The 58825-nt window shown below is 50.8% G+C and overlaps 2 protein-coding genes and 1 pseudogene across 2 annotated transcripts; 1 reads left to right on the forward strand and 2 right to left on the reverse strand.

The window, feature by feature from the left end:
• Positions 1-1589: 1589 nt before the first annotated feature.
• On the reverse strand, positions 1590-13092 carry LOC105491100 (TBC1 domain family member 26-like). Its single transcript, XM_024795816.2, has 8 exons — positions 13042-13092; positions 10079-10186; positions 9638-9747; positions 8325-8373; positions 6415-7329; positions 5447-5690; positions 4882-5031; positions 1590-3936 (listed from the first exon to the last, which is right to left on the reverse strand). Exons 3-5 carry the CDS (start codon positions 9742-9744, stop codon positions 7006-7008), a joined length of 480 nt encoding a protein of 159 aa, XP_024651584.2. The 5' UTR covers positions 9745-9747; positions 10079-10186; positions 13042-13092; the 3' UTR covers positions 1590-3936; positions 4882-5031; positions 5447-5690; positions 6415-7005.
• An 8195-nt stretch (positions 13093-21287) lies between these two features.
• LOC105491099 (zinc finger SWIM domain-containing protein 5-like) lies at positions 21288-23401 on the forward strand (annotated as a pseudogene).
• A 4125-nt stretch (positions 23402-27526) lies between these two features.
• Positions 27527-29293, reverse strand: LOC139359319 (CMT1A duplicated region transcript 15 protein-like protein). Its single transcript, XM_071081940.1, has 2 exons — positions 28399-29293; positions 27527-28257 (listed from the first exon to the last, which is right to left on the reverse strand). The coding sequence occupies exons 1-2, from the start codon at positions 28661-28663 to the stop codon at positions 27701-27703; spliced, it is 822 nt and encodes a 273-aa protein (XP_070938041.1). The 5' UTR covers positions 28664-29293; the 3' UTR covers positions 27527-27700.
• Between the last annotated feature and the right edge of the window lie 29532 nt (positions 29294-58825).

The raw sequence follows: 58825 nt of genomic DNA on the forward strand, positions 1-58825 counted from the left end.
GGAAGACACATGGGCTTTCCCTCTTCAGGTGCCTGAAGGGAGCGCTTTGAGCTGAGTGGTACGTGACCTCCCTCCAGCCCCGGGGCCCTCCGTGGACCTGGGCTCCCTGGCAGGCACTGGAACCTCCCTGGATGTTCCCTCCTGCACCAGCACCACTGCAACATATAGACCCAAGTGTGATTTACTTTGGCTTGATGTGTATGCTTTTCATTGTGTGAAACCACCGTTCTTTTGACAATTCAAGAGACTGTTTTTTTACTATAACTTTGAAAACAAAAATTGTAACAAAAACATTCCCATGACTGTGCTGTGGTTGGAGACTTTATTACCAACATATTTACACCTTCCTTTTCTCTCAATTTCAGGAGCTGTTTCAGGACTCCTCCTCCTCCCCTAATAACTTGAGTCTTTCCTATGTCATAATAAAGCTACATGTTCTTCTGAAAACTGGCAGGTTGTCCCTTCCTAACACAGACAGCCCAGGAGAGGGTGGCAGGAGGGAGAAGAGCAGCCAGGGCACACCAGCCTGCATGGGGGCGTCCCTGGTTGGAGTCAGTGGCCAGAGCTGCAGCCTGGCTTTGTGCCTAAAGTCTTGTCTGGGTGTCAGGAAGGCCACGCACTCACATTTCATCCCTTTTTGTGACTGGTCTGCTGCTGGTTGACCCTCGTTCCTTTTTTGGGCAAGAAGGTGACATTCAGGATTCAGGACAGCCTTCTGACTTGGGTGTGCATGAAAGTCACTTGAGGTGGCCGGGCACGGTGGCTCACCCCTGTAATCCCAGCACTTTGGGAGGCCAAGGTGGGTGGATCACAAGGTCAGGAGACTGAGACCATCCTGGATAACATGGTGAAACCTCGTTTCTACCAAAAATCCAAAAAAAAAAAAATTAGCCAGGCATGGTGGCGGGCGCCTGTAGTTCCAGTTGCTGGGGAGGCTAAGGCAGGAGAATGGCATGAACCTGGGAGGCGGAGCTGGCAGTGAGCCAAGATCGTGTCACTGCACTCCAGCCTGGATGACAGAGAGAGACTCCGGCTCAAAAAAAAAAAAAAAAAAAAAAAAAAAAGAAAGTAACCTGGGGCCCTTGATGTGCAGGAATCCTTGACAGCCTTGGATTGCAAGCCCCAGGCTATAGTATAGCAATGTGCATTTTGTAGCAAGCTCCCTGCGTGATTGGAGAATCACAAATGGAAAGAAATACTATAATCAGTGGAGAGAAGATGTGCACAGTTATTCAAGTGCATGGTTCTGTGACATACCACAAGGTGGGGGTGGACCTCTATGACGTCTTCTCCTAGCAGCCCCCACATACTTCCCCTGCCCTCAGTGGGCCAGGAGTCTCCTGCTTGGCTTCATCTTTGATTTTGAAGCCTCTAAGTTCTGAAGTTCTGCCCCCTCCTTTTTCAGATGCCTCTGTGGCAAACCTTTGTTATTTGACTTTACTTTTATTTGACAGAGCTCCCTCTGACACCCAGACTGGAGTGCAGTGGTGTGATCTCGGCTCACTGCAAGCCCCGCCTCCTGGGTTCACACCATTCTCCTGCCTCAGCCTCCCGAGTAACTGGGACTACAGGTGCCTGCCACCACGCCTGGCCAGTTTTTTGTATTTTTAGTTAAGACGGGATTTCACTGTGTTAGCCAGGATTGTCTGGATCTCCTGACCAGATCCTTGATCCTCCTGCCTCAGCCTCCCAAAGTGCTGAGATTACAGGCATGAGCTACCAAGCCCAGCCTATTTGACTTTCTTTACACGGAAACACCAAGAACACCAGAGAGTGCTCCAGGGTTTCAGACTTAGTTCTGTCTCTTCATATTAAATAGAACCAATGTTGTCTTCCCCTGGGGGAAGCTTCACTCTGCCTGGGTCCTCAGACCTTCCAACCAGCAAAGCTCCATTTCTCCAGGACAGGCATAGGAAAACTGTGACTAAGAAATTTGGTGCAATACTGAACATCGTCCACTTTCACACTTTCACTTTCAGAACTACACCTTCTGGCTGTCAGGGAGTCAGCACTGTACACTGGTTTCCAGTAGAAAGCATAACATTTATCTTGTAAAACAAACTATCACTTCAGCAACTCCAGTTACGATCGCAACTAAGTGATCCTAAGCCAAACCCAGTTGCTTCCAGGTGGTGGCTGAGGTAGTGAGAACAGTTAGTTCCCTGGTCAGGGGCAACTGCTGCATGTCCCTCGCTGTGAATGAAATGACCTGGTCAAAAGCAATGCCATGTGGGCTGCCATGATGGTGACAGGAAGGATGAGCAAGTCTATATCCAGGTAGGGGCTCCCTGCAGTGAAGGCCAATCTCAGCTCCCTCCACAGTGTGGGCAGTGCGCCCACAGGTGGTCAACCGGTCCTCCTGGGAAACAGGGTCAGCCCAGGGATTGACACCAAGTCTCTCATCAGCAGATGGGATGCTCGGCAGTGGTGTCGGCCTGGTCAGCCTTGGTCAGGGCACATGCAGCATGCTGAGCCTCTTGTGTCCCATGCCTGTCTGATGGTCACTTTGTCCCCAACCTAATGTGGTGGCCAGAAAAGAAGCTGACTGCATCTACCTGGTGTGCCATTTTGCCCACCTTTTATCAAGAGCATCCTCTGCAGGGATTCTCTTTGGTGGAACAATGGAAATGTGGATGAAACCACCTTCACAGTCTGAGCTGCTGAGGCTCCTCCGCCTTCTGGGAAGCCCGTCTGGAAGGTGCTTGGCAGTGATAGCTGCTATGGCTGCAGCAGCGGCTAGGCTGCAGGACGAGGCTTCCAGGAGGAGGGTGGTGTGGTAGGCAGGGCCTCAAAGCCTCCAGGTGGCATGTTGGGGCGTTGTTGGGCCAGGCTTTGGGGTGCAGACTGCCTGCAGTGAAGTGATGGAGTTGGGAAGAGGCGTCAGTGTTCACAGCTGTTAACCCCTTGTGCCAGCCGCCCATATCATCACTGTACGGGCTCAGCATCTCTGGCCCTGCTTGTCCAGGTTGTCTGATGTGAATTCTCGCAGCACCAACGCTCGCTGTGCCCTGGTCCCCCGTGTGGTCACCTGGGGGCCTATGGTGCCCCTCTCCTCCTAGTACTCAGGATGAAGCCAGGTCCCTCTGGGCCGGGGACTTGGGCCCTGGAGGAGGGGCTGTGACCCACAGATGGGGTCAGGAGCCCCAGGGCACGCTGCTGGCTGGCTGGGGCTGCAGGAACCCCATGCTCAGCTCCCTCCAGAGGCCTTGATGGGACCAAGTTCACCACTGAGTATTTCCCAAGGCCCAGAAGCCAAAAATATAAAATAAAAATAAAACATCAGTAAAAAACAGCCAGCAGCCATCTGGGGCTGCAAGGCAGCTAGGCGGGTGCCACCTGGGCTCCTTCCATGCCATGTTGTTCTTCTACTGAGGGGAGTTGCAGACAGGGGACACCTTGTTGCTTGGTGTCTTTCAAAGTGCCTCCTCTCTGTCATAAACCCCGGCAGGGCCTGGTGTTGGGGTCCCAGTGGGCTCGCTGGGCGGGGTGCGTCTTTTTGTTCCAGGGCTGCTGTCCACAGAAGATGGAGAAGTGACAGAGTCCCAGGAGCCGTGTTCAAAATGGCAGCGCAGGAAACATGGACCCCCGACATGTGGGTCTGTGTGGAGCTGTGGCCTAGTGTTCCTGGACAAGTGTTTCCATGTAATAGAAAGCCTGACCTCACCAGGGGACAGGCTGCCCTCATCTCGAGCCTCTGGCCTCCCAGAGAGCAGTCTTCTGTTCTGGGCTCTGGGGAAGCCCCTTCGTGCTGATGGGCCTGGGCCTGGGCCTTGGGGACAGCCCCATCGGGCCAGGCTGGGAGAGGACAAGGCTTTTGTCCCAGGGGGACTGATGGCATGAGCTCCGGGAGCTGAGCTGGTGGAGTGGGGACGGCCAGTCTGTCTCCTTCACAGAGGGTCTCAATGCCAGGGGACACCCTCGAGGACACCTGCTCGGCTGAAAAAAAGCAGCAGACATGGTCAGCATCTTCTCCAAGCCCATCTGGTCTCTTGAGGGCTACGCCCCACAGGCCTGGGTCTCTGGGTCTCTGGAGTCCTCTGGGTCCCTGTGCGGCCCCCTGGCCTGACACTGAGGACGCCCCTGCAGGCTGCTGATCCCAGGGCGCGGTCCGTGTGCAGTCTGGGGTGGGGGAGCTTTCGGGGAACCTGAGGTTGCTCCTGAAATGCCCCCAAGGTTCAGGGTGGCTCAGGGCTTCCTGCTTCACACCCTCACCTCAGGGCAGTTTGGCAGCCCCGATTCAGGACTCAGGTGGGAGGGATCTGCACTGTCACCCAGCCCCCTTGTCACCTCACATGGGGGCCTGTCTCCACAGCGGGTGAGAAGTGAATGGGCACATGTTCTCCTCTGCCCTCCAGGCCACCCACCCCATGCCAGGGCTGCAGCTATCCCACACCCGGCTGAACTCTTGGTTCTGGCTCTGGGTCAGGGATTCTCCCAATGCCCTCTGCCCGAATCCTCTCTGGGTCAGGGACACTGATTCTCTTGTCCCCCTGGCTTGTTGTTTTGACACTAGAGAATGAGGGGTCCCTGCTGCTTGGAGGTGGGGGTGGGGGTGGGGGCTTCTACAGTGGGGTCTGACTGCCCCAGTGTCCCTCAGGGCCCTTCAAGGAGGAGAGGACAATGTGGAAAGTGGGGAAGGGGTGTTGGAGGGTCCTGCCCATGGCCCCTGCTTGTCCATGCAGCATGTCCAGCACATGCATGCACTCAGTGCCTGCCCTGAGGACTGGCAGACCCTTTTGACTTTCTTAGAGTAGAGGAGGAAGAGGAGGAAGAAGAGGTGCAGGAGGAAGGCCAGGTAGGAGGGCTGATGGGGCCAGGGCACTCCCCACCACTGACTGCCCCAGAGGGTGACTCGGGAGGGGACCTGGTGCTGGGGCTCACCTGAGGGTGGCAGGTCCCAGTGTTTCCTTGTGAATTCATTCATGGAGGTTTGAAGGTTCCTGAGGACCTCGTTGTCCTCCAGGGCCCAGCTCTGAAAGAGTCGCTCCTGAAACTCCCAGACGGTGCTCCAGGAAAGCTTCATGAGGCGCTCTAGGGACAGGGTGGGCATTAGGCCAGGAGGGTTCCCTGGGAGAGGTCGTGCCTGCACCCCATTTGCACCAGGCCCACCTCCCACTGGGTGGTGCCTGCTTCTTTGCTTCTTTTTGGCCACCCCGGGGTCCAGCTGTGAACAGGAGGCTACAGTTGGGGAAGGCCGGGCAAGGAAGTGCTCACCACACTCCTGACTTTCATCTGGGTCATGTGGGGGGTGGACTTAGTGTCATCATGCCTTGCCCAGCCCACCAGGCCAGACCCCCCATCCGGATGGAGCAGGCAGTGTAAGCACACTTCCCTCAGGCCAGCTAGGGTCTGTCCCACGTGTTCCCCCGGGCACCCTCAGGCACACGGGACTTACTCCTGTGTATTTTGAATGATGTATGCACCATGGCCGTCAGTACCCGCTCACCCTCCAAGATAAACACATCCCACAGTCTCAGGGTGAGCCCGAAGGACTTCTGTGGGGACAGCAGGTGTGGGAGGACCTGGCTTTTCCAAGTTGGGGCCGGTGGCCTGAGCAGGGCCCACTGGGGTTTCAGTCCCCTGGAGTGCTGGGGACCCCCTCTCCATGGGATGAGACCCCCCCATAACACTGAGTCAGACAAGGTCTTGTAGCTCCTTATGGCGTGTTCATCTCAGCAGCGCTGTGGCTTCTGGAAAGAGGGGCTTCCTGAGGACTTCGGGCTTCCCTGGGCCCTCCCAAGTCCTGCCCCAATCTGCCCACGAGGCTGGGCCTGAGCCCTGGACTCTGCCATGGGATGCCCCCATCTTGGGCAGGGCCTGGCTTGTGAGCCCTGCAGGGACCTGCCTGTGCCTCCTGTGGGCTGGGGGTGAGACAGGTCCTCCTGGGGGAGCTGGACCCCTGAGCTGAGGGAGTTGGGCACTGTGGGGCAGGAGAGTCCCTGGGCTGGGGTCTCCCTGTGCCTCTTTACCCCATCAAGGAAACACCGGAGGAGACTTGTCAGCATGGAACCCTCAATGCACAGCCCTTCCTTGCCTTGAAAGGAGGAGCAGAGGTGCTCAGGGCCCCCTGGGCTGCCCTGAAATCCTCCCACTTCCAGGTCCCTCTGCAGACCCTTCCTCAAGGAGCAGAACCCAAGGCAGTGGCCAGGGCTCCGACACCTGCCCCATGCATGGATGCCCAGGGGACACACATCCTTTAGCCTTGCTCAGCTGCAGCTCAGCATTGGTACCAGTGCCTCTGCCTCTGCCAGGGCAGGAAAAGGAAACCCAATGCTGAACCCATGGGGAATCCCCATCCCAGGTCAGGCCGTGGCTGGGACTCAGCCTCTTGCCAGCACCATGAGGGACTCGAGCCTCCCCTGGCCTATGGGACCCAGAGCCTCTGGGGAGGAGTGGAGGGTGTCACCCACTCACCAGGTATCTCATGATCTTCAGGAAGGACTTGTGCAACACCTGCTCCTGGTGCGATAGGAGCCTCCCAAGCTGTGCAGTATTTGGGCTGTAGAATACTGAGAAGCCCCTGACCCAACACCCCATCAGACCCCACTCCCAAGATATGGAGGCATCAGCTGGAAGAGCTGGGCAGGGTGGGGAACCCTGGACCCCGAGGCCTCCCTCCCTCCCATCTGGTGACCCCAGCATGCAGCCTTAGCCCTGGGGAGGAAGGCCCTGGCTGGAGGCACTGCCCAGTGGCATCCTGGGTCCAGGTGCCAGGAGGGCAGCCTGCCTTTGACACCATGAGGCAGGTGCCAGCGGGGAGAACAGGGTGGGAGCTGGGGGCTGTGTGACTGTCTCTTGGATGTGGGGTCAGCCTGGGGGACATGGGATGGGCAGACACTGCCATCTTGGCTTTGTTGGCCCATCTGTAGGGAGGGAAAGTGGCTGGGAGCACAGCCAGCCGGGAGGCAGGAGGACACTCAGGGAAGTGAGTGGCACCTGCACAAAGTCGGGGCTGGCTTCGTGCAACAGAGGGCAGCCAGAGGGAGGTATCCATGTCCTCTGATGTTAGGGATAAAAGGTATCTGGCTTGAGGTGTGGAGGTCCCTGTCCAGACCCACGCTGCTGTGGGACCTCAGCAGGGACATCCTGGAGGCTCCAAACAAGCTGGGATACAAGGAAGACACCTTGCCTGGAAGTTGGGGTCACTGACCAGGGTGGCCGTCCCCTGGCATGGCTGTGTAAGGCCTCGGGGGCAGCTGTCCACCTACCCTGCAGGGAGTGCCTCTCACCGGCCAGCAACTGGGTCAGTGCCCAGAAAGCGTCTTCCTCTGGCAGATACAGGAGGAGGATGGCGGTGATGTGGCTCAGGTCCCTGTGGTAGCCCACCTCCTGTGAGAGCCAGAGTCACTGTGGAACGATGTCACCTGGGAGGACTGAGGCCACCTGGGAGGACTTATGTCACCAGAGATGGCAGAGGTCCTTGGGGACACCTGCCTCAGGCCCCAGGGGATTTGAGGTGCAGCCTCCACACCCCTCCCCTGGCACTGGGCATGAGGACTGAGCAGGTCACGCACAACTCAGTTGACAAGGAGCCTGGGGGCACTCCTGCAGCAAGCATCCAAGCTCACATGGCCTGAAAGGGCACAGTCAGGGATTGTTCATGCTCCCTACCCTGGGCCAGGCTGGGAAGCCCACTATGCCAGACCTGGGGCAGTACCTCTGAACTGCACCCGCCACGAGGGCAGGCAGCGGGGCACTGACCACCACACAAAGGGTCCTGCAACCCCCCAAGGGCTGCCTGCCAGACACAGGGGGCGGCTGGGTCCTCCATGTGGACAGCTCATGCGGTCGGCTCAGCGGCTGTCCCTGCCTGGAATGGTCTGAAAAGTGGGTGCCACGCAGGAGCAGCCACCTGGGTGACCCCCTCCCTATCTGCTATGCTCCTATGGGGTCTGGCCAAAGGGGAAATTGGATCATTGCCAAGTTTCCAATAAGAAGAGGCTCCCCCAGGATGCAAACTCATTTCATGACAAGAGCCTGGTCCATCAGGCACCTCAGCAACTTCTCAAACCTGTCTCCTATGAGGACCATCCTGCAAGGTCCTGAGGACCATCCTATGAGGCCCCTGACAAGCTCCTAGGCTTTGGGGCAACATCTTGAGAGGAAGGTAATTTCTTCATCTGAGACGTGGTGTTTGGGTCCAGGTGACAGCAGGAGTCTGGGCCTCAACCCTTTTCTGCCAGCAGTGAGCTTGAGTCCTCCCTACTACGTGCTGGTGGGTCACGAACACTGAATTTTCAAGAAGTGCTGACACCCCTGAGAGACACCCATGCCTGTGAATATGGGCACGTGGCCCAGGAATGTCGCTGCCCGGGAATACTCACAGGGTTATATGCAGAATAGGCCACGACGATGTCACATAATTCCTGCTGACTAGAAAAGAGGGAAAAGAGGGTTTTGTTTGTTTTGTGCAGATGCTGTCAGTTTCGTTTTGTCTACAGACCTGGACAACAAACACAATTCTGGATCCAGATGATCCCCCAAATAAGCAGGGGGCTCTTCAGGACACTTGAGTTTTTAGGTGTTTTCTCAGTAAAATCCACATTCTTTGCAATGCAAATATCACAGATGTAAAGTTGGATCAGTGATCATTTTCACTCTGGTTGATTTTTTCTTGCCTTTTTTCTTGGTTTGGACACACGGAAGTCCAGTTTTTGGGATGTGCAGTTCCACGGTTCTGAACCAATGTGCAGAGCCTCCCGTCCACCACTGCAGCCCCTCCCAGAGAAGCTCCTTCATCCTCCAAGTCCCCAGCATGTCCCCTTTGCAGTCAACATCTCCCAGCTCCGTCAGCGCCTGGCCATCCTGACCTGTTCTCTGTCTCTATGGTTGCCCTCATCCAAAATGGCCGATGAATTGGAACCCCATGGTGGTAGTCTGATGGGTCTGGCTTCATTCCCTCAGCAACACACATCTGAGATCCACCCATGTTCCTGCGGGCACTAGGGGCTCGTTCCTTTTCCTCACCGAGTCATCTCTATCTGAAGAGTGGAACCCCCTTCCTCCCCAGTTCCTGTGTAGAAGATCATCTCAGTAGCCTCCAGGTGTGAGTGACAGTCAACCAAGCAGTGAACGTGGCGTGCAGGTTTTACTTGGACGTCGGTTTTCAAATCAGTGTGGTCAATATCTGTGACACTTTGGGGACGTGTGGTACGAGGCCACCGAGCTTTGTGAGCCACAGCCCATCTGACTTACAAAGTGGTTGTGCCCTGTTGCGTGCCCACCAGCCATGGATGAGAGTTTCCGGGGTCCCGCATCCCGGTATGTTGGGCTGTCAGTGTTGCCCAGGAAGGCTCCTGAGCCCCACCATCCTGCCACCTTCCCATGGGTCCCTACCCTGGGTAGTTGTGGGTCATGGAGAGCACTTTTCATCGTCTGCATTATTATTATTATTTTTTTCCGCCTTCCATCTCCTTGGGAGTCACCTGGGTTCTGGCCCTACACGTCTCAGCCCAACCCAGGGCTTAGAGCCGGGGAGGTGCGCAGTCCATGGTGCTGGCTGCTCCCTGGGCCAGGAGAGCCCTTGGTGGCTCTGTCACCTCTCCTGGGTGACCCTGGCCTCTGCCCTGGGGACACCCTCATTCCTCTGGATTGCCCCCATCTTCCCTGTGACCCCTGCAGCCCTCATAGGCCTTACTTGACTCCAGATCTTTGTATGAACGTCATATGGTTCTGTAGGGTGCTGCTGACATCTAGCTCGATGCGGTGGGTGATCCTGGAGGACCTCTTGCCCTTCTCCTTCATGACCTGTAGGGCAGGGCCAAGAGGAGGAAGCAGCCTCAGAATGACAAAAAGACTCCTTGCCCCAAACAGCAGTCATCTGTCAGCACTTCTGGAAGGAAGGGAGGAAGGTTTCCTTCTGCAGAAAGCTCCTTTTTGCCTTGTTTCTGATGCCAGGGAGGTTCAGCAGAGCCCAGCGCACCTGAGGTGCCTGAGTCACCATCTGTGCCCAGGATGCGTGTCTGACCACAGCCTCCACCCCCAACCCAGGCTTGACGTTCCCTCTAGCTGGAGTACTGGGCTCCTGATACAGCCTGGCTTGTTTGTCCTGCCCTGGCTGAGTGTGGGAGGGCCTTACCTTATAGTTCCTTGGGTTCTGGGACTTGACTTTGTCAGTATCTAGCAGGAGTGACCATGCCCGGCCCTGCACAGCCAGAGGAATGCCTTCGTTCACTCTTTGAAAAAGCTACAGACAGAAGAACACTCCAGTGAGACAGGACGCAGGGCGCTCCGGGGAGGAAAGCTGGCAAACAGGCCTGCTGTCGTATGGTAAGAACAGGGTGCCATCCACCCACTGAGAGGCAGACCGTGCCAGGTCACAGCCGTGGGTGCCTGTCTCCTGGCTATGCAGAGAGCAGTCACGGGGGCCACTCCCTCCCCATGTTACCTTCTTGCTGCTCCTATATTTTGTTCAGTCTGCAAGCATCTTTCGCCACTTGTTGGTACATTTACTTTCCTTACATCTTTGCTGTCAAATGAGCCATGATGGGGTTAGCGGAGCTGCCAGGCCTCTGACAGTGGCCCGTGGATGCTGGGTCCTGGGCTTTGGGGCCCTGAAGGGACCCAACCTGAAGGAGCCAGGAAAGGGCAGACCCCGGGGGCTGAGACCCTCTGAAGGAACTGGAGCTGGTGGTCTGGACTGGTGATGCCAGGACACGCCATCCTCAGGGCACAGATGCTCCCAGTTTTGGTCAGGTCCCAGCCTTCAGCTGGGGACTTGGTGCAATCAGGCAGTGGACTCTGAGCGAAAACTGCAATTCTTGGTTTGGGTTTTGGTCAAGCCCGCATGGGAACAGAGTCCAGCAGGAAAGGCCGCCCCTCCCAGTGACAGTCGTGGCCAACTCACCACTGCCCGGGCCCATGGGCCACCCCCTCTGCCTCACCAACCACCCCTGATTCCTGGTTCCTGGACTGGCCTCCCACGCAGTAGGCACAGGCTCTTACCTTCACCTCCAGGGCACTGACAGGGGGCAGTTCCGTCTCCATGAGAGGCAACCCAGACAGAGCTGAGGACTTGCCCGGGCCAGGAGCCAACCCCTCCCTGAGAGGGCCCCAGGGAAGGACCAGCTTATCCCCATCCACCCTAAGTCTCAGCCTGGGAGAAGACACAGAGAAGGATGGCAAGGGCCTTCCTGCAGATCTGACACCTGCGAGGCACTGGGACCCTGGAGAGGAGGGAGCTCGAGGCTGGCCTGGCAGCGGCCACTAGGGGCCCGTGGGGCGCCTCGGGCTGCACAATGGGGCTGCTCCTCCAGGGCTGGAGGCAACACCCTCTGTAGATGCTGAGAAATTCCAGTTCTGAGACAGATGGGTGCCACCCTGGGTGGGTGGCCAAGCCCTGACTTACAGCAGTGCTTTCAGAGTGACCACATCACCCACCAGAGACCAAGGAGCCTGGCGTGAGTGTTGCCCGGTGCCCTGAGGATGCACCTGGAGCCTGTGCCATCCGACACTCCCCATAGGTCTTGCAGGGTCTGACCTCCCAGCGTGCACCTGCCTTTCCCTGCATCCTGGCCACTGACCCTGCCTGCTCCCCATCTTCCCCCATCCTTCCCGGCCCAGAGACTGTGACCCTCTTTCCGGCCACCCTGGCCCTTCTGTGACCCTTGTCCTGTCAGAACCTCTGAGTGAGACCTCCCAGATCCATCCACACCCATGCCTTGGTCACTCTCTCACTGGGCTGCTCAGCGCTGCTGGGGACACATCCAGGGCAACAGGGGTGACCAAGGGCCCTGCAGGCAGTGGGGCTGGCCCCACCACTACCGCTCCAGCCTCAGCTGGCTCTCAGGGTCATTGGCCTTCAGCCCTCAGCCTCCTCCCAGCCACTGCAAAAACCAGGACATGCGATGCCTGGCTGTCCTCCCCCTACTGTCCTGCCTGCCCTGACTAGTCTACCCTGCGAGGTGCTGACTTAGCTAGTGGGAAGCAGAGTCTCTGGAGGGCCACGCAGAGCCTTGGGGACTGACCGAGTCCCCCCACTGAGGGGTCCCAGGTGAGCCACCGTTCCCTGCCCCACCCCGTGTGTTGTCCTCTTCAGGCTGTCAGCTTCTCCCTGGGCTGGCTTGGTTCAGGTGCGTTCCAGAAGTGGCAGGTCTCACGGGCTCACCCTGCCCCCCTCCCCCAGGCTCCTCCCTCTCTCCATCTTATGTGTCCTGAGAGGCTGGCTCCAAGCTGGGCTCCCCTTACCAGGCCCAGGTCCCTTCCCTGCACCACTCCCAGGGCCTTCAGCTACACGCTCTGTTGTCTCCCTGGCTTCAGTGAGAAGCCCAGGCCAGGGCCCTGCCCTTCTTCTTCCATAACCTACCAGGGCCAGGGCCAAGGCCTTCACTGTCCCCATGCCCCTTCCTCTTGGCTGAGCCCCCTGAGCCCTCAGAAGTCTGCTATACAGCTGCCCACAGGCCAGGCCAGGTATACCCCTGCCCTGTGGCCACAACCCTCAGATCTCACCAAGGCAGGCCCCAAGGAGACAGGGCCAGACCCTCAGGCTGCCCCCTCTTCTCCTGCTTACTTGGAGACCACAGTGCTGAGAGCCCAAGGGCCTGTCCTAGTCCCCTGTCTGTCCGTACCCACTCTCCCGAGCTCCCTAAACGTGTCACGAGGCTGTGCCCTAACCCTGACCACAGCCTGGACCTGCAGGAGAGCCTGGGAGAAGTTCTGACCCTGGAGAGGAGGTTGGCCCCCCAAGGGAGACATGTCCTGCTTTAGAGAGGCCTTTCTAGAAACAAAACCCATCCCTGAGGTGAGACTGGTGGCTGGGGTCAGGAGGGCAGAGGTCTCACTGCACAATCCCAAGGTGATTGGTGTATTTCCCGATGTCAACCTGCTCATGCCTCATGTCCATTGCTGCCCCAGCTCCGTGTCCCTGAAACTCAGAGAAGGCCAGGATAGGGGGTGGGGGGTGAAAGGTGAGAGGTGTGGGGTCCCAGGGATGTTGGCAGCCCCTCCACGCCCTGTGATCTTACGGAGTCCAGGACCCTCTGACCAGGGCGCAGAGGGAGAGGTGAGGCCCTGCCTTCCTCAAGGGAGTGGCGCGACCTGTACCTGCTCATACTTGGTAATGATGATGTTGCCTTGCTCCTGGGCAGCAGGGTATCCGGGTCCTCATCCATCTCCATCCTGCAAGACAAAGTCATCCAAAGGCTCTGCTGCCCCTGAGAGCTCCAGAGAACAGCCGAAACACGCTCACTTCATTCCCAGACACACTCCAGTCTGATGAGCCGCATTCCACCACCCCTCCCAGATGACAAGGGGCCAGACTCAGTGACCCCACCCCTGGCTGGATCTCTGGAGTCCTTGCCTCCAACCAGTGGTGGGCTCCTTCCTGAGGACTTGAACACATGGAGACCCATTCGGGGACAGAGAGGCCCATTGTCCCCAAACACCCCAAGGCAGACACACACCTGCCCCGGCAGGACAAACAGTGTCCACTTGCGGAGGGTGAAGGGCCCACGATGGGCTGTTCTGGGCCCCTGGAGGCAGGTGGGGTCAGGGGCCGGACATCTCTCTAGGATCGTTCAGAAACCAGGAAGATACTCAGTTTTCTGTAGGAAGCAAGACATCTGGTGACTGCTCCGTTCTACCCCAGTTCTCACTCACTCTGGCCAGTGAAGCCGTTTTAGGAACAATGCCAGTCAAGGAGTTTGGTTTGGGGAAAAGATGATCTATTGACTCCGGAGCAGCCTCTGTGCTCGTGGAGACCCCGTCTCAGGTGGAGGAATGGCGGACACCACAATTCCCAGCTATGAGTACAGGAGGGGGCTTTGTTTTCCTGGGTCACCAAGAAAGAACAAGAGAACTGTGGGGCCTTAGTCCTAGAGAACACCCGGGGGGACCATCCCTGCCGGGAATACTTGGGGCAAAGGGAGGGTAAGGCCTCTAGAGGATCAGACAGAGAGAATGGGACGCTGCGGGAGGGTTCCAGCCCTTTGACCAAGAGGGATGATCATCACCCTCCAGGCAGCCCTCCAGGGCTCCTTCATTTTCCACAACTGCCTGAGGGCGGAGGGCTCCCTGCCCCACTCCTAGACGAAGGACCCCATATGTCCAGTGGGTCCAGCAACCATCAGTGACCGCGCCTGAAGTCTGAGTTGGTGAGCCCTCCTCCTGTGGGGACCCAGCTTAGGGCCCAGACTTGGACTGAGAATTGCAACCTCCACCCCACCCACAGGGGCTCTGTCCCAGTGGCTCTTCCAGGACCAGACCCTGCCTCCTTGAAGTCCAGAACTCCAGGAAGATTTGGAATCTACAGTAGGGAGGCCACAGAGGTCAGAGCTCAAGTCCAGCATGGCAAAGGGTAGGGCTGAGAGCAGAGACCAGGTCACATCTGGGTCTCTGCGCCAGTCACCGCCTCTCTGAGTCTACACATCTCACCTGTGGAATGGCTACATTTGGGGACACCACCCACCCCCACGGAGTTGCTGTGAGGACAATGGAAAAGATGGCCCACCCAGTCAGTGCAGAACATGCACCCGGTGAGTGCTCAGGGATGACCCTCCATGGCATCTGCCCAGAGGTCACTCACCTGAGTCTGCTGAGGCAGCTGTGTCTCTCTTAGAAAAGTCGTTTATGCACAGAACCAGACACCTGTGTGTGTCTTGTGTCCAAGTGCCGCACAACACAGAGGTGGGTGGGTTGGTGGGTGGGCGGTCACTCAGCACCAGTGACATTGTGGGGTCATGGCACCTGTCACAATGGACCCATTTCCCAGGTCAAGACAGCCCAGAGTCAGTGTCCTCCAGTCCCCGAGTTGTCAAAATGTGTTTGTGCAGGTGAGCATGCACGTTTATATGGGTGAACATGTGTGTGCACAAGTAGCCTCTCTGGCCGGGGCTGGCTGTCCCACTTCCATGTGCACCCAAGTCCTCATCAAGTCCTCAGCAGTGTCTCCTTCCCTTGAGGCCTGTGGCCAGCATCAGAGCATCCATGGGTCCTCCCCAACCTCAGGCCTCCCCACCCGGGGCAGTCCTGAAGATGCAGATGGGGGATAGAGGGTAGAGGGCACGGGACAGGGCCCCTCATTAGGGGGAACTCAGCTAGACTGTAAAATGCTAGGTGTGAGTGGCAGGGTCTGATTCCGCACACCTTCTCACCTCCTCCTCCCAGTAGCCTTCCAGGATGCCATGACTCATTTCTGCTACTGATGGAGGCAAGGAGGCTTTAAGGACAAACCCCGTGCCTGAAGTCACCCAGCAACTATCTGGCCAGGCCCCCACTAACCAGACTTCTGCTGGCCATGCTTTCACTGACCGTTTTCCCAGTGACCAGGCCTTCTGACTAGGTCCTCACTGATCAGGCCCCTGATGACCAGGCTCCAGCTGACCACGTCCCCACTGACCAGGTTTTCGTTGACTAAGCCCCAGTGGTCACACCTCTGCTGACCAGGCCCTTGAAGACCAATTCCTCACTGACCATGTCCTCGCTGACCAGTCCCCCAGCGACTAGGCCTTCCTGACCAGGTCCCCCCTTCCCAGGCCCCAGAACAACAGTGCTCAAGGTCCCCTACCACAACTGCCCATAGGCAGAGGGCTCCCTACTCCCAGACAAGAGACCCCATGTGTCCAGTGGGTCCCACGGAGACCATCAGTGACCGTACATGAAGTCTGAGTTGGTGAGACCTTCTCCTGCGGGAACTCAGCTTAGGGCACAGACTTGGACCAAGCACCACCTCCCTCCACCCCACTCATAGGAGTTCCATCCCAGTGGCTCCTCCACGGCCAGACTCTGCCCCATCAGGAGCTGGAAAACCCCGGGCAGATTTGGAATCTAGGGCAGGGAGGCCACATAGGTCAGGGCGTGCATAGGGCAGGGCTAAGAGCACAGCCCGGGGTCATGTCTGGGTCCCTTGGCCAGACACCGCCTCTCTGACCCTAGACACCTCACCTGTGGAATGGGTGCACTGGGGGACAGCACCCACCCCACAGAGTCCACCAGGTCAGTGCAGAACAGGCACCTGGTGAGTGCTCAGGGATGACTCTCCTCAGCACCTGCCCAGAGGCCAACATTGCCCACCAGGTACTGACTGTCCCCAGGCCAGCAGGGAGGGAACAGAGCAGGTCACACTCACCTGAGTCAGCTGAGTCAGCCGTGTCTCTCATTTAGCAAAACTTCCTCTTCTCAGGACCAGACACCTCTATGTCTTGTTTCCAAGAGCTCTAGACATAGAGACGGCAGGCGGGCAGGGGGGCAAGTGCTCAGTACCAGCGACACTGTGGGATCATGACACCCATCACAATGGGCTCCTGCCTGGGTCAGCTGGGCCCAGAGTCAGCACCCTCCAAACTCTGAAGTGTCAACATGCGTGTGTGCAGTGTTTGTGCATGTGAGCATGCATGTGTATGTGGGTGAACACGTGTACATGTGTGTGTCACTGCTTTGGCTGGGCCCGGCTGCCTTATTCACATGTGCACCCAGGACACTGGGTCACCCTTGTCACTGTCTCCCCCCGCGGGACCCATGGCCATTACTGGAACATCCACGGGTGCTCCCTAACCTCAGACCTCCCCATCCAGGGCAGTCCTGGCATTGCAGATGGAGGATGCGGACAGAGGGTTGAGGGTTGAGAGCAAAGGGCAAAGGGCAGGTCCCCTCCCTAGCAGGGGACTCAGCTAGGCTGTAAAGTGCTAGGTCTGTGCGGCAGGGCTGGATTTCACACACCTGCTCACCTCCTCCTCCCATTAGCCCTCCTGCCATGACTCGTTCCCACTACAGATGCGCATGCGCGCGCACGCCTATACACACACACACACACACACACACACACACACACTTGTTGCGGATCTGCTGACTTACCTCATTGGCATGAAACAGGGGCTGAGCCTACAATTGTTCTGCCTTTCCCTGGATTTTTCCTTTAGTTTCTCTGACTGCTGGGTTACTGGCCTGTGTTTAGCTTCATGAACATGGGTTTCACTTTATTTTTATGGGGTTTCAGCTCTTGCTCATGGAATCCCTCCCAGTCTGTTTTGTAATCTTCCCTTTTTTACTGCCTGTGGACTTCAAGTACCAGACACAGAGAAAGCTTTGTAGAGACTGTGTACTCCGCCCCCACAATTTCCATAGCAGGTCCCTTAATTCCCCTCACCTCCAGGGAGGGTCATTGCTGGATCCTAGGAATCATGTGCCTTTCTCAATGGCCACAGTGGTAACCATAATAGGCAGTTCTTCCCTCTGTGCAATTCTGGAACATAAAAATATTCTCTGGTAACAAGACTACAGGAAGCAATGGAAGCAACACTAAACTGAGAGTTTGCTGGCCTGTGTTTCTAAGAAATTTCATGTTTTTACATAAATAATGAAGAAGAAATGACTTTTCTGAAGTTCCTATCATTTATGCCATGGACTGGACTCTTCCGTGAATGCAGTTTCATTGATGGATGTGGATAATTAGCTTAACTTCAAGTAAAAGATTAGAGAGTCAGCAAATTGTCAACATAACTTTGCTTTTTTACACTCAAATGACATTAATCAGACAGTTGTGGATCTCTAGAAATAGGTATTTGCACACATAAGATCTATATTAAAATACCCAAGTTTGGAATCCTTCGGGTGACTTATTTTTCATCAAGTAGAAATAATATTAAAATTGCAAAAATTTATTATAATTTATATTATTTGTCCTAATGGCAAAAATGAATTCAAATACATTTATTAAAGTATAATATACACAGGAATCCTATTATTCTACTACTCTGATTTATCACAAAGAGGACACATGCTTGTAGCCACCCCACAGTCCAAGAAAATGAAATAAAAATAACAATCTGGAGCCCGGCGCGGTGGCTCAAGCCTGTAATCCCAGCACTTTGGGAGGCCGAGAGGGGCGGATCACGAGGTCAGGAGATCGAGACCATCCCTGGCTTACATGGTGAAACCCCGTCTCTACTAAAAAAAAAAATACAAAAAACTAGCCGGGCGTGGTGGCGGGCGCCTGTAGTCCCAGCTACTCGGAGGCTGAGGCAGGAGAATGGCCTGAACCCAGGAGGCGGAGCTTGCAGTGAGCCGAGATCACACCACTGCACCCCAGCCTGGGCGACAGAGCGAGACTCCGTCTCAAAAAAAAAAAAAAATCTGGAAATCCCTCTCCTGAAGGTCTGCTCCCTAACCACTGCCCATCTGTCTTTTTTTTTTTTTTTTTTTTTTTTTTTTTTTTGAGACGGAGTCTCGCTCTGTCGCCCAGGCTGGAGTGCAGTGGCGCGATCTCGGCTCACTGCAAGCTCCGCCTCCCGGGTTCACGCCATTCTCCTGCCTCAGCCTCCCGAGTAGCTGGGACTACAGGCGCCCACAACCGCGCCCGGCTAATTTTTTGTATTTTTAGTAGAGACGGGGTTTCACCGTGGTCTCGATCTCCTGACCTTGTGATCCGCCCGCCTCGGCCTCCCAAAGTGCTGGGATTACAGGCGTGAGCCACCGCGCCCGGCCAGCCCATCTGTCTTGCCAAAGCGAAGAGTTACCTGGTTTTTAGCAGCCCCAGTTAGTGTTGCCTGTTTCATAAATGGATGCATGGAGGGCCATTCGGTAGGAATGGTTTTGTGTGTGGCTTCTTTGGCCCAGCATTACATTTGTGACACTCTTTCAGGTGGTTTCATGAAGCAGTTCATTTCTTTTCCCTGCTCGGTAGTGCTTATTATGACTACGGCACATCTATCAATTCTACTGTTGATGGACATTGGTTTGTTTCCAGTTTGGGGCTATTAGCAAAAAAGCCACTATGAATATTCTTGCTAATTTCTTTTGGTTCACATGTATATTTTAGTTAAGTGCAGCCCTACAAATACAATAGCTTGGTCATAGTAATGCACATGTTCAAATGCAATGCATTCACTAAAAATTTCAGCTAGGAGGAAAAAGCTCAAGAGGTCTGTTGTACAACATGTTGACTATACTTAATAACAATGTGGTAATATTTGAAATTGCTAAGACAGCAGATTTTAAATGTTCTCACCACACACACACACAAAAAGATAAGTATTGGCCAGGCTCGGTGGCTCACGCCTGTAATCCCAGCACTTTGGGAGGGTGAGGTGAGTGGATCACGAGGTCAAGAGTTTGAGACCAGCCTGGCCAAGACGGTGAAACCCCATCTCTACTAAAAATACAAAAATTGCCGGGCATGGAGGCGGGTGCCTGTAATCCCAGCTACTCGGGAGGCTGAGGCAGGAGAATCGCTTGAACCTAGGAGGCGGCAGTTGCAGTGAGCTGAGATCGCACCACTACACTCTAGCCTGGGTGACAGAGGGAGACTCCATCTCAAAAAAATAATAATAATAATAAAATAAGTATCTAAGGTAACTGATATGCTAGGTAGCTTGATTTAGCCATTCTACAATGTATGTCTGGGGCTGTATATAAAGATACACAGATTTAGCTATTCTACAATGTGTGTCTGTGTATGTGTGAATATATATATACAATGTGGTACACCACAAGTTCACACAATTTATCAATTAATTTTTTTAATTTCAAAGATTTTTTTGACTAATATACAACCCAACTACAAGTTTAAGAGTATTCTAATTAGATGTCCTTTGCAACACCTGATTTTGTTAGTCTTTTCTGTATTCTGGTTAGTGGGTAATGTTATTACATTTTTATTTATTTTGGTCTTCTAATTATTAAAAGGCCTGAGACCATTTTCATATATGTTTATTGAAAAAATATATAATCAGGCTGGGCACGGTGGCTCATGCTTTAATCCCAGCACTTTGGGAGGCCAAGCCGGGTGGATCACTTGAGGTCAGGAGTTGGAGACAAGCCTGGCTAACATAATGAAACCCCGTCTCTACTAAAAATACAGAAAAATTAGCCAGGCGTGGTGGCGGGCACCTGTAATCCCAGCTACTCGGGAGGCTGAGGCGGGAGAATTGCTTGAAGCTAGGAGTCGGATGTTGCAGTGAGCCGAGAACGTACCATTGCACTCCACCTGGGTGACAAGAGCGAAGCTCCATCTCAAAAAAAAGAGAAGTAGCCGGGCATTGGTGGCGCGAACCTGTAATCCTAGCTACTTGGTTGAAAGGCTGAGGCGGGGGAATCGCTTGAACCCGGGAGGCGGATGTTGCAGGTGAGCCGAGAACGCGCCATTGCTCCTGGCTGGGTGCAAGAGCGAAACTTCGTCTCAAAAAACCAAGCCAAAACAAAAGAAAACAAAAAAGAAAATGTACATAATCATATTTTCAGGGATCTGTGCAATTTTTTTTTTTTTTTTTGGAGACGGAGTCTAGTAGCTCTGTTGCCGGACTGGAATGCAGTGGCGCAATCTGGTCTCACTGCAACCTCCGCCTCCCGGGTTCAAGTGATTCTCCTGCTTCAGTCTCCTGAGTAGCTGGGATTACAGGCACGTGCCGCCATGCCCAGCTAATTTTTGTATTTTTTTTGGAGATGGAGTCTCACTCTGCCGCCAGGCTAGAGTGCAGTGGCGCCATCTCGGCTCACTGCAAGCTCCACCTCCCAGGTTCACGCCATTTTTTTGCCTCAGCCTCCCGAGTACCTGGGACTACAGGCGCCCGCCACCATGCCCAGCTAAAGTTTTTGTATTTTTAGTACAGAAGGGATTTCACCATGTCAGCCAGGATGGTCTTGATCTCCTGACCTTATGATCCGCTCACCTGGGCGGATCCCAAAGTGCTGGGATTACAGGCATGAGCCACCGCGCCTGGCCAAGACTGCTGTTTAATTCCCAAGGCCGGCCAATGTGGTTTGAGCATGTGCCACAGCCTGTGCTCTGATTGATGCCCCACATTCCTGTGGTTATCCAAAAGAGGCCCTGAGACTCACAGTGGCCATTATTAATACTCTGAGGTTGCAGCAGCAGTGGCAGCTGAAAATCTACAAGCGTCGGAAGAAAGAGGAACCACAACCATCACAAACCTGGAGGGCTTGGTGGACCCCCTGGATCCATTGACTGCCTGTTTCTCACTTTGACTGAGGCCTGCCTCCTGAATGATGATGGCTATTTAATATGAATGAAAGCAGACCCACTGTGTACCAACATGTACCTGTGGCTGTAGGCTCCCCAAACAGCAGTGAGTCCTACTTGTCATTGGCCCTGGAACAGCCTCCATGGGCCTGGGTCAACAGAGGGTAATGCCTGAAGGCTCCTACCCATAGTACAAGGTGTGCGGTAATGAGGAGCAGCTCCTCAGCCAACTCCAAGAGCTGGAACTGGGTGAAGATTTAGTGCAAACGCTCCAAAAATAGAGCATCTTGCTGCTGGAAGGTGGCCCTTTCAGCAATCTGGGAAGTCATCCAGCGAGAGAGCGTTTCCATGCATACTTCTGCCAGTATTTGTTCCCTAGCTCTGCTGTCTCATGATCCAGACCCGGCCTATAAATTAGCCTTACGTATCATAAGGTTACCTGTTTTAGAAAACTCAGGTTGTGCAGGCGACACATCCCTCCCTCACCATATGGTGTCTCTGGTGCCCAGCCGTTATCCTCCCTGGTTCCTGCTTGGACACTTGGAATCAAAGTGGTGTGAACTGGCCTCCACCATGCTGACTGCTGCCAAAGGAGACACTTTGAGGCTCTGAACAATTCCGGAAGCAATGCAGAGGCACATTTGTTCTTTCCCCCTCATCTTCGAACTGGCTGAAAATGCGTTCAAGATTGCTACTCCCACTAACAGTAGTACTGACAGCACCCTGCTCAACGTGGCCCTGGAACCTGGGCTACAGGTGATGCGGATGACCTTATCAACCCTTAACTGGAGACCCCGAGAGATAGTACAATGCTTGGTGACCCGTGCTACAGAAGTGGGTATCTCCCACCTCCCTTTACCCCCAGGGGAAAGGAGTTTCTATGCCCTACTCTTGGGACGGGACAACGAATCCATGGAGCTCTCATATTCCTATTCTTGATGGCCTAAGAAAGGAGGGCGCTGCTGGTAGGAGAAGATGGCCTCTGTTCAGCCAGCCCAAGTTCTGTCCTCACTGCTTTAACCAACCATATGCTGACGTCAGCAGCACTTTGACCCTCACATCAGAGACACGTCTAAGAGAATGAATTTTCAGCTGCCAATACTCAAGTGCACCCTTGGGAGGTAGTGGGCCTGGTGGTTTTGTCCCCATCCCTGTCCATGCTTGTGGGAAACCCCAGACACCTTGGAGGATCATGACCCTTTCTAAAGCCCAAAGGCCCAGGACAAGATTCTACCCTGAGAGGCCCCAGTTCAGCTAGAACCCCTGGCAGATCAGCCACTCTGGCCTCGGGGCAAGCAAACCCCAGGCTCTACTGCTCCATCCTTGTGAGGGGCTAAGAGCACCTGCAGAAACCTTCAACCCTCTGGCCTGGGGACGGAAGGGATAGGAAGAGACCCCAAGCAGGGTCTGGCCATCTGAGATGCTTCTCTTGCCCTGGTTTGCCTCAGATCATCTCAAGGTTGCTGAGGAGGAAGGAGAACTCATCTCTGCTGGCCAAGTTGAAACCCCACACAGTAATCTGAGCAGACCTGAATCAGGACCCAGATGGCCACGGCTGAGCTCAGGCACTGGCCTGACAGGTGTGTGGGCCCCAGTAAGCATCTTGCAGAGCTGGGACACACTCTTCACCCCTACTGAGGCTACTAGTATTGTAGCTGCCACAGCCGTATCCCACACCACTATCCTGCGCCTCAGTCTTGACTATCCACAGCAGGAGGAACTGGCTAGCTGTGCTTGCACACTGGCCTTGCAGTGTGCTATGAAGCATCCACAGAGCTGTGCCCTGTCATCAGCCCTTACACTCTGAGAAAGACCACATTGCCTTTGAGGCCGCCTGCCAGATTGCCACTGCGGCTGCTGCCGGTGGCATGGCCCATTCCCAGCTGTTCCCCATTGCCTGCTACATGCAGCTCTGTGGCTGCAGCTCCACGCCTTCAAGCTGGCCTCATTGGCCATGAGCCATCTTAACCTGGCTCTTAACCGGGATACCCACGCAGGCATCAATGATGTGCTCTGAGTTTGTGCCCTCAGCCACTGTCTGGGCAAGAATGAGCTGGCAGTTCTCATCTCCCTGGTGGTGAAGAGTGTGCACATTGCCATGGTGCTTTCAGACATCCTGTGTGTGAGGTTGCACGGTGACTGCACTTGGCCTGGTCGGCATCCCAGGCCGCCACAGCTCTGGAAAGCTCATCTCCACTGACAGCGCTCCATTGAGCCGGTTGCTGATGCCATCATCAATGCTTACATCAACACCCCACACTACACCTAACACACATCAGCCATTGCCGGTATGGACAGTTCATTGGGTTTCTAAGCAAGGCTCAGGAGACTTTCCTGCTGCCCCAGGATGTCTACCTGCAATTTGCCCAGTTCATCGACAATCTCAAACAGATCTACAAAGGTAAGAAAAAGCTGATGCTGCTGCTTCGAGAGCCCTTTGGCTGAGAAAGCAGATAGCTCACTGGCCCGGCAGCCTGGGTCCCCAGGAAGTATCAGGTCAGGTCAAAAACACTGAAACATTTGTCCACCCTGACAGGACTCTGAGGCCCTGTGGCTGAGGCCAAAGGACCACAGGGCTAAGGATGGGGAGAGTCCAACTCCAGTCGATATGCGTGTCTTGGCAAGCTTCTCACTACAGCCCACTGTTCATGGAGAAGCTGGGCCCTGCAGATCGACCAGAAACCCCATGATATGTCACCTTCTGTCCCTACGTCCTGCGTGTCCTGGGCATTGGCGCTGTCTCCCTTGGCAAACACAGAGCACTGTTCCGTCTCAGAGATTGCTGAACCAGAAAAACAGATGCATTTATGGTACTGTAAATACTATAGTATATGTGTTGCCAACTACTGTAAAGTCATAAATATTTATAATTCTGGTTCTGATTTGATGGGCCCTTGAGGTAGCTGTGGGTGGAGGATATGCTTATTGTCTCAGGAGACTCACAGCCATTTCTCAGGTTTCCCTTGCAGAGTGTATGCCCTTCCCAGTGGGACAGTGGGGATGCCAAGGAGAAAAACGGCCAGTTAGAAAAAATCCCAAGACTAGTTTATGCAGCATCTCTCACCTGCAGACAGGGCATTAATAGCCCAGTGGTGGGTGAGTGGCAGAGGCCAGGACTGGACTTAGACGTTTGCCTCACAAAGCCGTGAGGACTCTGAAACTCCTGCCCCGCCTCACCCAGCCTCGCCAGGAGTCTGCTGAGCACCTTTGAAACAAGTGCAGGGAAAAGATGAAGGTCTGGGAAGCCTCTGAGCTCACAATATTCATCTACATTGATCACCTTTGTGCTAGAGAGTGTGTGTATCTGTATGACTGAGTACATGTGTCTATGTGCATAGATATAACTGCACATGCCTGTCTGTATGTGCACATTACATCTTCATGCTCATCTATGTCTGTTCTATGACTGCGTACCTGTGTGGATATGTGCACACTGAACTGTGGGTCTGTGTGTGAGGATGTAACATTTGCATACATGTGAGGATGCATATCAATGTGTAAGTGCTCTCATGTTTTGCATGTTTAGTGTGTGTGTATCTGGGCACACACGAGCACATGTGTAGAAATATGTGTCTGTGTGTATGCTTGCTCTCCATGCATCTGTATTTTTATATGTGTAACTGAGTGTATTTCTACATGTAGGCATGACTGCGTGTTCATCTTTGAGGATCTGCATGAATGTGTCCTTTTTGCGAGATTTCTCTTGAAGGGGTGGCCTGCCCCTCCACACCTGTGGGTGTTTCTCGTTAGGTGGAACGAGAGACTTGAGAAAAGAAATAAGACACAGAGACAAAGTATAGAGAAAGAAAAGCGGGGGCCCAGGGGACCGGCGCTCAGCTTACAGAGGACCCACGCCTGCACGGCACCGGTCTCTGAGTTCCCTTAGTATTTATTGATAACTATCTTTACCATCTTAAAGATAAGGGAGTGGCAGGACAATAGGATCATTGTAGGGAGGAAATCGGCAGTAAGACATATGAACAAAAACCTCTGTGACATGAATAAGTTTAAAGGAAAATGCTGTCCCTTGAGATGCATATGCAAACATCTCCATAAACCTTTTAGCATTATTTCAGCCTATCACATGAGGAGAAACCTTGGACGATACCTAGCTTTCCTAGGCAGAGGTCCCTGTGACCTTTGGCCGTGTATGTGTCCCTGGGTAGTTGAAATTAAGAGAATGGTGATGACTTTTAACCAGCAAGCTGCCTTCAGGCACTTGTTTAACAAAGACACATCCTGCACAGCCCAAAATCCATTAAACCTTGAGTCACCGCAGCACATGTCTCTTGCAAGGACAAGGTTGGGGTAGGGTCACAGATTAACAGCATCTCAAATACAGGACAAAATGGAGTCTCTTATGTCTACTTCTTTCTATATAGACACAGTAACAGGCTGATCTCTCTTTCTTTTCCCCACATTCTCTTCCCATTTGTCTTAAACCTCTCTCACCAGCTAAATGTTTATTCCCCATCTCTGTGCCTCCTGTATTCATTCTCTCTCACCAAACAAGCTTCTAAGGACCAGTCTCCCTCTGCCACCAGATTGGCTGCTTTCACTGCACAGTTCTCTTCTCGCCCCGTACTTGCTTTCTTCCCCTGCCTTTCTTTTCTTTTCTTTTTTTTTTTTTTTTGAGATACAGTCTCACTCTGTCGCCCAGGCTGGAGTGCAGTGGTGCAATCTCAGCTCACTGCCAGCTCTGCCACCCAGATTTACGCCATTCTCCTGCCTCAGCCTCCAGAGTAGCTGGGACTACAGGTGCCCACCACCATGCCCGGATAATTTTTTGTATTTTTAGTAGAGATGGGGTTTCACCGTGTCAGCCAGGATGGTCTCCATCTCCTGACCTCATGATCCACCCACCTCAGCCTCCCAAAGTGCTGGGATTACAGGCCTGAGCCACCGCTCCCGTCCCTTCCCCTGCCTTTATACCTCAAATTTCCTCTGCCTGCTTTTGTCACAGTCTCATTGCTTGCTGACTTGGAGGCTAGGGCTGGTCTGCACTGAGCCTCTCCCTTCCTAATTTCTAGCCCTAGTCAGCAGCCCTGTCTTAGCTCTGGCTGACCTCCACAGGGAATCATCATGTTCCTGCCACCTTCCTGACCCCTCCGCTCACCCTGGAATTGTTGTAGGAGATAGCAAGGGCATTCAGAAGAGTCAGTTGGTTACCAGTGCCTTGGTGTTTACTCTTTTATGTCCTAGTTCCTGAGCTGGGGGTGGGGTTTGATAGGGAAGGGTTAGTATAGGTAGAATGTGAACTAAGAACTTCTCCATCTGCTTTACTTTTTCTTTGGTTGACAAACTGTCACCCTTTTCTACTGCAAGCTGACCAAGTTGTATTTGCCGTTTGTGACTACTCAAGTCCTACTGCCCAGCCAAGGGCCCTTACAACGTCTCAGCCCAATGGGCTGGCTAAAAAGAGAGACAGAGAGAGAGAGGGAGGGGTCACTCTCATTTTTGTATCACAATTGCCCTTCTTTTTAGCAAGTGGGTGAACTCACAGTGCTTTTCTATGAATAAACCATGGATCACATGAAAGATCATTTTTCTTAAAGAAAAAAGATTCCCCAAACCCAGAGGGGACCAGCAAATACTTAATAGAAGATTATAGATTTCCTGTGAGTGCATATGACTCGGGGACACCTGATTCTGTAAAGCAAATGTTATGGTCCTCCTCAAATTCATGTGCTGAAGTCTAATTCTATGTGATGGAATTTGGAGGTGGGACCTTGGGAGGTGATTAAGTTCATGAAGGCAGGGACCTCATGAATGGAATTGGCGCCCTTATCAAAAGGACTGCAGAGAGCTCCCTCATCCCTTCTGTCATGTAAGGACACTGTAAAAGATGGCTGTCTATGAACCAGGAAGCCAGCCCTCTGAGGACAAGGAATCTGATGACCATTTGACCTTGGATTTTACCATCTCCAGAACTGTGAGAAATCAATTTCCTATGCCACCTAGTCTATGGCATTCTGTTTTGATACCCAGATTAGCTAAAGTACCGTGTCAACTTGCATACATAATTCTTGGAAACTGTGATGTCAAATCCTTCATGGCAAAAGGTGATTGATCTGCCGGAGACATGAGCCTACATCACCCCTCTTTCCACAAGAAACCAGAGAGTCAAAACAGGCAAGAGTAGGTCAAGGTTTTTTTTTTTTTTGAGACTGTCTCTTGCTCTGTCTCCCAGGCCGGAGTGCAGTGGCACAATCTCGGCTCACTGCACGCTCTGCCTCCCGGATTCATGCCATTCTCCTGCCTCAGCCTCCCGAGTAGCTGGGACTACAGGTGCCTGCCACCATGCCAGCTAATTTTTTTTTTTTTTTGTATTTTTGTAGAGATGGGGTTTCACAATGTTAGCCAGGATGGTCTCAATCTCGTGACCTTGTGATCCACCCACCTCCGCCTCCCAAAGTGCTGGGATTACAGGCGTGAGCGATTGTGTCCGGCCGGTCAAGGCCTTCTAAAAGCCAGACCTGAAAGGTTTCCAGTAACTGTTGACTCGATGGTAATTCAATCACACGAACAACCACAACAAAAGACACAACTATCAGAGATTTTCAGGATCGCCTCAAAAGCACCATCTAACATGAGGGAGTTCAAAAAGGCACGAAGTTTCATGAATCAAACTTTATTGAAATGTAGTTCCATCAACTTATAATTCTAATAGTATTAATAAATGCTAGGGCAGGTGGTGGCACGGAGACCCTGGGGCACAAAGACAGTCTTTAAAACTTTGCTTGCTCTACCCTTTGGAGCCTCCTGGTCCCCTCACCCCCTGCCGGCCTTTTAAGAGCCCATCCTGGGCAGCACTTCAGGGGCAAACAGCCTGGATGCCCAGTTGCAGGCAGACATCCGTGCCCGGAGGAGGAGGCCGCCTCTGAGTGCAGGAGGAACTGCTGGAATTCTTCCTCCCAGCCTCCTCTTCATGCTCTCCAGCACCTCCTGCACCCAGATAGACCCCACCAGCAGCAGGAGAATAAACAGGCCCTGCAGCAGCAGGACTGCGGCTCTAATGAATGACACAAGCCTCTCTCCAAACCCAGGCTCTCTACCTCCGTGGTTGCCACCGTGCCCAGGACTAGGGGCAGCATAGGAGCTCCTGGCTGGGGCCGTGCTGGTCACCCCCTCCCTGCCGCCTCTCTCTCTTGCCACATGTTCAACTTCAGGGCTAAGGTCAGTGACTACAGTAGGTGCCGTGATTTCAGGCAGCTCCTCCTTGGGTTGGTCCTTGGCTGGAGCTCCCTCCACCTCCAGCGCTGTCTCTGGAGGGGGCTCTTCCCATGCTGGCTCTGGCTCAACAGCTGGTGCTGGAAATGCTTCTATTTCTGCATATGGAGTAAGAGCTGAAAAAGGAGAAAGGGTCACCAGCGTCAGTCACTTTCCACTGCAATTTCCAAACACAGAAACAACCTCCCTGAATTTAAAGGAGTTCCAGCCCCTAAACACCGACCCCGCAAAATCTTCCAGACTGCAGGCCACCTCACCATGTGCCTCTGCCTCCATGGGCTCCCGAGTCTCCTCCTGGAGGAGGGCAGTGTGCAGATGCAGCCCCGATGGGATCTCTGGTGTGGCCTGGCCCACTAGGGCCTGCCCCGGGCTGCCCTGTGGTACCCGGGTGCGCCTTCTTACAAAGGGCCACAGGCGTCTGGGGTGAGGGATGAGCCTTCTTCGGAATCGTCGGAAAAGGCTCTCACTCCCTCCATTCCTGAAGCAGCAGCCTCTCGAAGTGGGGAAGCAACACGAGAACATCTTGCTCTCTCGAGCGTCTCCCACCAAATGAGCTGGTTACTGGGCTGACTCTAGGATCTGGGCGCCTGGTTACCAGAGTTCTAAGTTCTGTTTCGATGTGTCATTAAGGAAGTGAGGTCGCTTCTTTAAGGTTCTGTCCCCTCGGCCCCTTCCTTCCATAAGAGCTACCCAGGACTCCACTAGGCTGCTGACTGCTCACCCTCCCTCCAGGACACCTCCTTACCTAGACACCATTATGTCCATCCAGGGCCTGCTTGGACACCTGTGCCTGATGTTCACCGGGGGCTGGATGTCCTCCTCAGGCCTGATGTCCACCTAGGGCCTGATGTCTGCCTTGGGCCTATGTCCCTCTTGGGGCCTTGTGTTCTGGTGACTGTATCCCGCTGGGGCCTGATGGCCTACTGGGTCTTGTTGTTCACCTAAGGCCTTGTGTCCACCTGGGGACTGGTGATCACCTGGGCACTGGGTGTGCACCTTGGGTCTAATGCCCACCTGGGGTCTACGTATCCACCTAAGGCATGGTGTCTGCCCGCGGACCGAAGTCCACATGAGTCTGGTGTTGAACATGGGCCTGCTGTCCACCTAGGGCCTCGGTGTTCATCTGGGGTCTGATTGTCAACTTGGGGCCTGGTGTACACCTTGAGTCCAGGGTTCACCTGGGGCCTGGTGTCTGCCTGGAGGACTGGTGTCCTCCTGAGGTATGGGGATCACTGGAGTCCAGGAGGTTGAGGCTGCAGTGAGCCCTGATTGCTCCACTGAACTCCAGCCTGAGTGACAGCATGAGACCCTCTCTCAAACAAATAAATAAACAGAAAACCACACAAATTATGTAGCTATATAAAAATATTTTCCTTCCTTGTAACCTTATTCTACAAACTTTTTTCTATTCTTTATTTAATTTATTTTTTAAAACTTTTTGTTAAAAACTATGACACAGCAACACACTTTCTCCTAAGCCTAAGCAGGGTCCGGATCATTAGTATCACTGTTCTCCACCTCCACATCTTGTCCCACTGGAAGGTCTTCAAGGGCAGTAACACGCATGGAGATGTCATCTCCTATGATAATAATGCCTTCTTCTGGAAACCTGAAGGACCTCCCTGAGCCCGTTTCACAGTTAACCTTAAAAAAAAAGTAGTAAGCATATACTCTAAAATAACAATAAGAAGTATAGGATATTAACTACAGAAAGCATTAACATCATTTATTATTTTCATGAAGCATTATGCACTGTACATAATTGCATGTTCACACCCACATCACCACAAACATGTAAGTAATGCGTTGCCCTGTGACATTATAACACCTATGATGTCACTAGGCGACATTTCCATCATAATCTTATGGGGCCACTGTCTTACGTGTGATTCATCATTGACAAGAATGTCATTATGCAGTGCAGGACTATATTTTGAAAATGGTACAAATACACTCTAAAATACATGAAAGATGGAACTTTAGGGCAACGAAAGACATGGAAATTTCATTTTATGCCTTATAAGGAGAGTAGACATAAATGTCTTTAAGGTTTGAGGTGTTGATTAGTTGGATTTAGAGAGATTAGGGAGGAATGGAAAGGAATAAAGAAATGTTATTTTTTTCTGTGAGCCTCAGAAAGTTACTTAATGTGGAATCATTGAAATTGCTGCTGCTTTGATTATACAGATAGATGATAAATAGATGATACATCAACAGAGATAGAAATGGGGTGAGAGAGAGAGAGAGAAAGAGAGATTTGATAATGATTCTTCACTTGACCAAACTTTAGTCAGGCTCCTAAACCTTTTCCTGGGTTCATCTGTATTTCCTTGTAAAAGCGGCGTTTAGCAGGAAACCCCACCCTGGATGTCTCATCACCCCAGATGTCTGATGGGGCTCCTCATCCCATGCCATTTTATGAACATAATGGAAATCGCTGTGTTTGGGGATTGCTTCCCATCTCATTCCATCTTCCTGGCAATTCCTTCAGTGGGGGTTGGAGCGCTGACTCTTGGAGGCAGAGTGCTGACCTGGATCCCCTGCTCTGAGCCCAGGGGCCTTGGCTGTTCTATCTTCTCTACATCTCTTGTGTCTTGACCTATAACATGAGAAGATTAATAATAAATGCCTGTTATGAATTAATACATGTATGCGACGGCTGGCAAGATGGCAAAATAGAAAGAGCTCGCAGCGAAATCAACGCAGAAGGTGGGTGATTTCTGAATACCAACTTCATCTCACTGGGACTGGTTAGACAGTGTGTAAAGTCCATGGAAGGCAAGCAGAAGCAGGGTGGGGTGTTGCCTCACCCAGGAAGTACAAGGAGTGGAGGAACTCCCTTCCCTAGCCAAGGGAAGCCTTGAGAGACGGTGCCGTGAGGAATGGTGCACTCTGGTCCAGATGCTATGCTTTTCTCACGGTCTTCACAACCAGAGACCAGGGGATTCCCTCAGGTGCCTACACCACCAGGGTCCTGGGTTTCAAGCACAAAACTGGGCGACCATTTGGGCAGACACTGAGGTAGCTGCAGTAGTCTTTTTTTCATTCCCCAATGGTGCCTGGAATGCCAGAGAAGCAGAATCATTCACTTCCCTGGAAAGGAGGCTGAAGCCAGGGAGCCAAGTGGTCTAGCTCAGCAGATCCCACCCCCATGGAGCCCAGCAAGCTAAGATCCACTGGCTTGAAATTCTTCCTGCCAGCACAGCGTTCTGAAGTCAACCTGAGGTGCTAGAGTTTGGTTGGGGGAGGGGCATCCACCATTACTAAGGCTTGAGTAGGCGATTTTCCCCGGACAGTGCTAAGTGGGCGGGGAAGTTTGGACTGGGTGGAAATCACCACAGCACAGGAGAGTGGCTGTGGCCAGACTGCCTCTCTAGATTCCTCCACTCTGGGCAGGGCATCTCTGAAAAAAAGGCAGCAGCCCCAGTCAGGGGCATATAGATAAAACCCCATCTCCCTAGGACAGAGCACCTGGGGAAAGGGATGGCTGTGGGTGCAGCTTCAGCAGACTTAAACGTCCCTGCCTGCCAGCTCTGAAGAGAGCAGTGAATCTCCCAGCACAGCACTCGGCCTCTGCTAAGGAACAGACTGCCTCCTAAAGTGGGTCCCTGACCCCTGTGCCTCCTGACTGGGAGACACCTCCCAGCAGGGGTCCACAGACACCTCATACAGGAGAGCTCTGGCTGGCATCTGGCAGGTGCCCCTCTGGGACGAAGCTTCCAGAAGAAGGAACAGGCAGCGGTCTTTGCTGTTCCGCAGCCTCCTCTGGTGATACCCAGGCAAACAATCTGGAGTGGACCTCCAGCAAACTCCAGCAGACCTACAGCAGAGAGGCCTGACTGTTAGAAGGAAAACTAAAAAACAGAAAGGAATAGCATCAACATCAACAAAACGAATGTCCATTCAGAAACCCCATCCGAAGGTCACCAACGTCAAAGACCGAAGGTAGATAAATACACGAAGATGAGGAAAAAACAGCACAAAAAGGCTGAAAATTCCAAAAACCAGAATGCCTCTTCTCCTCCAAAGGATCACTACTCCTCACCACCAAGGGAACAAAACTGGATGGAGAATGAGTTTGATGAATCGGCAGAAGTAGGCTTCAGAAGATAGGTAATAACCAAGTCCTCCAGGCTAAAGGAGCATTTTCTAACCCAAGGGAAGGAGGCTAAGAACCTCAAAAAAACGGCTAGAGGAATTGCTAACTAGAACGACCAGTTTAGAGAAGAACATAAATGACCTTATAAAGCTGAAAAACACAGCACAAGAACTTCATGAAGCATACACAACAATGAATAGCCAAACTGCTGAAGCAGAACAAAGCATATCAGAGATTCAAGATCAACTTAAGGAAATGAAGCATGAAGACAAGATTAGAGAAAAAAGAATGAAAAGGAACGAACAAAGCTTCCAAGAAATACGGGACTATGTGGAAAGACCAAACCTGTGTTTGATTGGTGTATCTGAAAGTGACAGGGAGAATGGAACCAAGTTGGAAAACACTCTTCAGGATATTATCCAGTAGAACTTCCCCAACCTAGCAAGACAGGCCAACATTCAAATTCCAGAAATACAGAGAACACCACAAAGATACTCACCAAGAAGAGCAACTCCAAGACACATAATCGTCAGATTCACCAAGGTTTAAATCAAGAAAAAAATGTTAAGGGCAGCCAGAGAAAAAGGTCAGGTTATTCACAAAGGGAAGCCCATCAGACTAACAGTGGATCTCTCTGCAGAAACCGTACACGCCAGAAGAGAATGGGGGCCAATATTCAACATTCTTAAAGAAAAGAATTTTCAACCCAGAATTTTATATCCAGCCAAAGTAAGCTTCATAAGCGAAGGAGAAATAACATCCCTTACAGACAAGCAAATGCTGAGAGATTTTGTTACCACCAGGCCTGCCTTACAAGAGCTCCTGAAGGAAGCAGTAAACATGGAAAGGAAAAAATTGGTATCGGCCACTGAAAAAACATACCAAATTGTAAAGACCATCAACACTATGAAGAAACGACATCATCTAATGGGCCAAATAACCAGCTAGTATCATAATGACAGGATCAAATTCACACATAGCAGTTTTAAACTTAAATGTAAATGGGCTACATGCCCCAAATAAAAGACACAGACTGGCAAATTGGATCAAGAGTCAAGACTCATTGATGTGCTGTATTCAGGAGACTCATCTCATGTGCAAAGACACACATAGGCTCAAAACAAAGGGATCAGCTGGGTGTGGGGGCTCACGCCTGTAATCCCAGCACTTTGGGAGGCCGAGGCAGGTAGTCACGAGTTCAGGAGATCGAGACCATCCTGGCTAACATGGTGAAACCCTGTCTCTACTGAAAACTACAAAAAAATTAGCTGGGTGTGGTGGTGGGCGCCTGTAGTCCCAGCTACTTGGGAGGTTGAGGCAGGAGAATGGCATGAACCCGGGATGCACAGCTTGCAGTGAGCTGAGATCGCACCACTGCACTCCAGTCTGGGTGACATGGCAAGACTCCGTCTCCAAAAAATAAAAAATAAAAAAATAAAAATAGATAAAGGGATAAAGGAATATTTACCAAGCAAATGGAAAACAGAAAACAAGCAGGGGTTGCAATCCTAGTCTCTGATAAAACAGACTTTAAACCAATGAAGATCAAAAGAGATCTAAAGAAGGACGTTACATAATGGTGACGGGATCAATGCAACAAGAAGAACTATCCTAAATACATATGCACCCAATACGGGAGCACCCAGGTTCATAAAGCAAGTTCTTAGAGACCTACAAAGAGACTTAGACTCCCACATAATAATAGTGAGAGACATGGGGTGGGCGTGGTGGCTCAAGCCTATAATCCCAGCACTTTGGGAGGCCGAGACTGGTGGATCACGAGGTCAGGAGATCAAGATAATCCTGGCTAACACGGTGAAACCCTGTCTCTACTAAAAAATACAAAAAACTAGCCAGGCGAGGTGGTGGGCACCTGTAGTCCCAGCTACTTGGGAGGCTGAGGCAGGAGAATGGCATAAACCCAGGAGGCAGAGCTTGCAGTGAGCTGAGATCAGGCCACTGCACTCCAGCCTGGGCTACAGAGCGAGACTCGTCTCAAAAAAAAAAATAATAATAATAATAATAATAATAATAATAGTGGGAGACTTTTAACACCCCACTATCAGTATCAGACAGATCAACAAGACAAAATTAACAAGGATATTCAGGACTTCAACTCAGCTCTGGACCAGGCAGACCTAATAAACATCTACAGAACTCTCCACCCCAAATCAACAGCATATACATTCTTCTCAGCACCACGTTGCACTTATTCTAAAACTCACTACATAATTGGAAGGAAAACACTCCTCAGCAAATGCAAAAGAACAGAAATCATAACAAACACTCTCTCAGGTCACAATGCAATCAAATTAGAATTCAGGATTAAGGAACTCACTCAACACTGCACAACTGCATGGAAACTGAACAACCTGCTCCTGAATGACTACTTGGTAATAACAACTTTAAGGCAGAAATAAATAAGTTCTTTGAAACCAAGGAGAACAAAGATACAATGTAGCAGAATCTCTGGGACATAGCTAAAGCAGTGTATAGAGGGAAATTTATTGCACTAAATGCCCACAAGAGAAAGCAGGAAAGATCTAAAATCAACACCCTCACATCACAATTAAAAGAACTAGAGAAGCAAGAACAAACAAATTCAAAAGCTAGCAGAAGACAAGAAGTAACTAATATCAGAGCAGAACTGAAGGAGATACATGAGAAACCCTGTAAAAAGTCAATGAATCCAGGAGTTGGTTTTTTGAAAAGATCAACAAAATAGCCGGGCGTGGTGGCTCAAGCCTGTAATCCCAGCACTTTGGGAGGCCGAGATGGGCGGATCACAAGGTCAGGAGATCGAGACCATCCTGGCTAACACGGCGAAACCCCGTCTCTACTAAAAACACAAAAAATTAGCCGGGCGAGGTGGCGGCGCCTGTGGTCCCAGCTACTCGGGAGGCTGAGGCAGGAGAATGGCGTGAACCTGGGAGGCGGAGCTTGCAGTGAGCTGAGATCTGGCCACTGCACTCCAGCCTGGGCGACAGAGCGAGACTCCGTCTCAAAAAAAAAAAAAAAAAGATCAACAAAATAGATAGAGTGGCTAGCCAGACTCATAAAGAAAAAAAGAGAGAAGAATCAAACAGACACAATAAAAAATGATAAAGGGGATATCACCATTGATTCCACAGAAACACAAACTACCATTAGAGAATACTATAAATACCTCTATGCAAATAAACTAGAAAATCTACAAGAAATGGATAAATTCCTAGACACATACACCCTCCCACGTCTAAACCAGGAAAAAGTTGAATCCTTGAATAGACCAATAAGAAGTTCTGAAATTGAGGCAGTAATTAATAGCCTACCAACCAAAAAAAGTCCAGGTCCAGATGGATTGTATCAGAGGTTCAAAGAGAAGCTGGTATCATTCCTTCTGAAACTATTCCAAACAATAGAAAAAGAGGGACTCCTCCCTCACTCATTTTATGAGGCCAGCATCATCCTGATACCAAAACCTGGCAGAGAAACAACACAAAAAGAAAAATTCAGGATGCGAAAATCCTCAATAAACTACGGACAAACCAAATCCAGCAGCACATCAAAAAGCTTCTCCACCACGATTAAGTTGGCTTCATCCCTGGGGTGCAAGGTTGGTGCAACATATGCAAATCAATAAACGTAATACGTCACATAAACAGAACCAATGACAAAAACCACATGATTATCTCAGTAGATGCAGAAAAGGCCTTTGATAAAATTCAACGCCCCTTCATCTTAAAAACTCTCAATAAACTAAGTATGGATGGAACGTATCTCAAAATAATAAGAGCTCTTTATGACAGATCTGTGGGGAAAAGAAAGAGAGATCAGACTGTTACTGTGTCTGTATAGAAAGAAGTAGACATAAGAGACTCCATTTTGTTCTGTATTTGAGATGCTGTTAATCTGTGACCCTACCCCCAACCTTGTCCTTGCAAGAGACATGTGCTGTGGTGACTCAAGGTTTAACGGATTTTGGGCTGTGCAGGGTGTGCTTTGTTCAATAAGTGCCTGAAGGCAGTATGCTTGTGGAAAGTCATCACCATTCTCTTAATCTCAAGTACCCAGGGACCTCTGCCTAGGAAAGCCAGGTATTGTCCAAGGTTTCTCCCCATGTGATAGCCTGAAATATGGCCTCGTGGGAAGGGAAAGACCTGATCGTCCCCCAGCCTGACACCCGTGAAGGGTCTGTGCTGAGGAGGACTAGTATAAGAGGAAAGAAGGCCTCTTGGCAGTTGAGATAGAGAAAAGCATCTGTCTCCTGCCCGTCCCTGGGCAATGGAACATGTCCGTGTAAAACCCGATTATATGTTCTGTTTACTGAGAAAGGAAAAAAACCGCCTTAGGGCTGAAGGTGGGATGTGCTAGTGGCAATGCTGCTCCTTATGCACTAAAAAGGTTTATGGAGATGTTTACATATGCATATCAAGACACAGCACTTTTCCTTAAACTTATGTCACAGAGATCTTTATTCATATGTCTTACTGCTGACCTCCCTACGATGATCCTATTATCCTGCCACTTCCCTTTTTCTAAGACGGTAAAGATAATGATCAATAAATACTGAGGGAACTCAGAGACCGGTGCCGGTGTGGGTCCTCTGTATGCTGAGCGCCAGTCCCCTGGGCCCACTTTTTCTTTCTTTATACTTTGTCTCTGTGTCTCATTTCTTTTCTCAAGTCTCTCGTTCCACCTAACGAGAAACGCCCACAGGTGTAGAGGGGCAGGCCACTCCTTCACAGATCCACAGCTGATACCACACTGAAAGGGGAAAAGCTGGAAGCATTCCCTTTGAAAATCGGTACTAGACAAGGATGCCCTCTCTCACCACTCCTATTCACCATAGTATTGGAAGTTCTGGCCAGAGCAATCAGGCAAAAGAAAGGAGTAAAGGGTATTTGGTCTGGCACGGTGGCTCACACCTGTAATCCCAGCACTTTGGGAGGCCGAGGTGGGTGGATCATGAGGTCATGACCAGCCTGGTCAACCTGGCAAAACCCCATTTTTATGAAAAATAATCCCAGCTACTCGGAAGGCTAAGGTAGGAGAATCACTCGAATCTGGGAGTCATGGTTGCAGTGACCCTTGATGTCGCCACTGCACTACAGCCTGGCAACAGAGCGAGACTCCGTCTCAAGAAAAAGGAAGGAAGGAAGGAAGGAAGGAAGGAAGGAAGGAAGGAAGGAAGGAAGGAAGGAAGGAAGGAAGGAAGGAAGGAAGGAAGGAAGGAAGGAGGGAAGGAGGGAGGGAGGGAGGGAGGGAGGGAGGGAGGGAGGGAAGGAAGAAAGGAAGGAAGGAAATGGGAGGATTGGGGCCATATATCATCTTTACATTCCTAATGTCTACCGTAAAGCAGTGATATATATCCTGAACATATACTTGGTGAGTGAAAGAAGAAATACGAAAGTATTTTATACACTGTAAATCAGGGGACCCCAGATCCCAGGCCATGTACTGGTTCCAGTTTGTGGCCTGTTAGAAACTGGGCCACACAGAAGAAGGTGCACAGCAGGCCAGCAACTGAGGCTTCATCTGTATTTACAGCTGCTCTGCATCACTCATATTCCTGCCTGAGCTCTGCCTTCTGTGAGATCACTGGCAGCATTAGATTCTCATAGGAGCGCAGACCCTGTTGTGAACGGCACATGTGAGGGATCTAGGTTGCGTGTTCCTTATGAGAACTTAATGCCTGATGATCTGTCACTGTTTCCCATCAGCCCCAGATGGGACTGTCTAGTTACAGAAAAACAAGCTCAGGGCTCCTGCTTATTCTACATTATGGTGAGATGTATCATTATTTCATATAATACTAATACAGTGCACAATAAACGTAATGCACTTGAATCATCCAGAAACCATCCCCCCATCCCCAGTGCATGGAAAAATTGTCTTTCACAAAACTGATGCAAAAAGATTGGGGACCACTGCTCTAAAGCATTATTTAAATGTAAATTATATAATGAAGACCACTTTACAATAATAGACAGTATGTAGAAATATTTACATTGGCAAGTTATGTTGGTCTTGGGCTGAACGACAAATTCAGTGTCATGAACGGAGCTTCCTATAAACAAGTCATAAGTGAATGGAATTTGTGTACAGTACCCCTCCATCCTTTCTTTGGTTGTTCTCCCTCTGTTTGGTTTAATAGTGTATCAATGTGTCTCTGGCCCCACGTTCTGTAAGTAGCCAATACTCTGGAGCTGTTGGATGCTGTTGCAGTAGAATCAGAATGGAGAAGGTTTTTTCGTTTTTGTTTTTTGTTTGTTTGTTTGTTTTCGAGGTGGAGTTTCACTCGTTTCCCCGGCTACAGTGGAATGGTGCAACCTCGGCCCATTGCAACCTCCGCCTCCCGGGTTCAAGCGATTCTCCTGCCTCAGTCACCCGAGTAGGTGGGATTACAGGCACGTGCCACCACACCTGGCCAATTTTGTATTTTTAGTAGAGACAGGGTTTCTCTATTTTGGCCAAGCTGGTCTCGAACTCCTGACCTCAGGTGATCCACTCACCTCGGCCTCCCAAAGTGCTGGGATTACAGGCGTGAGCCACCATGTCCAGCCGAGAAGGAGGTTTGAAAAATCACCTAAGACTCCTTCACTTATAGTTAGCACATGACCTTACCTCTCCCTTTGAAGATGGCATGGCTGTTATTAAACATTTGCTGCTACTCTAAACAGGCTGAGAAGCCATTGGAGAGTTTGGAGTAGAGGAACAACATAAACTGATTTTACATTTGTGCAGATCACTCCAGCTGCTGGGTTGAGAAGAGACTGCAAGGGGCAGGGGCAGAGGTGCATGCAGAGAGGCCAGCCAGCTGATTCTGGCTATAATCAAAGTGAGAGGAAGGTGGCTGGGACTCAGCATGTAGTAGTGAAGGTGCCAGGTATGAGGGTTAAATGGTGTAACATATGCATAGCATAGTAATTGGCACAGTCGGTTCCCAGTAGATGTTAATGTCATTCTGAACCCCAAGACTCAACAGTAGATGGATGGTTTATTGCATGGCAGACCTAGGTAAATGACTACAAAACGGACATCAAGGTCAGAACTAGAAAAGGGACTTTTTGAACATTTCTCCATGGATCAATTGAAGAGAAATTGAGTCAAAACTAACAGAGAAAGGAATGAGGCACATCCCCCATATATCTCCCAACTTCCTGAGTCCAGCACAAACACATTCCTCCATATTTCTTTCAAACTTCAGAAAAACATCACCTGGGAGATCTCCGATAAGGAATGCTAAATGTAGAATGTTAACCAATTGTAATGCTGTAACCGAGAGAATTACCTTGTTCCCTGTAACTTTACATATCCTGTTTACATTGGGCTATAAAAAGCAAGCACTTGCATTGTTCGAGGCCCTCCTGTATGCTGTGGAATGGAGGGACCAAGTTCGAACTTGTAGTAAAGATCCTTGCCGCTTGGCTTTGACTCTGGACTCTGGTGGTCTTCTTTGGGGAACAAACGGTCTGGGCATAACAAGAGTTCATGCTCCCCTTCATTGAATTCTCTGCTTGGGTTGGTTTTTTTTAAAAAGGTATGCACCCACACATACTCGCACACACACATACTCGCACACACACAATCTGCGACCGAAAAAGTTATTGAAGTGCTGCAGTTGCCCAGAATTCAGCCTGACCTTGCAGCATTTCTAGTCATTAGAAACCATTTCTGTGGGCTTGCATTTTTTGGTTTAACAAGCACAAGAGGCCATGAAATCTTAATATCTGAAGCAAGCATTTTAAATGGAATACGGCATAAGCTTCTCCTGTGGGACGCATTGTTTGTGCAAACTTTTATTGATTTTTTTTAAAAAGGACAGAGTTTCAAAATATTCGTGTAAGCTAGAAAGAATATTTCTCTGAAGCCAGAGTCAAAATACAGAGTTTTCAAACTTGATTTATAAACTTAAATGTAGGCAGGGCACAGTGGCTCATGTCTGTAATCCCAGCATTTTGGGAGGCCGAGGCGTGTGGATCATCTGAGGTCGGGAGTTCGAGACCAGCCTGGCCAACATGGTGACCCTCCATCTCCACTAAAACTACAGAACATAGCCAGGCGTGGTGCTGGGCACCTGTAATCCTAGCTACTCAGAAGGCTGAAGCAGGAGAATCGCTTGAACACAGGAGGTGGAGGTTGCAGTGAGCTGAAATCATGCCATTGCACCCCAGCCTGGGCAACGGAGTGAGACTCTGTCTCTAAATCAATCAATAAATAAACAAACAAATTTAAAATTAGAAGTCTGTTCTCAAAAGACAGCATGGTTTTGAAGTGGAACCAAACTTCAGCTCTAGCTCTAAGAAGAAGGCTGATGTAAGTTATATGGGTTTTTCCAGGCTTAAAGGCACAGCTTACAAGCACTCTAAGAAAGCTGTGGAATTTGCAGGAAGGGTACTGGCCTAGGATTTAGGGCAAGTTCTGTGACTTCAACACAGATGATCTTGGGCAACTTTACCCTGGGCTTGATTTTCCTTATTTCCTATAGAAATTGGAAGGAAAGGCCGGGCGCGGTGGCTCAAGCCTGTAATCCCAGCACTTTGGGAGGCCGAGACGGGTGGATCACAAGGTCAGGAGATCGAGACTATCCTGGCTAACACGGTGAAACCCCGTCTCTACTAAAAAATACAAAAAACTAGCTGGGCGAGGTGGCGGGCGCCTGTAGTCCCAGCTACTCGGGAGGCTGAGGCAGGAGAATGGCGTGAACCCGGGAGGCGGAGCTTGCAGTGAGCTGAGATCTGGCCACTGCACTCCAGCCTGGGTGACAGAGCGAGACTCCGTCTCAAAAAAAAAAAAAAAAAGAGATAGCATGGTTAATGCACTTTTGGTTTTCATATTAAACTACGAGTGATTTCTGTTTATTTTAGAATTCGTTCCTCATCTGTTGTATGTGGTGGTCACCAGGGATAGGAGCCCCATCACCCACTCAGGAAGTAATGGACTGACTCCCTGTGAATGGATGAAGAAACACTGTTTTCAGCCGGGCGCGGTGGTTCAAGCCTGTAATCCCAGCACTTTGGGAGGCCGAGGAGGGTGGATCACGAGGTCAGGAGATCGAGACTATCCTGGCTAACATGGTGAAACCCCGTCTCTACTAAAAATACAAAAAACTAGCCGGGCGTGGTGGCAGGCGCCTGTAGTCTCAGCTACTTGGGAGGCTGAGGTGGGAGAATGGCGTGAACCGGGGAGGCGGAGCTTGCAGTGAGCCGAGATCACGCCACTGCACTCCAGCCTGGGAGACACAGCGAGACTCCGTCTCAAAAAAAAAAAAAAAAAAAAAAAAAGAAACACTGTTTTCATAACCGTGGTCAGGTAGATCAAAGAGTGGGTCCTCTACACATGTTCCCAATTAACTGTGGCCATCCCATTCTGCATCCCTTCCACTCTCCAGTGTACTTTCTAATCCTTCCACAGCCCATAAACAAAAGGGAAGCCCAGCCCAGCCAAAACAAAAGCAGAAAACAGCCAAAGAAAACAGCCAAACATCCTAGTAATTAGTGAGAGACTCCAGATATCCCAGTATCCCAAGGTGACTCCAATTCACAATGACTGACTGGCCCTGGCTTCTCACCCGAGGGGGGTAGTCTTATCTGCACCCAGTACCGCTTCCCACGAGGACCCCAGAGCTCAGTCTCTAGCACCAGACGCTGTGCTTTGATACACACTGCTGGCCATCTTCACAATACCTTCACCTGAATGTCTTATAGTCATCTTCAATTCAGCATGTATTATAAGTCCGACTGTGTAATTAAGATCTACGCATTTCACTGTATGTAAACCTTACTTTAACAAAAACTAAAAATTTTAAAAAGCAGCAAGATTAAAGTGACCTTCATCTTTCCCTCTATCAAAACTCTTCCTCCTAAGGTCTTGAGCTCACCTCAGAGTGTCCCTCAGCTCCCTAAGCCTCTGCACCCAATCATTCAGCAAGATCTATTGATTCCACCCATTCCATTTCTCTCGAAACTTTCCTTTTCTCTACATTCTCTCATCAATTCCCATCATCACATTTTACTCAAATGATACTGACCACCTACTATAGACCAGGCACTGTGCGAGGCCGTAAGTCTACATTACCAACAACACATAGATAGTGTCACACTGGAGTTTGCATTTTAGAATCCCAGGTGGAAACTACACCACAGGGGCACTGGGAATACAGAGTGATTCCCTCTACACAGGGGTAGGGGGCTTGATGGGCTGCACAGATGGCAGAGGTCAGGGATGGGTCTGGAAAGTTCCTGGAGAGGCTGCTCTCTGTTGAAAGATGAATAGCATTTGCCAAGTGGACAAAAGTAGAACTGCATTCCAGCCAATGAGAAGAGCTCAGACAGGGGCAGCTGGAGGGAGCATATAAGTCATTCTGGTTTGAGGCTGAGAGGAGAATGTTGTTTGTTTGTTGAAGATTTGTTCTGGCTGGGCGCGGTGGCTCCAGCCTGTAATCCCAGCACTTTGGGAGGCCGAGACGGGCGGATCACGAGGTCAGGAGATCGAGACCATCCTGGCTAACACGGTGAAACCCTGTCTCTACTAAAAAATACAAAAAACTAGCCGGGCGAGGTGGCGGGCGCCTGTAGTCCCAGCTACTGGAGAGGCTGAGGCAGGAGAATGGCATAAACCCGGGAGGCGGAGCTTGCAGTGAGCTGAGATCCGACCACTGCACTCTAGCCTGGGCGACACAGCGAGATTCCGTCTCAAAAAAAAAAAAAAAAGATTTGTTCTAAAGGGGCTAGAAGTGGAGAAACAGGTGGGAACCAGATCATAGGAGGTTTTGTCAATCACATTCAGGAGTTTGAATCTTAACCCGTCAGCAGAGGGAATGTCAGTAGGGTTTTAAGCAAGGAACTAGTCAATCTCACTCTTTAGGAAGATCGCTTTAGAGATCATGATCTCTCATGGGAACAGCTACAATTATTTTTCTTAACTCTCATCTCCCCTCCCTCCATACACCATTTCCAAAGTGAAAAACAAGATGATGTGTCTTCCCTAATTAAAAAACAAAACAATGTAAAAACCCTAACATAGCTCCCCATAGCAGATATTCCAAACTCCAATTCTAAACTCCAAGGGAAATTGTTCCTGGAGATGTTAATCGTTGTTATGGGAGAATGGGAGAGAGGGGAAATCATTTCCTTGCAAAAAACACTCTGATTAACCTTTATACAAGATTAAACAGGTTTCCTTTCCATTGCAGGACTTCTCAGGCCTTCAATTTCCTTCCTTCCTTCCTTCCTTCCTTCTTTCCTTCCTTCCTTCCTTCCTTCCTTTCTTTCCTTTTTCTTTTTTGAGATGAAATCTTGCTCTGTAGCCCAGGTTGGAATGCAGTAGCATGATCTTGGCTCACTGCAACCTCCGCCTCCTGGGTCCCGGTTCAAGCAATTCTCCTGTATCAGCCTCCTGAGTAGCTGGAATTACAGGCATGTGCCACCTTGCCCAGTTAATTTTTTTGTATTCTTAGTAGAGATGGGGTTCCACCATGTTGGCCAGGCTGGTCTTGAACTCCTGACCTCATGATCTGCCCGCCTCTGCCTCGCAAAGTGCTGGGATTACAGGCGTGAGCCACAGCACCCAACCGAGGCTTCAATTTTCTAAAATCAATTATGACTATTTGAAAAGAGGATTCAGGATTCAAATTCCTTAACTTAGTAAACAAGTGAGCTCTTTGATATTGGAGCATTGATTAGCATCTTCATGGGCTAGACTTCTGTGAAATGCTGAACTCCAAACTCAGCTAAAAGTCCAAAGTCCAAATTCAGCTAAGTGCATAGGGTCATGATTAATCTAGTCTCAACTTTTATCCCTTCCTCCCACACACACACCCTTCTTAGTGCCCTTACCTTCCTTTTACGCTTGAGGAATTCTTGGTCATCCTTTAAGCCATAGCCAAATAGCAACTCCACTGTGAAAAAATGGCCCCGGGGCGTAGCCTCCTCTGCACCCAATACCACTTGGGTGAAGGTTGCAGAGATACAGGTTTATCTGAATCAAGGTTAATGTCCATGAAACCCCTCTATGTGCTATTTGGAAATCGTTTGGATGAATAGTTCTATAATCTGTAATCTTTCTTTACAAACAAAATTAAAGGTTCTCTATGATGGGTTAAGAGACTCCAGCCTCTAGAGACTGTGCACTGTCCTGTATTTAAAGGGACATCAGTCGTTCTCAGCCTCTCTGCTCCAGATTACGTGGATAACAGAAGCATCATGTCAAGCCACTGGATACCATGATGGACTGGGGACAAAGGGAGTGCTGGAAAGATTTTTGAAGTGTATGTTTGAGAATGAGTGGGGGTAGCCTGGATCTCAGGCAAAAGGTGTTGGAATGAAGGAAATTTGTCCCAGAATGGAGAGACTGGAAATCATAAAGAACATACAGAACGAATCCTCTGAAGAATAGCCACAAGGAAGCCCCTTGTTCACATAAGTGGATATAGATACGTTCCTTTTTAAAGCAGGAACAGGAGGAGGACAAGAAAAAGAAAGCCATGGCTTTGCTCAGGGAAGGGATGTTCTAGAGATTGCTTCTGTGTGCTTAGGAGAGGAAAAAAGAGGAATTGAAAGGAAGAAGAAGTAAAAAATGCATTAAAAGCTCTGTACTTTGCCCCTTGGACCCAGCTTTACTTTCATCAGACAGGACCTAGCCCTGACTACTGCCTTCTGACTTAGGGATGGAGAACAGGCAGAGGGGAAGGTGGGCCAGTGCAGAGAAGAAAAGAAGAGGGAGAAGACAGGCAGGGGAAGAAACAAGAGGAGGAAGTGGAAGGGAGCAAAGGGGTTGTCAGTTCTTATGCAGAAGTAAAGCAGGGGCCCGGCGTGGTGGTTCATGCCTGTAATCCCAGCACTTTTGGAGGCGGGGTTGAGCGGATCTCTTGAGGCCAGGAGTTCGAGACTAGCCTGGCCAACATGGTGAAACCCTGACTCTACCAAGAACACAAAAATTAGCCGGGAGAAAATACAAAGATTAACCGGGCGAGGTGATGCATGCTTGTAATCCCAGCTAGTTGGAAGGCTGAGGTGGGAGGATTGCTTGAGATTGAGACCAATCTGGCCTAATTTGGCCATCTCTAGTAAAAATACAAAAATTAGCTGGGCATGGTGGCATGTGCAGTCCCTGTCCCTGTCCATGCTTGCAAGAAACCCCAGACACCTTGGAGGATCATGACCCTTTCTAAAGCCCAAAGCCCCAGCACAAGACTCTACCCTGAGAGGCCCCAGTTCAGCTAGAACCCCTGGCAGATCTGCCACCCTGGCCTCGAGGCAAGCAAACCCCAGCCTCTACTGCTCCATCCTTGTGAGGGGCTAAGAGCACCTGCAGAAACCTTCAACCCTCTGGCCTGGGGACGGAAGGGATAGGAAGAGACCCCAAGCAGGGTCTGGCCATCTGAGATGCTTCTCTTGCCCTGGTTTGCCTCAGATCATCTCAAGGTTGCTGAGGAAGAGGGCGAACTCATCTCTGCTGGCCAAGTTCGTACCCCACACGGTAACCTGGGCAGACCTGAATCAGTACCCAGATGGCCACGGCTGAGCTCAGGCACTGGCCTGACAGATGTGTGGGCCCCAGTGAGCATCTTGCAGAGCTGGGACACACTCTTCACCCCTACTGAGGCTACTAGTATTGTAGCTGCCACAGCCGTATCCCACACCACTATCCCGCGCCTCAGTCTTGACTATCCACAGCAGGAGGAACTGGCTAGCTGTGCTTGCACACTGGCCCTGCAGTGTGCTGTGAAGCATCCACAGAGCTGTGCCCTGTCATCAGCCCTTACACTCTGAGAAAGACCACATTGCCTTTGAGGCCGCCTGCCAGATTGCCACTGCAGCTGCTGCCGGTGGCACGGCCCTTTCCCAGCTGTTCCCCATTGCCTGCTACATGCAGCTCCGTGGCTGCAGCTCCGTGCCTTCAAGCTGGCCTCATTGGCCATGAGCCATCTTAACCTGGCTCTTAACCGGGATACCCACGCAGGCATCAATGATGTACTCTGAGTTTGTGCCCTCAGGCACTCTCTGGGAAAGAATGAGCTGGCAGTTCTCATCTCCCTGGTGGTGAAGAGTGTGCACATTGCCATGGTGCTTTCAGACATCCTGTGTACGAGGTTGCACAGTGACTGCACTTGGCCTGGTCGGCATCCCAGGCCGCCGCAGCTCTGGAAAGCTCATCTCCACTGACAGCGCTCCATTGAGCCAGTTGCTGATGCCATCATCAATGCTTACATCAACACCCCACACTACACCTAACACACATCAACCATTGCCGGTATGGACAGTTCATTGGGTTTCTAAGCAAGGCTCAGGAGACTTTCCTGCTGCCCCAGGATGTCTACCTGCAATTTGCCCAGTTCATCGACAATCTCAAACAGATCTACAAAGGTAAGAAAAAGCTGATGCTGCTGCTTCGAGAGCCCTTTGGCTGAGAAAGCAGGTAGCTCACCGGCCCTGCAGGCTGGGTCCCCAGGAAGTATCAGGTCAGGTCAAAAACACGGAAACATTTGTCCACCCTGACAGGACTCTGAGCACCTGTGGCTGAGGCCAAAGGACCACAGGGCTAATGATGGGGAGAGTCCAACTCCAGTCGATATGCCTGTCTTGGCAAGCTTCTCACTACAGCCCACTGTTCATGGAGAAGCTGGGCCCTGCAGATCGACCAGAAACCCCATAATATGTCACCTTCTGTCCCTACGTCCTGCGTGTTCTGGGCATTGGCACTGAAAGGACACAAAGATAGATGTGTACCCGCCCCCCCGCTACACCCTTTTGTTCTGCTCTCTAATCTTTGCACATACCAGAGATTTCGTAAGTTCTGTGAGTATCTGTTTTTCTGCACGTACCAGAGATTTTGTTTTGCACATACCAGAGATTTTGTAAGTTCTGAGGCAAGGTCACAAGACGTGTTTTTTTTTGTTTTTTTTTTGAGACAGAGTCTCGCTCTGTGGCCCAGGCTGGAGTGCAGTGGCCGGATCTCAGCTCACTGCAAGCTCCGCCTCCAGGTTTACGCCATTCTTCTGTCTCAGCCTCCCGAGTAGCTGGAACTACAGGCGCCCGCCACCGCGCCCGGCTATTTTTTTGTATTTTTTAGTAGAGATGGGGTTTCACCATGTTAGCCAGGATGGTCTCGATCTTCTGACCTCGTGATCCGCCCGTCTCGGCCTCCCAAAGTGCTGGGATTACAGGCTTGAGCCACCGCGCCCGGCCTCAAGACGTGTTTAAGTAAGATAAACTCTTGCTGCCATAAACCTGCTCTCCCGCCTCAAAGGTTGAACCGAAATATCAGAAATGGCGGGAACCAATCATAGTTAGCCAAATCGCCTTGTTCAAACACTAGCCAATCATATATCTGATTTGTAGAATAACTCTATGCCCACTTTTCTTAGACTATATAACACTGCTCGGAGCTCAGTGGGGGAGCTCTCCTGCCCGTCTTGTTTCACGAGCAAGTGAGAGTTCCAGGTTCGAACCTGTAATAAAGATCCTTGCTGCTTAGCTTTGACTCTGGACTCTGGTGGTCTTCTTCGGGGAATAAACGGTCTGGGCATAACAAATGGGGGCTCGTCCGGGATTTCCCCCAAGCCCACCAGACCCCCAAGTCAATGGATCTTAATCTGTAGGTAAGCTGGCTTTGTCACTGTCTCTGTCTTTGTCTCTGTCTGTCTCCCTGAAATTTCGCGAAATCCGTAATCTGTAATCTGTATTGGTCTGTTTTGTAAGTGGCACGGTCTTGGCAGACGCGCTAAAAGACAGCCACTCGGGACTGGTGGGAGACGTCCCCCAGTGCCCATCTGGGGGCCTCCATCCTTGGTTGCCCCATCTGACTCAGGTCGGAAGTCCGACACGCGCTCGCGAAGGCTCATCGTTTCTCACTGTCTGTCCGTTATTGTTAAGTGTTAAGTGTAAGTCCAAAACGAAACATAAAACCTTTTCTTCCCCTTCCAGGACCGGACCTGTCGGATACTCCCCTCTGCTTCACACTCATTTTCGTCCCTCCTTCTCTTTGTAGGAGCAGTCCAAAGATGGGCAACAACCAGAGCATGCCGCTCTCACTCCTTGTTACCAATTTTAAGGATGTGAAGGCTCGGGGGCGTAACTTAAGCGTAGAACTAAAGAAGGGAAAGCTAGTTACTTTCTGCCGTTCGGAGTGGCCCTCTTTCGGCGTAGGGTGGCCCTCCGAAGGAACTTTCTGTCTCTCTATTATTACTAAGGTAAAAACTAAGATTTTCCTGCCAGGGCAGTCAGGACATCCTGATCAAATTCCTTATATTCTAGTGTGGCAGGATCTTGTGGAAAACCCACCGCCCTGGGTAACTCCATTCATCCCTGAGCCCTGCAAGGTCCTAGTAACGCGACCTACAAGACAAAGGACTCCCTCTGCTCCCTCAGCCCCTGTGCTGCCAGACAGCCAGGACCCCCTAATGTTAGAACCCACACTTCCCCCACCATATCCGCACCTTATCCCGCAGGACCCAGTCCCCCAGGGTGGTGCTTCCGTAGAGGGAAACCGAGAAGCGGAAGCAGCCGAGAGCGAAAGTAACCCGGGGGGGCCAGCCGGCCGAACGCGAGGCCGCGTACAGCGCGACCAAGCTTCCCGACTCCCTGACTCCACCGTAGCCCTGCCTCTCAGAGAAATAGGATCGCTCGATGATACCGGGCTCTCCCGTCTCATGTATTGGCCTTTTTCCACTAGTGATTTATACAATTGGAAATCCCAAAATGCTCAGTTCTCTCAAATCCGGTCGGTACTGGATTAATCTCTTAATCCAGGCCGGTACAGGATTTAAGAGAAGTTAATAAAAGGGTCATGGACATACATCCCACTGTGCCCAATCCATACACCCTTCTGAGTGCTTTACATCCCGAAAAACAGTGGTATACTGTTCTTGATCTAAAAGATGCTTTCTTCAGCCTTCCTCTGGCTCCCAAAAGTCAAGAACTCTTTGCATTTCAATGGATGGATCCTGAGAGGGGCATCAACGGTCAGCTAACATGGACCAGGCTGCCACAAGGGTTCAAGAACTCGCCAACCCTGTTCGATGAAGCCCTTCATGAAGCTCTGGGTGAGTACAGGTGGCAACACCCTGAAATAACTCTTTTGCAATATGTTGATGATCTCTTAATAGCGGCCAGGTCCCCGGAAACTTGTGTTCAAGGGACTGAGGACCTCTTGAAGACTCTGGGGGAGCTAGGCTACCGAGCCTCAGCAACAAAGGCTCAGATCTGCAAGTCGGAGGTAACTTATCTGGGGTACCTATTAAAAGGGGGGCAACGCTGGCTAACCAAAGCCCAAAAGGAAACAGTCCTACGCATCCCTAGACCCCAGTCGACACAGCAAGTGAGAGAATTCCTGGGGTCAGCAGGGTTCTGTAGGTTATGGATACCCGGATATGCTGAGTTAGCCAAGCCCCTATACCAGGCAACAAAAGAACGGCAGCCCTTCAATTGGACGGAAGAGGCTGAGCTGGCCTTTCAACAAATCAAAACTGCCTTGTTATCAGCCCCCGCGCTGGGGCTCCCTGATGTCTCCAAGCCCTTCCACTTATACGTAGATGAAAGTAAGGGTGTTGCAAAAGCCGTGTTAACACAGTACCTAGGCCCCTGGCAGAGGCCAGTTGCCTATTTGTCAAAAAAATTAGATTCAGTGGCTGCTGGCTGGCCACCCTGCCTGCGGATAATCACAGCGACCGCCCTAATGGTCCGAGACGCTGATAAACTTATCATGGGGCAAGAGTTGCGCGTTATAACCCCGCATGCCATTGAAGGCGTCCTCCGGCAGCCGCCGGACCGATGGATGAGTAACGCCCGGCTCACCCACTATCAAGGACTGCTGTTAAACCCCCTCAGAATAACTTTCCTGCCCCCAACCTCTTTAAACCCTTCTTCACTGCTGCCAAATCCAGACTTGGACGCCCCATCCCATGAGTGCACTGAGATACTGGCTCAGGTGCATGGGGTGCGGGAGGACCTGCAAGATCGTCCGCTCCCCGACACAGAACTCATCTGGTTCACTGATGGCAGCAGCTACGTCCACCGAGGCCAGCGGTATGCAGGAGCGGCTGTAACGTCAGAGACTGAGGCAATCTGGGCGGAACCCTTACCTCCAGGGACATCAGCCCAAAGAGCCGAACTGATAGCACTCACACAGGCCCTCACCCTAGGGGCAGAGAAACAACTGACAGTACACACGGATAGCTGCTATGCTTTCGCTACTACGCACATACATGGGGCCATCTACAGAGAGAGGGGACTATTAACAGCTGAAGGCAAAGAAATAAAAAACAGGCCGGGCACGGTGGCTCAAGCCTGTAATCCCAGCACTTTGGGAGGCCGAGGCGGGCGGATCACGAGGTCAGGAGATCGAGACCATCCTGGCTAACATGTTGAAACCCCGTCTCTACTAAAAATACAAAAAGAAATTAGCCGGGCGTGGTGGCGGGCGCCTGTAGTCCCAGCTACTCGGGAGGCTGAGGCAGGAGAATGGCATGAACCCGGGAGGCGGAGCTTGCAGTGAGCCGAGATCGCGCCACTGCACTCCAGTCTGGGTGACAGAGCAAGACTCTGTCTCAAAAAAAAAAAAAAAAAAAAAAAAAAAAAAGAAATAAAAAACAAGCAAGAGATCCTAGCTCTATTAACTGCTCTGTGGAAACCAAAGAAATTGGCTATCGTACATTGCCCTGGGCACCAGAAACCAACTACGCCAATTGCTCGAGGCAACTTCTTAGCCGACCAAACCGCAAGGAGCATAGCAAAAGCTCCCAGTCAGCTCCTCACGCTCCAGCTCCCTGATCCTGGCCCGCAAAATTTGCCAAGTTTTCCCGACTATACCGAACAGGATCGCAAATGGATGGACACGCTTCCCCTAAAACAGGTTCAAAGTGGATGGTGGACTGATGTAAATGACCAAACCATCCTACCAGAAAAATTAGGACGGCAGGTGTTGGAACATATCCACCGGACAACCCACCTGGGTGCCCGGCGAATGATAGACTTAATCAGGCACGCCAAGTTCAGAATCAGGCGCATAGCTGACCTGGCCAGCGATGTCACAACAAATTGCAAAGCCTGCCAACTGAACAACGCTTGCCCCCAAACCCAGACCGCCGCAGGAATTAGGTGTAGAGGAACTAGGCCTGGTGTTTATTGGGAAATAGACTTTACTGAGATAAAGCCTGGAAAATATGGGTATCAGTACTTACTTGTCTTTGTAGGTACTTTTTCAGGATGGACAGAAGCATTCCCAACTAAGAGAGAAACTGCTCAGGTTGTAGCAAAGAAAATTTTGGAAGAAATCCTCCCCAGGTATGGCTTTCCTGTCCACATAGGGTCAGACAATGGACCAGCCTTCATTGCTAAGGTAAGTCAGGATTTGGCTTCCATTCTTGGGGCAAATTGGAAATTACATTGTGCTTATAGGCCCCAAAGCTCAGGACAGGTAGAAAGGATGAATCGGACTCTGAAGGAGACCTTAACTAAATTGACCATGGAGACTGGCGCTAATTGGGTAGTACTTCTTCATTACGCTTTGTTCCGGGCCCGAAATACCCCTTACAGACTGGGCCTCACACCATATGAAATCATGTATGGCAGACCCCCACCCCTGGTCCCCAGTCTAAAAGATGACTTACTCAAACCTGAAACTGAAAATGTCTCTGAGCTCTTGTTCTCCTTACAAGCCTTACAGAAAATTCACCAGGAAATTTGGCCCAGACTACGAGAACTGTACGAGGCAGGACCTCCGCCGACGCCTCATCCGTTCCAGCCGGGAGACTGGGTCCTAGTCAAGTGCCACCGGCAAGAAACTCTTCAACCCAGGTGGAAAGGACCACTGCAAGTACTCCTGACTACTCCCACCGCTCTCAAGGTAGAAGGCATCGCTTCGTGGATCCACTACACACACGTCAAACCAGTGGACCCAACATCCGACCTTCTCGGGCCGTCTGGAGCACCGGTTACATGGACTGTAGACAAAGCTAAGAACAATCCCTTAAAGCTAACCCTGCACCATCATCCCCATAGCCATAACCATGTCTAGCTTACCTATGCTTTTATGCCTTATGCATCTGACTCTCCTCACTACTGTGCCGTCTAATCCCTATGTCTGGAGGTTCTGGCTCTATGAGAACAAAACTCACCCCGGGGAAACCCCCCAGGCAGGTAAACTATTAGCTAGTGCAGACTGCCCCCCCTCCGGGTGCAATACTCCAATTTACCTCAATTTCACTAATTTCCAAATTGCCCAACCGGGGATACCCATGATCTGTTTTGAATATGATCAGACTGAATATAATTGTAAGAATTATTGGTGGCACCAGAATGCAGGTTGCCCATACCACTATTGTAAAATGCATTCAGCCAGGGTATGGGACGAATACCCGAGAAAGTCTAACCTCCTCAGGACTCGCTACCCGACAGGGACTCCCAACATATACACTTGGATAATAACAGATCCAGGGCACTCCCGGTGGACATCGCCCCAACATGGGGCAGTCTACTACGATTCCAGTAGTAGCTGGCCTAGTAGCCACCTGTACTTGTGGCGGAGTCTAGTCCAGATTCAACCCTTAATCCATACACAAATCCACAGACAGGAAACCAAGCTATCACAAGACTTGCAGCTCTTCTCCTGACTAACCCTATTACAAGAAGGGCTAGCATTCGCCAACCTCACCGGTTTAGGCAACCTGTCCTCTTGCTTTATGTGTGCAACCTTAGGGAGACCACCATTAACCGCTGTTCCCCTTTCCTCCCCACCCACAAACTATACAGATTTTAATTCATCAACAGTCACAATACCCGATGTGGCCCTGTACCGTGACCCATACCAAGAGAAATATCCCTACTGTTAGTCTGCACTTAGCAACAGCCTCTGCAACCAATCGGCTACATACCCTAATAGCCCCATATATGCTCCCCCGGTGTGTTCTTCTGGTGTAATATGACTCTGTTAAAAACTCTGTCCAAAAGCATCTCTGACGGACAGTTGTGCATCCCTGTTACACTAGTCCCCCAACTGACCCTGCTAACTCCGGCAGAGTTCATAGGCTGGGCAGGGACTGCCCCAACTGAAACTGCGCGACATAGACGAGCAGTTTTTCTACCACTAATTGCCGGAATATCCTTAACCACCTCTGTCGTCGCAGCGGGGTTAGCAGGAGGGGCCCTACAACACTCCATGATAGAAAACGACAAGCTGTTACAACACTTCTCTGTTGCTATGGAAGACTCCGCCTATTCCCTAGCCTCCCTTCAGCGGCAGCTCACCTCCCTAGCACAGGTCACCCTTCAAAACCGCAGAGCCTTAGACTTACTCACGGCTGAGAAAGGAGGTACCTGTATGTTCCTCAAAGAAGAATGCTGTTTCTATATAAATGAGTCAGGGTTAGTAGAGGAAAGAGTCAAATGCCTACACAAACTAAGCTTAGAAATGAAAAAGCAACAATTCACTACAGTCGCTAACAATTGGTGGAGCTCTTCAGTGTTTTCCCTTCTGGCACCCCTTTTAGGCCCCCTAATGTCTTTACTGCTTCTATTCACTATAGGCCCCTGTGTGGTAAATAAAATTTTACAATTTGTCAGAGAAAGGTTTGATACCATCCAACTAATGGTCCTCCGTAGCCATCACCAGCCTCTCCTGCATCCAGAAAGTGAGGCTATATTATAAGACTCTGGAAATCCAAGATTGGACATCCAGTTACTTATGAGAAGGGGGAAATGAAAGGACACAAAGATAGATGTGTACCCACCCCCCCACTACACCCTTTTGTTCTGCTCTCTAATCTTTGCACATACCAGAGATTTCGTAAGTTCTGTGAGTACCTGTTTTTCTGCACGTACCAGAGATTTTGTTTTGCACATACCAGAGATTTTGTAAGTTCTGAGGCAAGGTCACAAGACGTGTTTAAGTAAGATAAACTCTTGCTGCCATAAACCTGCTCTCCCGCCTCAAAGGTTGAACCGAAATATCAGAAATGGCGGGAACCAATCATAGTTAGCCAAATCGCCTTGTTCAAACACTAGCCAATCATATATCTGATTTGTAGAATAACTCTATGCCCACTTTTCTTAGACTATATAACACTGCTCGGGGCTCAGTGGGGGAGCTCTCCTGCCCGTCTCGTTTCGCGAGCAAGTGAGAGTTCCAGGTTCGAACCTGTAATAAAGATCCTTGCTGCTTAGCTTTGACTCTGGACTCTGGTGGTCTTCTTCGGGGAATAAACGGTCTGGGCATAACAGCGCTGTCTCCCTTGGCAAACACAGAACACTGTTCCATCTCAGAGATTGCTGTACCAGAGAAATAGATGCATTTATGGTACTGTAAATACTATAGTATATGTGTTGCCAACTACTGTAAAGTCATAAATATTTATAATTCTGGTACTGATTTGATGGGCCCTTGAGGTAGCTGTGGGTGGAGGATATGCTTATTGTCTGAGGAGACTCACAGCCATTTCTCAGGTTTCCCTTCCAGAGTGTATGCCACGCACATTGAAGGGGTGGCCTGCCCCTCCACACCTGTGGGTGTTTCTCGTAAGGTGGAACGGGAGACTTGAGAAAAGAAATAAGACACAGAGACAAAGTATAGAGAAAGAAAAGCGGGGCCCAGGGGACCGGCGCTCAGCTTACAGAGGACCCACGCCGGCCCGGTCTCTGAGTTCCCTTAGTATTTATTGATAATTATCTTTACCATCTTAAAGACAGGGGAATGGCAGGACAATAGGATCAAAGAAAAAAGAGGAAATCGGCAGTAAGACATATGAACAAAAACCTCTGTGACATGAATAAGTTCAAAGGAAAATGCTGTGCCTTGAGATGCATATGCAAACATCTCCATAAACCTTTTAGCAGCATAGTTTCAGTCTATCACATGGGGAGAAACCTTAGACAATACCTAGCTTTCCTAGGCAGAGGTCCCTGCGACCTTTGGCCGTGTACATGTCTCTGGGTAGTTGAAATTAAGAGAATGGTGATAACTTTTAACCAGCAAGCTACCTTCAGGCATTTGTTCAACAAAGACACATCCTGCACAGCCCAAAATCCATTAAACCTTGAGTCACCGCAACACATGTCTCTTGCAAAGGACAAGGTTGGGGGTAGGGTCACAGATTAACAGCATCACAAATACAGAACAAAATGGAGTCTCTTATGTCTACTTCTTTCTATATAGACACAGTAACAGGCTGATCTCTCTTCCTTTTCTCTACAATTGTCTGAGGAGACTCACAGCCATTTCTCAGGTTTCCCTTCCAGAGTGTATGCCCTTCCCAGTGGGACAGTGGGGATGCCAAGGAGAAAAACGGCCAGTTAGAAAAAATCCCAAGACTAGTTTATGCAGAATCTCTCACCTGCAGACAGGGCATTAATAGCCCAGTGGTGGGTGAGTGGCAGAGGCCAGGACTGGACTTAGACGTTTGCCTCAAAAAGCCGTGAGGGCTCTGAAGCTCCTGCCCCGCCTCACCCAGCCTCGCCAGGAGTCTGCTGAGCACCTTTGAAACAAGTGCAGGGAAAAGATGAAGGTCTGGGAAGCCTCTGAGCTCACAATATTCATCTACATTGATCACCTTTGTGCTAGAGAGTGTGTGTATCTGTATGACTGAGTACATGTGTCTATGTGCATAGATATAACTGCACATGCCTGTCTGTATGTGCACATTACATCTTCATGCTCATCTATGTCTGTTCTATGACTGCGTACCTGTGTGGATATGGGCACACTGAACTGTGGGTCTGTGTGTGAGGATGTAACATTTGCATACATGTGAGGATGCATATCAGTGTGTAAGTGCTCTCATGTTTTGCATGTTTAGTGTGTGTGTATCTGGGCACACACGAGCGCATGTGTAGAAATATGTGTCTGTGTGTATGCTTGCTCTCCATGCATCTGTATTTTTATATGTGTAACTGAGTGTATTTCTACATGTAGGCATGACTGCGTGTTCATCTTTGAGGATCTGCATGAATGTGTCCTTTTTGCGAGATTTCTCTTGAAGGGGTGGCCTGCCCCTCCACACCTGTGGGTGTTTCTCGTTAGGTGGAACGAGAGACTTGAGAGAAGAAATAAGACAGAGACAAAGTATAGAGAAAGAAAAGCGGGGGCCCAGGGGACCGGCGCTCAGCTTACAGAGGACCCACGCCGGCACGGCACCGGTCTCTGAGTTCCCTTAGTATTTATTGATAACTATCTTTACCATCTTAAAGATAAGGGAGTGGCAGGACAATAGGATCATTGTAGGGAGGAAATCGGCAGTAAGACATATGAACAAAAACCTCTGTGACATGAATAAGTTTAAAGGAAAATGCTGTCCCTTGAGATGCATATGCAAACATCTCCATAAACTTTTTGGCATTATTTCAGCCTATCACATGGGGAGAAACCTTGGACGATACCTAGCTTTCCTAGGCAGAGGTCCCTGTGACCTTTGGCCATGTATGTGTCCCTGGGTAGTTGAAATTAAGAGAATGGTGATGACTTTTAACCAGCAAGCTACCTTCAGGCACTTGTTTAACAAAGACACATCCTGCACAGCCCAAAATCCATTAAACCTTGAGTCACCGCAGCACATGTCTCTTGCAAGGACAAGGTTGGGGTAGGGTCACAGATTAACAGCATCTCAAATACAGGACAAAATGGAGTCTCTTATGTCTACTTCTTTCTATATAGACACAGTAACAGGCTGATCTCTCTTTCTTTTCCCCACATTCTCTTCCCATTTGTCTTAAATCTCTCTCACCAGCTAAATGTTTATTCCCCATCTCTGTGCCTCCTGTATTCATTCTCTCTCACCAAACAAGCTTCTAAGGACCAGTCTCCCTCTGCCACCAGATTGGCTGCTTTCACTGCACAGTTCTCTTCTCGCCCCGTACTTGCTTTCTTCCCCTGCCTTTCTTTTCTTTTTTTTTCTTGAAAGGAGCTGGGCACATTCCTCAGCCCCGGGCTCAAAACTCCCTGAGCCAAGCACAAACACATCCCATCCTCCCATCCCACCACCATATATCTCTCAAACTCCCTGAGCCCAGTATAAACACCACCTGGAAAGTCTCCGATAAGGGGACAGCCGTTCAAGGTTACTGAAAGCGCAGGAGCCAAAAGAATTTCTTTGTTCCCCTACAACTTTCGGGCTATAAAAAGCAAACGCTCGCATTGTTCAGGGCCCTCTTGTATACTGTGTAAAGGAGGGACCAAGTTCGAACTTGTAGTAAAGATCCTTGCCGCTTGGCTTTGACTCTGGACTCTGGTGGTCTTCTTTGGGGAACAAACAGTCTGGGCATAACATCTGGGGGCCCGTCCGGGATTCCCCAAGCCCACCAGACCCCTGGTCAACGGATCTGCTAAGATCGATCTACTGATAGGTGAGCTGGCTCGTCTCCGTTTGTCTGTCTGTGTCTGAGTGTCTGTTCTGAATCTGAATGTGTGACTCGCGAGGTCTGAAACTGAAGCTGGCACAGTCCTGGCGGACGCACTATAGGACAGCCAGTGGAGACCGGTGGGAGACGTCCCCTGGCTCTCTTCCGATTTAAATTGCGATCTGAGTTGCCGGAGCGCGTTCGCGATCCGGGCAACAGCTGAATCTGACCCCGGTCCCCGGGTGCGCCCTCGCTGTCTGAATTGCCCCAGTCCCCGGGTGCGCGCTCGCGGTCTGAATTGCCCCGGTCCCCGGGTGCGTGCTCGCTGTCTGAATTGCCCCGGTCCCCGGGTGCGCGCTCGCGGTCTGAATTGCCCCGGTCCCTGGGTGCGCGCTCGCTGTCTGAATTGCCCCGGTCCCCGGGTGCGCGCTCGCTGTCTGAATTGCCCCGGTCCCCGGGTGCGCGCTCGCTGTCTGAATTGCCCTGGTCCCCGGGTGCGCGCTCGCTGTCTGAATTGCCCCGGTCCCCGGGCTCCCGGCTCGGTTCCCGGGCTCCCGGCTTCCGGCGCGCACCTCCGGCGCCGTGCTCCCAGCCCCGGTCCCCGGGCTCCCGGCTTCCGGCACCACGCCTGCGGCCCCGGTCCCCGGGCTCCCAGCTTCCGGCGCAGATTTCCTTTACAGGGATTCTAACCCACATTCCTTTACAAAAAGAGACACAGAAAGTGAGACTGGGGAGAGGGAGAGAATGAGTGACAGAGAGACCATAAGAGACGGGAGAGGGAGAAAGTGAGAAAAGAAATCGGAAAGAGAAAGGGGAGGAAACGGCAGACGTGGAGAGTCAGAGAGAGAGACAGAAAGAAAAAGAGACTGAGTGTGAAGGAGAAAGGACACGGGATGACAGAGACAAAGAGAGCGCGCGCGAATGAAAGAGCAGGAGAGAGCAGGCGGAGGGGAGGCAGCCGGCACTCACGGGCCTGCTGAAAGGGAAAGTAACTTTGAGGGGCCGGCGGGGCGGACGCAAAGGCGTACTTTGCGGACTAGCCCCCCCCACCCAGCCGCCTGACTCCACGGTGGCTTTACCCCTCCGGGAAATAGGACCCCCAGCTGACACAGGAATCCCCAGGCTCCAGTACTGGCCATTCTCCACCAGTAATCTGTATAACTGGAAAACTCAGAGTGCTCGGTTTTCAGACAACCCCAAAGATCTACTGGCTTTACTGGATAGTGTCATGTTCATCCACCAGCCCACTTGGGACGATTGTCAGCAGCTCCTCCGAAT

The sequence above is a fragment of the Macaca nemestrina genome, chromosome 17 (genome assembly GCF_043159975.1).
Source record: "Macaca nemestrina isolate mMacNem1 chromosome 17, mMacNem.hap1, whole genome shotgun sequence".
In the NCBI taxonomy this organism is placed as follows: domain Eukaryota; kingdom Metazoa; phylum Chordata; class Mammalia; order Primates; family Cercopithecidae; genus Macaca; species Macaca nemestrina.

Bases quoted from the DNA above. Each gene is read 5' to 3' on its own strand.
- LOC105491100 (XM_024795816.2), bottom strand. From the start codon at position 9,744: ATGAAGGAGAAGGGCAAGAGGTCCTCCAGGATCACCCACCGCATCGAG. The intron at 8,374-9,637 runs GTAAGGCCTATG...CCTCTTTTCTAG, and splicing joins ATACAAAGATCTGGAGTCAA to TCAGCAGGAATTATGTGACA. The intron at 7,330-8,324 runs GTGAGTATTCCC...TGGCTCTCACAG, and splicing joins CCTATTCTGCATATAACCCT to GAGGTGGGCTACCACAGGGA.
- LOC139359319 (XM_071081940.1), bottom strand. From the start codon at position 28,663: ATGTTCTCGTGTTGCTTCCCCACTTCGAGAGGCTGCTGCTTCAGGAAT. The intron at 28,258-28,398 runs GTGAGGTGGCCT...CTCCTTTTTCAG, and splicing joins CATGGAGGCAGAGGCACATG to CTCTTACTCCATATGCAGAA.